Source organism: Gossypium hirsutum, chromosome A10, assembly GCF_007990345.1.
Source record: "Gossypium hirsutum isolate 1008001.06 chromosome A10, Gossypium_hirsutum_v2.1, whole genome shotgun sequence".
In the NCBI taxonomy this organism is placed as follows: domain Eukaryota; kingdom Viridiplantae; phylum Streptophyta; class Magnoliopsida; order Malvales; family Malvaceae; genus Gossypium; species Gossypium hirsutum.
In genome coordinates this window covers 25,462,013-25,534,101 of record NC_053433.1, presented here as the reverse complement: position 1 = coordinate 25,534,101, position 72,089 = coordinate 25,462,013, and the positions used below count along the sequence as shown (strand labels likewise).

Here is a 72,089-nt window from a genome sequence, read left to right as displayed (position 1 = left end):
AATACGAACTTTAAAAAAATTACACTTTTGCCCCTAGGCTCGGGAATTAAACTTTATTCCTTATTCTTATATTTTATAACATGCTGATCACTTTTCCCTTCTATGGCAACATCAAATTCTCTCTCTAACATATACTTGTGACTATTAGGTATTTTTGCCGATTAAGCCCTTTTACTCGTTTTCACTAAAAACCGAGTAGCACAAGTTGTCTAACATAATTTAAAACCCCATATTCTATCATAAAACATAAAAATACAAAAATTTCACCGATGGGTATTTTTCCAAATATAAACCCTAGGTTGAATTATTGCTAGCATAAGCTTAATCGAGCTTCCGGGATTCCAAAAACGTAAAGAACATTAAAAACGGGGCTTGGAATCACTTACTATGGAGCTTGGAAGCTTGAAACAAACCTTAGCTATGGAGAACCCTTGAAATTTCGGCCTAATGAAGAAGATGGACAAAAATTGGCTTTTAATTTTGTTTTTAATTCATTTTAATAACTAAATGACCAAAATACCCTTACTACTAAACTTTCCAAAAATTCCTTCCATGTCCTAATTTTGTCCATGAACTTAAAATTGGTCAAATTGCTATTTAAGACCTCCTCATTAATATTCCAAAACAATTTCATACTAAAAACTTCTAGAATGCAAGTTTTGCAACTTATTCGATTTAGTCCCTACTTTCAATTTAAGCACTTTAGGCATAGAATTTCATCACGAAATTTTCACACAATCATGAAATCATATCATAATCATCAAAATAATTATAAAATAATTATATCTATCTCGGATTTGTGGTCACGAAACCACTATTCCGATTAAGCCCTAATTCAGGATATTACATCATTGCTATTTGAAAATATGTTTTAAAATGGCCAAAAGATATCACACTATCACAGGTTATATAGTGGCATTATGATAGAAATATCGTATGAAAATTTCATAAAGAAATTTTACTGGTTACATGTCTAATTTGATGTAAAGAACCAAATTGCATAAAGTGCGAAAGTTGAATTCTAGTAGCTAAAGGGATCAAATAGATATGGAATTCAAAATTGGAGGTCCTTATATGACAAATAGACCATTTAGTGGAGTTAGTAGATAAGGATGATTATTCATTATTGGAATTTAGTAAATTATTAAGGGTTAAATTGGAAAGATGATAAAATAAAAAAAAGATAAATGAATTAATTAATAAAATATCATCATTTTATTTATCTTTCCTAAATTAAAAACATGGAAACCCTAGACATGGGAGCTTGAATTTAGCAAGCTTATTTTGCTTAATTAGGTGAGTATTCAAGTCTCATTTTTAATAATTTTTATGTTTTCGAGTTCGCAATAGCTTAATTTAGCTATATCGGGGATTAATTTGCAAAACTATTAAAGTGTTAGGGTTTTTCCATGGATGAGTATGTATGAATTATGATGTTTTATGGTAGACAATGAAAGGTTGTTGATAGATAAACAACTTTTGTAGAGAGAATTTTGATGGAATTGTGATTTCGGGGCTAAATTGAAAAGATGGAAAATTCATGGAAAAATTATGAATTTTATGAAATATATGGGTTGCTATTGTGACATATGAAAATCTACTAGGTTTGGAATAAGGATTAAATTGTATGAATTTCATTTTCTGAGCCTAGGGACAAAATCGTAATTATTTAAAGTATAAGGGCAAAATAGTAATTTTTATAAAGATGTGTATTGAACTAAATTGAATGTGAATTGTATTTAATTGAGTTAAATTTATTCGTATAGATCCAGATAGACCTGGTACGGAATTGGATAGAGGAAAAGAAAAAGTATTGAATTAGTAGCTTACAAATCTACAAACACTTATTGAGGTAAGTTCATGTAACTAAATTGTATGTTTATATGTTTAGATTGAATTTTATGTTTGAAAATTGTATAATTTTCATGTATAAGCATTTATCACATATCCAAAAATATCTGACAAGGATCAAGATCCGTATGAACCTAAGAAATTCAATGGATACAAATGACATTGTCATTAAGGGTTCGCCGATTGGTTGTGCTCCTGCATGTGTTCCGGACACATCATAGATCTTATGAGCTTCCTGATTATGGCTCTCATGAGCTTCCTGATTAATGGCTTTTCAGAGCTTCCCGATATTTGGCTCTATTGAGCTTCCCATTTATGGCTCGTATGAGCTTCCCTATAATTGGCTCGCAAGAGCTTCCCGTTACATGGCTCACATGAGCTTCCTATTATATGGATCGAAAGAGCTACCCATTTATATGCTCACATGAGCATTCCTGAATATGAATTGATAGATATTATATGAATTGACAAATTATATTTTTGTACACTTAGTGTGTACTATTCGTGTATCCATTGATATTTTAAATGATTCAAAGGGAAAAATTTTGATATGAAACAATATGAGTACGAAATGAATTATTACCCGTATATGCCTGAAATACATGAAAATGATGTTACTTGACATGTTTAAAAATGAGATAAAAGATACATGTGTATGAAACTTACCTGATGACTATGTACATTTGTGATTATGAGTTATTATATGAATTTCATGACTAACATGGTTGATGAGGATATGTGTTTAGGCATTTGGCCAAATTGATTTGAGCAGGTTTAGTTTCCTTACAGTGTGCATTAAATGGTAAGTTAAATTCCATGTTATATGAACTTATTAAGCATTAAAGCTTACTTTATTTTATTTTCTTTGTTTTATAGTAATTCGAAAGCTCGTTGGGTTGGAAGCTTGGCGGAGATATCTTACACTACCCATCAGCTCATTTCTGTATAAATAGTAAATTAATTTTGGTTATAATGGCATTTATAGGTTAATTAGCCAATGTTGGCATGAAAATGTTTTAGTTGTAACTAGCCATTGGAATTGCTTGTGATGGACATGTTTTTGATGTGTATATAAGAGGCTATATCATGTTTGATGTGAGTGTTTGGTATGGTTGATTTATAGTAATCTTATATGTATGATAATATTTGATACAAGTATGCCTATATGTATTTTTAGTTAAATAAGTAAGTTTGGATATTTGAATTTATGAAGTGATATTGCATGCATAAAACCTGATTTTAACTTAGTTTGAATGTATTATTATGGTTTACTGATGTCCAAAAATGTTTGGTTAGGTTGACGCCAAATTGGGTGAGAAATGTGGCTTGGAAATGGCCTATTTTTGTCCAAACGGGCAGAGACACAAGTGTGTGTCTCAACCGTGAGTCCCCTACATTTGAAAATTTTGCACAAGTTCACAAGTCAGTGTACTCAAAATTGATCACACGGCCTAGCACATTGGCATGTGATTTGGCTGTGTGTCCCTTGCATCTTTAAAATTGCAAAATAGAGTACTAAAAATATTGACATGGCCTAGCACACGAGTGTATGGCTTGGCCGTGTGACTTCTGCGCCTATTTAATGCAAGCTAGTATGCTTACACGACCTAGCACATGGGTGTGTGGCTTGGTCATGTGACCCAAGTTAGAGAGCTCCCAAGTTTGGACACGGGTTGGGACACGACCATGTGTCCCTACTTCAAATCTCCACACAACCTAAAATACGAGCATGTCTCTTGACCGTTTTAGACACATAGCTTGGCCACTCGGGTGTGTATCCCCTACTTCTTTGAAAAATTTTGATATTTTCTGAAAAAAATTTGAGTACTCGATTTAGTCTCGACTTATTTCTAATGTGTATTTTGTGCCTTGAGGACTTATTTATGGAACAAAATGTAATAGTCTGATTTTGGGGCTAATTGGAAAGTGGTTTCGGGACCACAAATATGATGTATAAAAATTTAATTTTATTAGATTTTTATGCTATATAGTTTCACGGAATGATTTCGTTAAAAATTCGTTATGAAATTGTGACGTTTAGGCACTCAATTTAGTAAAAAATACTAAATTGTAAAAGTGCAAAAGTTGAGTTCTACATGTTAAAGGTGTCCAATTGCTATGAGATTTTAAATTAGAGGTCCTTACATGATAATTAGACCATTTGTTAAGTTAGTGGACAAAAATGGACATGGTGAGATAAAATTTTAAAATTTGGCAAAAAGGGCATTTTGGTTATTTCGTAAAAAAAAGAATAAAAAGGGAAAAATAAAGCCAAAATTGTCCATCTTCTTCTACCCTGGCTGAAATTCTCAAGACACCGTAGCTAGGGTTTTCTTCAACTTTCAAGCTTGATTGTAAGTACATCCTAGCCCCGTTTTTAATGCTCTTTAAGTTTTTAAAGTCGTATTCACCCCATCTTTCCATTTCTACCATTGTTTTGAAGTAGGGTTCATGTTTAAAAATTTACCCATGTGGGAAATGCCTGTGTTTTGATGTTTAATGGTAGAAAAAGAAAGTTTGATGTGTAATAAATAACTTTTACTAAGTGATTTTTCATGAAAATACCTAAAAAGGACTTATTTGTAAAAAGTTGTAAAATGGGTTGTAAAAATCTGAGTTGATGAAAAATGTAGGCTGATATAAGCATGTTTATGATTTGGGTAGGCTTGGGTAACAAAGAAATTGAGTGCATTTCATTTTACGAGCCTAAGGACTAATTTGTAAAAATGTGAAACTTTAGGAGCAAAAAGGTAATTTTTCCATAATATGATGTTTGCAATAATTTGAGTAATATGAATATTAAATAAGCTAAATTTGTTATTATAGGTCAATAAAAACGAGTTCAGACCTTGTTCGGGGAAAGAATAAGGTGTTTGACGATTAAATCCTTATCTGCTATTTTTGGTACCGAGGTAAGTTCGTATGTAAATAATGCATTATTATTTATGCTTTAATTGTGTTATTATTCTATCAATTTTGAATTTTCTCTTTGAATAAATTCGACGAAGTTTCGACAAGTGAGAAATATCTCGGTTGAACCGTAGGAATAGATAGGATACGAATGTCATGACATTAAGGTTATTTGAGTCTACGTGTAAGAGCATATTTGGGGTATGGCATCAATATGAGATTTCGTTTAAGACCATAGCTGGACTATTGGCATCAATATGAGATCCCATGTAAGACCATATCTGGGATATAGCATTAGTATGGTACTATGTATATGAGATTTCCCGAGTATCCTTTAGTATTCCAAGTGGTTCAACGTGTAACTTAATGACCATGTTAAAGTTATAAAGGATTATAGTATGTTGTGGAAGATAATAGTATGTTGCAAGTTGGTAGAGGAATGTACACAAAATTCATGCTTAATGAGCTCGATATGTGATGAACCTACTGTAAGGTTTGATTGAGTAAGTTAAGATGTTAAGGTTTTAATATCATTTATGCCAAGTTTGATTCTGAGATTTACAATGATGCCTATGTTAATTTACTTCATGTTAAAAATATGTTAAAATGTGTTTATGATGCCTATTATTTACATAGGAACTTACTAAGCTTTAAACCTTACCCCTTTTCTTTTTCCCTTGTCTTATAGTGTCACCAAGCCAGCTCGGGGATCGAAGATGGTCAGAGATCCATTCACACTATCAAATTATCATTTTTGGTACTTATGATTTCATTATTTTAAGTATGGCATGTATAGGGACTTGGTCATTTTGTTAAGTGTCATATTTGATTTGGGCAAATGTGTTGGTTTATAATGATTGATAATTCATTTTGTAAATGGCCATTGAAATTAGCCAATATTGGCTAAGTAGATATGCATATGATGATGTTTTCATGGATACGAGAAATTGCATGGATTGAGTTAATGAGTAGGTGATGTTTGTATGTGGTGGATGGTTGCATGTAAATGATATATTAATGTCTTGTTTATGGCTGATTTGGTTGTATGTATATGCTTGGATTGGTGTTGCTTGTGGTTGTGTAGGTTGGTGCAATAAAGGGTGAGAAAATGGCTTAGTAAATAGCCTTATTTTTGTCCACACGGGCAGAGACATGGCCGTGTGAAGGACATGGCCCAGGGACATGGGCATGTTCCCAAGGCATGTGAAGTCTGCACCTATTTTATGAAAAATTATGAAAACTAAATCACCCACATTGCCTAAGCACACGGGCGTATGACTTGGCCGTGTGACTTCAATTTGTTGATGACATCATAAACAGAAAGTTACACAGGTTAGGGACACGAGCATGTGTGACCTCACAGCCTACCCACACGGGCATGTCCCAAAGCCACACGGGCGTGTGACCTCTGTTTTGATGAAAAAAATTTTAAGTGTTGGGAAGTTTTCTAAAGCTCTCGGTTTAGTCTCGAACTACTCCCAATGCATGTTTTGGGCCTCGTAGGCTCGTTTAAGGGACGATATGAATGTTTTCAAAAAGTTTTAAATTTGAGTGGAATTTTGTGTCTTGATTTTGAATGTTTGATTAAGTCTGATAATGCCTCGTACCTTGTTCTGGTGTCGAATACGGGTAAGGGGTGTTACACAACATGTTTGATTTTGATTGGTTTTTTATATGAATGTTAAATAATATGAAATGTTTTTATCCGATCTGCAAATTTAGGTAACGCTCTGTAACCCAATTTCAGCGGCAGATATGGGTTAGGGGTGCTACGCACAAGATACAATAAGACATCCAAAACAAGCATAATCGAGCCTTATACAAATCGTATGATCACATACAACCAATATACCCTTAGGCACCTCAAATGACAATTTATAAACATGACTAATCATGTGTTCAATATAACCAATTGTTCAACTAACATATATGAATATTTATACCAAAACTCACCATGTAGATCATTTATCAGAACATACCATTTGGTGCCAAAACTCCTTTCTAAAACTAGCATCAAATGACCATATAAATCATTTCCACCAAGACACAAATTTACCGCAATTACATCCTATCACAAAGCACATATTCAATATGCATATTCATACCACAATTTTCATTTTCCATAATTCAACCATACCAAGTTATTCATCAACCTTTAGAGAGTAATTATTTACATACCTTATACTAGACTTATACTATCCTCAAAGTGCCAAAATACTAGCCAAACAAATGGCTAAATTATCAATAAAGCATATAGGCCAGCATTAGCCAAAATAACCTATACATGCCATTATAACAAAAATTAAATAACTAAAAGTATCGAAAGAGCAGATAGATAGTGTGATATAGCTCCCACAAGCTTCCAACCCAAACGAGCTTCTGATTCACTAAAAACATAGAAAATACATAGAAAATACATAGAGTAAGCATTTAAGCTTAGAAGTTCGTAGAATATAGAATTTGGAATAAATTTTTTGAGTTTGGATTCGTGGTCCCGAAACTACTGTTCTAATTTCACTGAAAACGGGTTGTTACATTTTGAGTACTCACCTATATGTACAGTGGTTTTGGGCGTTAAGGCCCTTAGACATGTTGGAGGGACAAGGGAATGTGAGCTAAGCTCCATTTAATGGGACTTGTGAGGGGAAATAAGGAGAGTGTTAGCTTTATGCTTCACTTTTAGGACTTGTCTCACTCTCTAAGACTATATGGTGTGTTGGAAACCCGTGTTGTAACATCTCAAAATAGGGCCTAGAAGAAATAGTGGTTTTAGGACCACAAATTTGATGTTGAAATATGTATTTTATGGTTATTATGAGGCCTAGAATATGAGAATATACATATGCTAAAGTTTCATGAAGAAATGCTATTAGTAAGGGGTCCAATTGGAAAATAAGGACCAAATTGAATAAATTATAAAACTTGGATTCTAGAAGCAATTAGTATGAAATTGTTTTAGATTATTAATTAGAAGGTCTTAAAGAGCAATTTACCCAATTTCTAAGTTTTTGGACAAAAATGGGCATGTATGGATGAAATTTTAAAGAAATGGCTTAAGGGCATTTTGTTCATTTGGCTAATTAATGAAATAAAATGGGAAAAATAAGCCAAAAATTAGCCATTCTTCTCCCTTGTCCAGCCGAAATTCTCAAGCTCTCCATAGCTAGGGTTTTCAACATTTTCAAGCTCAATAGTAACTGCTCCCAAGCCCCGTTTTTAATGTTCTTCGTATTTTTAAAATTCCAGTAACTTACTCTCTCTATTTCTACCCATATTTCATGCTAGGGTTCATGTTCAGAAATTTACCGATGCATGAGTTACTTGTATTTTGATGGTTTATGGAGGAATATGAAAGTTTAAAAGATGGTAAACAACTTTTACTAAGTGATTTTTCATGGAAATGACTTTAGGGAGCATTTTGTAAAAGTTGTAAAAATAGGTAGAAGGATAGGAAGTAATGGAAAAATGTGGGCTACCATAAGAGGAAAGAACATTCGGCTAGGTTTGGGTAAGGTATAAATTGCATGCATTTCATTATACGAGCCTAGGGACTAACTCGTAAAAATGTGAAAGGTTAAGGGCAAAACTGTCATTTGGACCGGGGTTGAAATTTAGACTCGAACAGTATAACGTGAGGTGTTGATGATTCATTTTTATTGTTATAGACCCTGAGGAACAAATTTCGGAGGTCGATCGAGGAAAACGAAAGGTTTTGGAATAATTGAGACACGATACTGGAACGAGTACCAGGTAAATTTGAATAACTAAAAGTAAACTCATAATATGCTTAATTTCATGATTTATGAATGTATGATATTTGCATTTGATAATGGCATGAAAATCCATGAAATGTATCCTTAATAATGACATGTAGATAAATGTCCCGGTTGAGGTTAAAAAGGGAAATTCGATGGATAAACCATGGATTACATGTGACTTGAGATCCTGCATGTGTTGCAGAAAGAATTTAGCCTGGATAGGTAATCTGTTGATCTCAATATAGAAAGGATCTAGCCTGGACGAGTGTTCCTTGAGTGATCTAGCCTCCCGAAGAATATGTGTGCATTATGGATTTAGCCAGGACGGGTAATCCGATTAGGGTCTAAATTTAGCCTAGACTGGTAATTCAGATCCGAGGTCATTAAGGGTGGTTGTCGCTATAAGGGATTTAGCCTGGACTGGCGATCCCGACATCACCTTATGAGTTTATATTACGGTGGATTTAGCCTAGACCGATAATCCCGCCGTAAGATGTGAGGTTCGTAGGAATGCATACATGAAATGATCGCTCTTATGACTTGACGGTAAATGGATAATCCATCGAGATTTCCAAAAAACTTAACGGGATAATATGAGATATGTATAAATGGAAATGTTGAATGATGAGCTCATCTAAGATTAATTACATGGTGCATTATTATGTGACTAACTTGTTGATTTAGTGCATGTGATAGGGAAACCATCCCATTCATGTTGGTTTTATTGCCTAATATGGTTGAATGCTAATTAATCGGTAAGTTTACTTTCCAGTTATTCGGGATTACTAAGAAGGTAAATGCTTACCCCTCTTTTTTCCCTGTCTTACAAAGCTCGAGGACTTGTAAAGATTGGAAGACGGTTGGAGAGTCAACACACTATCAAATAGTACAGCTTTGGTAAACAGACACTTTTATTTTATTCAATGGCATGTATAGGGCTTCTGTTTATTTTGTCGTATGTGTCATTTGATTTGCCAAAATTAAGGCATGTAAAGGTATACATATCTATTTGTATATGGCCATAGGAATTGGCGCATTTTGATGTAGGCTATGACTTACAAATTATGCATGCTTATGCTTAATTGTTCTAGTGAGGATCAAGTGTGGTACCTCACATTTAGTCACATATAATGTGACCAAATCACACGGGATGGCTTAGACATAATTGGTAATGAGTTATAATAATGAGCGAATCTAAAAAGTGTCATAAGGCATAAAAATCCTTAATACAAGGGAAATAACCTAGCATGTGTAAAACCGATGAAATGAGGTTTGCATGCAATAAAGTTTATCAAGGTAATTTAGGAGTATAATTAGGCCATGTTATTTATTGTTAGAGTCCATAGGTAAAAGTGGATGTTAGAGGGTGACCAAAGGCTTGGAAAATAGCCTAATAAGGTCCACACGGGTAGACACACGGGCGTGTGTCTAAGCCGTGTGTGACACATGGATCACGCCGTGGGCGTATGGTATGGCCATGTGTCCCCTGCACCTAAAGTTTGAAGATAGAATGCATGGTAGTAAATACACAGGTAGAGACACGGCCATGTCTCTCAACCGTGTGGAGGGCACGACCTAGCACACGGGAGTGTGTCTTGGCCGTGTGCCCCTAAATGCACGCTGACTTCACAAATAGAATGCTCAAGTTTTTGGACAAGGGCATGTCTAGGCTGTGTGAAGGACACGGGCGAGGGACACAGGTGTGCGCTTGGCCTTGTGAAAATCTGTAATAGCCCAAAATTGGGTCTAGTTGGAACAGAGGTTTAGGGACCACAAAATCCGAGATAGAAATAATTATTTTATGATTATTTTGAGGTCTATGATATGATTGCATGATTGTGTGAAAATTTCGTGAACAAATTCTATGCATAAAGTGCTCAATTTGAAGCTAGGGACTAAATTGAATAAGTTGCAAAACCTGCATTCTAGAAGTTTCTAGTATGAAATTGCTTTGAAATATTAATTAAGAGGTCTTAAATAGCAATTTGACCAATTTCTAAGTGATGGAAAAAAATTGGACATTGATGGAATTTTTGAAAGTTTAGTAAGGAAAGGCATTTTGGTCATTTGGTAATTAAAAGAAATAAAAAGGGAAAATAAAGCCAAAATTGACTCATCTTTTTCATGGAGGCCGAAATTAGCATGGGGGAAGCCATGGCTAGGGTTTTCAAGCTTTCCAAGCTCAATAGTAAGTTCGTTCTAACTCCGTTTTTCAAGTTCTTTACGTTTTTGGAATCCCGGTAATTTGATTAAGCTTATTCTAGCAATAATTTAAGCTAGGGTTCATATTTGGAAAAATACCCATAGGTGAAATGTGTTTATTTTTTTGTTTTATGATAGAATATGAGGTTTTAAATTATGTTAGACAACTTGTGCTACTCGGTTTTGAGTGAAAACGAGTAAAAGGGCTTAATCGGTAAATATACCTAATAGTCATAAGTATATGTTAGAGTGAGAATTTGATGTTGCCATAGAAGGGAAAAGTGATCAGCATGTCATAAAACATAAGAATAAGGGATGAAGTTTAATTCCCGAGCCTAGGGGCAAAAGTGTGAATATGCAAAAGTTTAGGGGCAAAATTATAATTTTTCCAAAGTTTGAGTTAAGGACTGTTTTGAATAGTAAATTAATTAAATAAGTAAAATATGATGTTTTAGATCCCGAAAAATGAGATTTGAACCTAGAATGAGAGAAAAATCAAAAATTGGGAAAGTTGGTAAAATGGTCGTTTTAGTATCGAGGTAAGTTCATATGTATAATAAGCATTAATTTATGCATGTTTCAATGTAAAATTGATATATTTATTATAATTTCTGAGGTGTTGAAAGTATGTAAGTTGGTATGATAATAATACAACAATAATGCTATAATTTATATTTGAAAGTTAAATTTAGTGAATTAATTGAATTATGTTAAATTAAATGATTATGGTGCCAAGTTTATGAATTGATTTAAAAATATTTCTATGGTACATGAAGTGCATTGAATTATCATACATAAATGTGATTTCTATGATTATGGATATTATGGGAAATTGTAAGTTCATATGATTTTTAATAAGGCAATGTGTAATTTAATGTTATTGCCTTGATATTAAATGAGATGTAAGTTTATATGTAAGTAATACATCAATATTACTTGTATTATGATATTTTATAATAATATTGGAAATATGTTTGTGGATAATTACTTGATTAGTGAAATTGTTGGCAAAGAGAGAGAAATCCCAGTTGAACCTTCGGAAAGATTGGATGATACAGATAGTATGTAGCTAGGTCACATGTATGATGCTGAGTGCACATCATGTGTACAAGAGAGCTACAAGACATTATGATGTAGCTAGGTCGCATGTGTGATACTATGTGTACACCATGTAGACAAGAGAGCTACGGGATATATGTAGCTAGGTCACATGCGTGGTTCCAGGTGAAGGACACCATGTAAACAAGAGAGCTACGAGATAAATTGGCTAGGTCACATGGGTGGTACTGAGTGTTCACCATGTGTACAAGAGAGCCGAACTATATGATGGGTGGAGCTATGTGCTGAAACCACCAAGTATCGAGGATTGATCCGAAGTGTTCAACGGGAGACTCTCTATGTATTGTTTTGTGAGTTTTGTGATGAATAAGTGCAGGAACTTGGTTATGTGAATGATGTGTTCATTAAGTGACCAGGATGTTGTAAGGTTATAAACAAGTAAGTTATACATGAGGATGATTTCATGGTGACCTTGTGATCATGGGCCTATACTTGTGATGTATGAAATGTGGTGAAAATGATTTGTGATATGTATGTTAAAATGAGGTTAATACAAAGAAAGTGTGAAAGAGTGAATTAGCAATAAAACTATTTTAGACAGTAGCAGTGACGTGATTTTGAAAAATCACAAAAAATATTAGAAATTGAATCAGAGACTGAATAAGATATCAAATTAAAGATTAATGTGCCTATTTTCATATAAAAGAAACAGATCAAGAAAAGGAGTTATATATTTTTAGATATTTATGTTTTTGTGAGACTGGTTCAGAATGATTACGTGATCCCCTATTCTGACTTCGGAAAATAAAAAAAATTTGGATAAAAATAATTATAGGCTTAAACTTATATTTTTAAAATCCGTAATGAGCCTATTTTCAAGATAAATCAACAAGAACATTATCCAATTCTGTACTGTGAGATAATTAATTTTTAGTGAAGAGAGGTCAGAACTGTCAGAAAGTGAAATAGGAAAAATTTTAATGAATAAACTTTACCAATTGGCTAAACCAAAAATTATGAAAATTGTATGGTGGAAAGATATGTGAGTCTAGTTTCAGGGGAAATTTATGGATCTTAATTTGGAGCTATGTAGCTCGAATTATAAATAAGTAAGTGACTATGACTCGTGTGGACAGTTTGATGTGAGCATTTATTAGTAAATTGTGAAATCATACTTACAAGAATGCTATATACATTAAGGATGTGGAATGGAGAGGAGGAGGAGGAAAATAAATATATGTAGAATACATGGAAACTATGGTATATGAAATATTGATATAATGAAAGAAATGATATGTGTTTATAAGAAAACAGAAAGAGAATGATATGTATCATGACATGTATATATATATATGACTAGTCTCAATGTAATGCTTGTTAGGTATGGAGTTGGATTGAAATGTTTCAGGCAAACATGTTATTTTGCGTATCTGAATTGTGGTATTTTATAAAGATATGATCTAGTTTTAAATATGAATGCTTGATGATTAAGCTGAAGATATTTGGTAAGATGATAATCTTGGTATAAATGTATAAGTGGTACTATAATAAACAAGGTAAAATGAGTATGAGAGACACATGTATGATGACATACAAATGCTATGTTTGTGGTTTAATTGAGAATATTTAATCATTAAATGAATACCGTGTTATATGCTTTTGATTTTGTACAAGTGTGTAAGAGATTAAAGTTGACCAAAGCTTGGAAAATAGCCTAGGTATATTCCACACAGGCAGAAACACGACCATGTGTCTCAGTCGTGTATGGAACACGACTTTGGGACACCGGTGTGTGGAGCCTTAAAGCATGAAATTTCCAAGATTTTCGTAAGTTCTCGGTTTAGTCTCGAACCATTTCTAAAGTATATTTTGGGCTTCGTAGACTCAAATAAGGGACTATGTGTAAGTGAATGAACGTTTTGAAATATGAATGAAATTTTATGGCCCGTATTTTACTTTAATGTTTGTATGTTTGTCCGGTAATGCCTCGTACGTTATCCCGACCTCGGGTACGGGTAAGGGGTGTTACAAAATCCCTGTAGGTTCGAAATAGAAAATAAATTCCATTAATTCCACATGGGTAAGGGACACGGGACACAGGCATGTGCATTACCTCCACACGGGTGTGTGAGGCTTTACATAGATAGTTTTTCATGAACTTTTGTAAGTTCTCGGTTTCTTAATATATATCTAGGGGCCCGTAGGTTCATAATAAGGACACTAAGATGTTGTCTGATTGGTTTTAAATAAAAACAAAATTTTATAACCTGTGTTTTCTGAAAATGTCCGAGTATGTGTCTGGTAACGCCTCGTACCTGGTCCCAGTCTCGTGTATGGGTAAGGGATGTTAGATTTAGTGGTATCAGAGCTACAGTTTTGTCAGTTCTAGGACTACCATAGAGAGTATTGAGTTTCACTATACATTCCATTATCCGAACGTTGATAGTGTGAAATCTCCTGACTATTTAATTGTCTTTGAATATAGTAAATTTCTTCCAATCAAGCACAAGATGAGTCTGAGGGAGCCGAGAGCCATGCTCCAGTTTCGGTACAATGATCTGTTTCTAGTAGTAGTAGAAGGCTTATGTCTGAAGGCCGGGAAGAGGCCAGAGCCGCCTTCTTTTATATGATGGATGAGTGGTTTAGGGATTATTTTAAAAATCGCCCCAACATACCACGACCTCCCCCGCCCCCTAACCATCTGATGAGGAATTACCACAAGGTATGACACTTGTAAGAATTGGTAAAGCCCCTATAAACAAGCTTAGAAAGTATAGAGCTGAGGAATTCAGAGCTAAGATCGATGATGATGCTGAAAAAGCCAAGTTCTAGCTCGAGAATACTACACGGGTATTAGACGAATTATAGTGCACACTTAAGGAGTGCTTAAAGTGTACTGTGTCTCTCCTGAAGGATACTGCATACCACTGGTGAAAAACCATATCTTCAGTGGTGGCAAAGGAAAACATCACTCGGGAATTTTTCCAAGCAGAGTTTAAGAAGAAATACATGATAAACCGTAAATTATACATATTTTTACCCCATGTTTAATTCATTTTATCGATGATTTCTCATTAGAATTGGTGAATTCGATGCTCCTAATGCTTTAATTTCATGTTATATACATAGGAGAGCATAGGAGAGCGAAAGGAAAGAGAAATGGGCCAAAAATAAAAAAAATGGGCCAAAATACGAACTCAATACGGCCTGGACTTCCTCACACTGGCAGACCACACGGCCGTGTCAATTTGGCAGGCTCGAACACGGCCTGAAGTAATTGAACACGGGCGTGTGCCATGGGCGTGTCCCTACTGAGCCCAAGTTGAGTCCAATTCAGAAAAGGCTAATTTTGAGGGCTAAAACGCATTCCAAAGCCTATAAATACACCTTAGAGGAGGAAGAAATGGGAGACGAAGAAGGGGGAGTAAGGAATTACTCCAAGGAAGTCGATTGATCCATATCAGAAGCCGGATTCATCATCAAGACTGAAGATCTCTCCTCAATTTCCCTTCAGGAGTTTTGGGTTTTCTTTATGTTTTGTATTCTTTATTATTCTGAGATGTTTTCTTATTTAGTTAAAAACTAAACCCCTAAATACCTAAGGGGAATGAAACCTAAGACGAATCTTGTTATTATTTTCTAAATCGTATGATAAATATTTAACTTGTTCTTAATTCTTGTTTTGATATCCCAGGATACTGATTCAAGATAAGCTCTTATTCAGAGGAGGAATAGACCTTGGCTGAGAGTACATTTATCATAATTAAGCGGAGTTGATTGCGCGCCTAGAAATAGGGTGACAAGATTTTGCCGAATTAGGGTGAAACCTAATAAGGGGATCCATAGATCGAGTTAATGCAACCCTAGAGTGTTAATTAGAGAAAAGTCTCAGTTATTTAATCTAGGGATTAGACGTTATTAGTCTTGAATAGGGATAATAACCTAACTTAGGGATCTCTACGGAACAAGTTGAATGAATAAATCGTCCGATTCGAAGCCAGAATAACAAGTAAAGTCTAGGTGGATTTTTCCTTAGGTATTGTCTTAAGTCAATCGATTTTTCCCAAAAGCAATTCCCCAAATCTTTTCTCTGTGCGTTCTTAGTTTAGATAATTAGTTAATTAAAATAAAAACCTCTTTATTCTTAGGCTAGATAATAAAAAGACAGTTATTACTAGTACTTTTAGTTCCTTTGGGTTTGACAATCCAGTCTTGCTAAAACTATACTACTGTTCGATAGGTACACTTGCCTACATCGCGATAATAGTTAGTTTCAAGAACGATTAATTATAAATATTTAAAACTTATCATGAAATCACGCGATCAAGTTTTTGGCGCCGTTGCCGGGGAACTGAAATATTAGGAACGCTCATTTTTTATTACTTTAGCCATTTATTTTTCTTGCAATTTAATTTAATTTTATTATTATTATTATTTATTAACCTACTCTTTCTTTCTCTTAGCAGGTTTTTATAGTTTATGACTAGAAGAAACCCGTCGGGACCATTACTTTCTGACGAAGAAATCGATCGTACAGTTCACAGAAATCAAAAAGAAATAAGGCGAAGCTTACGATACACAGAGAACGAGCAAGAAGACGAGACTCAACCCTCAATAGAAGAGATGGCTGAAAACCAAGGCAATCAGCTACCTTCTGCAATTGCGGATAATCAAAATCCTGCTCCACGCACTATGTATGATTATGCTAAACCTTCTTTAACAGGAACTGAATCTAGCATAGTTAGACCTGCTGTAGCTGCAAATACTTTTGAATTAAAACCTAACACTATTCAGATGATACAATAATTTATTCAATTTGATGGTTTGTAGGATAAGGATCCCAATGCACATTTAGCATATTTTTCTGGAATTTTGGGATACATTTAAAATCAATGGCGTTTCTGATGATGCCATTCGCCTTCAGTTGTTTCCCTTTTCACTGAGAAACAAAGCTAAACAGTGGTTGAACTCGTTACCACGAGGGTCTATCACTACTTGGGAACAAATGACCGAAAAATTCTTACTAAAATATTTTTTGCCGGCTAAAACGTCTAAATTACGTAATGATATCTCTTCTTTTGTGCAGATGGATTTAGAAACACTTTACGATGCATAGGAGAGATACAAGGACTTACTGAGATGGTGCCCTCACCATGGGTTACCGCTTTGGCTTCAAGTACAAACATTCCGTAATGGTTTGAATCCCTCGACTCGGCAAATGGTTGACGCAGCTACTGGCGGAACCATCAACAGCAAAACACTTGAAGAGGCTTATGAATTCATTGAAGACATGTCATTGAATAACTATCAGTGGCAAGTCATGAGGACTAAGCCAACAAAAACAGCCAGCATTTATAACGTCGACTCAGTTACTATGCTGTCAAATCAGGTAGAACTTCTCAATAAAAAGATTGATGGTTTACTTGGTTCTACGCAGGTACATCCAGTAATGAGGTGTGACTCAAATGGAGGAGGTGTGCATACAGAATATCAATCCTTCACTCCTACGATCGAAGAGGAACAAGTCAACTATATAGGTAACAATAACTTTAGATCTCAAAATAACCCATACAGTAATACTTATAATGCAGGTTGGAGGAACCACCCAAATTTCCCCTAGGGTGGTCAAGGGAATCAAAAGCCACAAAATCCTCAGGGTTTTCAACAGCCACCCTATCAACAAGAGAAGAAACCGAACCTTGAGGAGATGCTCTCAAAATTCATATCAATGTCAGAAACCCATTTCCAAAATACCAAGACAGCACTTAAAAATCAACAAGCATCAATCCAAAGACTCGAAACTCAGATAGGCCAGCTATCCAAACTAATCTCCAAATGACCACAAGGTAGCTTACCAAGTAATACTGAACCCAACCCAAGGGAACACCTCAACGCAATCAGTACTTAAGATAAGGAAGGATTCATTGCGCCTGAGCCAGAATTGATGCAAGAAACTATGGTGAGCAAAGGTAAAAGTGAGGTAAGTCATAACAAAATGGTGAATGAAGAATATAGACCTCCTGTCCCATATCCTAACGTGACAAGGAAAGACCGCTCAGACGAACAATTCGGTAAATTCCTTAAACTTTTAAAAAAATTACATATTAACTTACCATTTCTTGAAGCTCTGTCGCAGATGCCGAATGCAATGAAATTTTTAAAAGAGATTTTAGTAAATAAGCGGAAGTTGGATGAAGCGTCGCATGTGGAGCTAAACGCAGTTGGCTCAGCTATTCTACAGAATAAGCTACCCTACAAATTGAAAGATCCAGGGAGTTTTACAATTCCTTGCTAAATTGGTAGTTTAGATATAAGTCATGCATTAGCTGATTTAGGGGCTAGTATTAACGTCATGCCTTACAAAATTTTTAAGCAACTAGGTCTTGGGAAACCTAAACAAACTAGGATGACATTCAATTGGCAGATAAAACTATAAGATTCCCTAGGGGTATTATTGAAGATGTACTTGTGAAAGTAGATAAGTTCATATTTCCCGTTGATTTTGTTATTTTAGACATAGAGGAGGATAATAACACCCCTTTGATTTTAGGGAGGCCCTTTTTAGCAACTGCTAAAATAATTATTGATGTTGGCACAGGTGAGCTCACGCTTCGCGTAGGAGACGACATGATCACCCTTCAAGCTCATAATTCTGGCATCACATCGAACATTGAAGGTAATAGTCCACACCAATCTACTAAAACTGACAATATGACCTTGCAGAAATTGAGCTTCAAAGAAGTTCACGAGCCATGTTTTAGAAATGATAGAGGACACATTCATGAAGAACGAAGGCTACGGATAGAGGAGCTAGACAAATGGTGAGCACACAAACTGAGAACACATGATAAACTGAAACTACGCCAAAACAAGGCCGACACCTCTCCAAATCAACTTAAGATTGGCGATAAAGTCTTACTAGATGCCGTAGATCCTTACATTGTCACTAACACACTGAATGAGGAAATCCCTCTTACAGTACCCAGTATTTTTCCATTCAGTACGGTGGAGGTTAGTCACCTCAAGTTTGGCACTTTTAAGGTAAATAACACCCGATTAAAACGCTATTTTGATGAGATTGATAGCAGGAATGAGGAGTATAAACTCCTCAAACCACCCTGACCATTCACTAGAGAGGTAAGTCGAGCTTAGACTATAAATAAGATTTTCTCGGGAGGCAACCCAGTACTAACGATTTTAACTCATTTTAAATTCAAGTTTTAAACATTTAGGTCACTCACAGGGTTTTTGAAGCACAGGTTCCCTACTCCACATGGCCGATCACACGACCGTGCTTAAGGCCGTGTGACCAACACGGAGAGAAACACGGCCGTATCATACGACCGTGCGAAAATAGGGTAGAAAAATTCACTAAACACGGGTTGTGATAAAACGCCACGGCCGTGCGACATGGCCGTGGTCGAATCTACCAAATAACATGGGCGTGCGACACGCCCGTGTCTAGCACCCGTGGACAACACTATCGAAATAACACGAGCATGCGAAAACCCATACGACCATGGAAGAAGTGAATCATGCCAGATACAGCCGTGCGATATGATCACATAGCGACACGGCCTAGACACATGGGCGTGCAATAAGTTCGTGTGGCGACATCTTAATTCGCAACAAACACTGCCAAGCCACGGCACACACGGGTGTGTGACCTGGCCGTGCCACTTGAAAAATTAGAATAATTATCTTATTTTATTTTTCTTTTATTAAGTTTTTAAGACTCAATCATTTTTAAGATTCATTTGTTTTCCTTTTCAAAAAAAAACGGCTTACCTTTAGAGTCAAGCTTGCCATCCAGAGTTATCTCCAATACTCGATCTCGCCAATCCAGGGATATCATCCATTCTTAATACAGGAAGTTTCACTCTTCCCCCCATCTTATTTTCATACTCTAATATGTATCTTTGTACATTGAGGACAATGTACATCTTAAGTGTGGGGGGTATTTATTAATGATTGCCTTGTTCTTTTGAAAATCTCTCATATCATATTTAGGATAAATTTTGATTGGTTTATGATTTTGATTGGTATATCTTGAATTAAAACATAGGGATTTATGCATTGATTGTTTAAACTTTAAGACATTAGAGAATCAAACATGATAAGTTGATTTTTAAGAATTTAAAATTATAGGTTGTTTTCCCCGAGTCTAGGTATTACTTTGAATTGGAATTCATGAGTCTAAACATCAAAAAGCCATAATTTTTGTGAGATTTTTGAGCCTTTTGAGCATCTATTCATCCTTTCATGCTCACTTTTATTATTGCTTTGAGTGCGTCAGTATTGAACTGTTATTCTAGAACTTGCTTGATTATGCATGTTGAGACCACACCATTTGATTTGATATGTCAAAATGATTAAGGCACTTAGGATTTAACCCACTCATTCCATGAAAAGCCTACCTCCACAATTAACCCCTAGTAAACCCCCTTGAGCCTAACAAGCCATTTCTTGTATTACCCTTAATATTAACCTTTAACCCATTATTGTCGAAATCCCCTAAATTAATCCCTATTTTTTTTTTGGTCGAGATTTGAGTTGAATGGACTACCTAGCTATGTTTTGTTCTTAATAATTAGTCTATATTATTTTAACTTGTTCTAAAAAAAAACCATGCATGCATATCTGTAATTTCATATTCTGAGAGAAGCTCTTTTGTACGCAAGTGAAGATTAACTCTTTTTCTAGTTAGGAAACTTTTCAATTCAATCTCGATTCTAACCCTTTCTTTCAGCTTGTGGCCACAGCCCCCTAACCAAGCCTCATTACAACCCTCTAAAGACCTTTTGATTGATGTATCATCTTAAATTATAGTGGTGGAGATTTGATTTTCATGCAAGCCTATGGTAATGACTTTTCATTATTGACTATTGAGCGCTTCATTTATTGGCCTCGAACACCTCAAGTGATTTGAGTGAATCTTCAGTGAGGATGTGAAACTCTATGATATTCTGAATCAAAGGTAATTACTTAGATGCAGAGAGACACCTATGTTTGCATTATTAAATACTCAACTTCGAATGATTGAAACTTTTATGTTCCTTTAGTTAAATTCTCAATGTATGATTACCTATGGATTAATTTGAGATATTATTGATAGAAATTATAAGTTGAGAAGAATTTATTTTGATTATGAGTAGAGGATTTTGCTTGAGGACAAGCAAATGCTTAAGTGTGGGGGTATTTGATAATCCGTAATTTATACATATTTCCCCCATGTTTAACGCATTTTATGGATGATTTTCTATTAGAATTGGTGAATTCGATGCTCCTAATGCTTTAATTTCATGTTTTACACTTAGGAGAGCATAGGAGAGCAAAAGGAACGAGAAACGGGCCAAAAATGGAGAAAATGGGCCAAAGTACGAAACCAACACGGCCTGGACCTCCCCACACGGGTAGACCACACGACCGTGTCAATCTGGCAAAATTGGAGCATGACTCACACGGGCATAGCACACAGTCGTGCCATTCTAACAGGCTCGAACACGGCCTGAAGTAATCGCACACGGGCGTGTCACACGAGCGTGTCCCTACCGAGCCCAAGTTAAGTCCAATTTGGAAAATGCCACTTTTGAGGGTTTCTAGGCATTCCAAAGTCTATAAATACACCCTAGAAGAAGAGAAAAAGGGAGACGGAGAAGGGGGAGTAAGGAATTACTCCAAGAAAGCCGATTGATCCATCTCAGAAGCCAGATTCATCATCAAGACTGAAGATCTGTCCTCAATTTGCCTTCAGGAGTTTTGGGTTTTCTTTATGTTTTGTATTCTTTATTCCTTTGAGATGTTTTCTTATTTAGTTATGAACTAAACCCCAAAAAACCTAAGGGGAATGAAACCTAAGACGAATCTTGTTATTATTTTCTGAATCGTATGATAAATATTTAACTTGTTCTTAATTATGTGTTCTTAATTCTTGTTTTGATATCCCAGGATACTGATTCAAGACATGCTCTTATTCAGAGGAGGAATAAACCCTGTCTAAGAGTACATTTTCCATAATTAAGCGGAGTTGATTGCGCACCTAGAAATAGGGTGACAAGATTTTGCTGGATTAGGGTGAAACCTAATAAGGGGATTCATAGATCGAGTTAATGCAACCCTAGAGTGTTAATTAGAGAAAAGTCTCGGTTATTCAATCTAGGGATTAAACATTAATAGTCTTGAATAGGGATAATAACATAACTTAGGGATCTCTACGGAACAAGTTGAATGAATAAATCGTCCGATTCAGAGCCAAAATAAGAATTAAAGTCTAGGAGGATTTTTCCTTAGGTATTGTCTTCATTCAATCGATTTTCCCCAAAGCAATTCCCTAATTCTTTTCTCTGTGCGTTCTTAGTTTAGATAATTAGTTAATTAAAACAAAACCCCATTATTCTTAGGCTAGATAATAAAAAGACAGTCATTACTAATACTTTTAGTTCCTTTGGGTTCGACAATCTGGTCTTGCTAAAACTATACTACTGTTCGATAGGTACATTGGCCTACATCGCGATAATAGTTAGTTCAAGAATGAGTAATTATAAATATTTAAAACCTATCACGAAATTACGTGATCAACTCTTCAAACCACCATGATTATTCGACGGAGAGGTAACAGTTGAGCTTAGACTATAAACAAGCGCTTCTCGGGAGGCAACCCAAGTACTAATGGTTTTAAATTATTTTTCAAGTTTTAAACATTTAGGTCACTAACAGAGTACTTGAAGGACAAGTTCCCAACTCTACATGGCTTAGCACACGGCCGTGCTCAATGACGTGTGACCAACACGGATGGAAACATGGCTGTGTAGAAACAGGGTAGAAGTTTTCCCCAAACACGGGCTGCGATAAAATGCCACGGCCGTGCGACATGGCCGTGGTCAAATTTGACAAATAAACACGGGTGTACAACACACCCGTGTCTAGCACCTGTGGACAACACTATCAAAATACAATGAACGTGTGTAGAGCTACATGAACATGGGAGAAGCGAATCACATCACATAACCACACGGGCGTGTACACCGGCCGTGCCATTTGAAGAATTAAAATAATCCTTTTATTCCATTAAGTTTTTAAGATTAATTTCTTTCCTTTTAAACACGGCTTACCTTTGTGACTACTATCAGATTATTCCCTTCACCTTCTTTTTATCATTCAGAATCATGCTTGACATCCAGATTTATTTCCAATACTCGATCTCACCAATCCAAAGAATAACATCCATTATTAATACAGGAAGTTTCACCTCTTCTCTTCTCCTCTCTTATTCTTATACTTTAATATATATCTTTGTACATTAAGGGCAATGTACTTCTTAAGTGTGGGGGGGCATTCATTTAATTATCAGAAAAATCCCTGAATGATTACCCTGTTCTCTTAAAAAGCTCTCATAACATATTTAGGATAAATTTTAATTGATTTATGATTTTTATTGATATATCTTGAATTAAAACATAGGGATTTATGCATTGATTGTTTAAACTTTAAGACATTAGAGAATCAAGCATGATAAGTTGATTTTTAAGAATTTAAAATTGTAGGTTGTTTCCCCAACTCTAGGTATTACTTTGAATTGGAATTCACGAGTCTAAACATCAAAAAGCCATAATTTTTGTGATATTTTTGAGCCTTTTGAGCATCTATTTATTCTTTTATGCTCACTTTTATTATTGCTTTGAGTGCGTCAATATTGAACTATTATTCTAGAACTTGCTTGATTATGCATGTCGAGACCACACCATTTGATTTAATATATCAAAATGATTAAGGCACTTCGGATTAACCCACTTATGCCATGAAAAGCCTACCTCCACGATTAACCCCTAGTAAACCCCTTTGAGCCTAACAAGCCATTTCTTGTATTACCCTTAATATTAACCCTTAACCCATTATTGTTGAAACCCTCTAAATTAACCCCTATTTTTGTCGAGATTTGGGTTGAAGAAATTGCTTAGCTATGTCTTGTTCTTAATAATTAGTCTATGTTATTTAACTTGTTCTTAGAAAAAGAAAAAAAAAAGAAACTATGTATACATATTTGTAATTTCATATTCTGAGAGAAGCTCTATTGTACGCAAGTAAAGATTAACTCTTTTTCTAGTTAGGCAATTTTTAAATTTAATCTCGATTCTAACCCTTTCATTCAGCTTGTGACCACACCCTCTAACCAAACCTCATTACAACCCTCTAAAGACCTTTTGATTGATGTATCATCTTAAATTATAGTGGTGGAGATTTGATTTTTATGCAAGCCTATGGTAATGACTTTTCATTATTGATTATTGAGTACTTCATTTACTATCCTTAAACACCTCGAGTGATTTGAGTGAATCTGTAGTGAGGATGTGAAACTCTGTGATATTCTGAATCAAAGGTAATTACTTAGATGTGGAGAGACACCTAAGTTTACATGATTAAATACTCAATTCAGAATGTTTGAGACTTTGATGTTCTTTTAGTTGAATCCTCAATGTATGATTACCTGTGGATTATTTTGAGATATTATCGATAGAAATTGTAAGTTGAGAAAAATTTATTTTGAGTATGAGTTGAGGATTTTGCTTGAGGACAATCAAATGCTTAAGTGTGGGGGTATTTGATAAACTGTAAATTATACATATTTTTACCCTATGTTTAATGCATTTTATGGATGATTTCTCATCACAATTGGTGAATTCGATACTCCTAATGCTTTAATTTCATGTTTTATACTTAGGAGAGCATAGGAGAGCAAAAAGAATGAGAAACGGGCCAAAAACAGAAAAAAAAGGGCCAAAATACGAACTCAATACGGCCTGGGCTTCCTCACACGAGCAGCCCATACGGCCGTGTCAATCTAGCAGAATCAAAGCACGACTCACACGAGCAGACCACACGGCCATGCCAATTTGGTAGGCTCGAACACAGCCTAAAGTAATCAAACATGGGCGTGTGCCACGGGCGTGTCCCTACCGAGCCCAAGTTGAGTCCAATTCAGAAAAGGCTAATTTTGAGGGCTAAAAGGCATTTCAAAGCCTATAAATACACCCTAGAAGAGGAAGAAAAGGGAGACGGAGAAGGGAGAGTAAGGAATTACTCCAAGAAAGCCAATTGATCCATCTCAAAAGTCGGATTCATCATCAAGACTGAATATCTCTCCTCAATTTCCCTTCAAGAGTTTTGGGTTTTCTTTATGTTTTATATTCTTTATTCTTCTAAGATGTTTTCTTATTTAGTTATGAACTAAAACCCCTAAATACCTAAGGGGAATGAAAACTAAGACGAATCATGTTATTATTTTCTGAATCGTATGATAAATATTTAACTTGTTCTTAATTATGTGTTCTTAATTCTTGTTTTGATATCCCAGGATACTGATTCAAGATAAACTCTTATTTAGAGGTGGAATAGACCCTGGCTAAAAGTACATTTATCATAATTAAGCGGAGTTGATTGCGAGCCTAGAAATAGGGTGACAATATTTTGTCAGATTAGGGTGAAACCTAATAAGGGGATCCATAGATCGAGTTAATGCAACCCTAGAGTGTTAATTAGAGAAAAGTCTCAATTATTCAATCTAGGGATTAGACGTTATTATTCTTGAATAGGGATAATAACATAACTTAAGGATCTCTACGGAACAAGTTGAATGAATAAATCGTCCGATTCGAAGCCAGAATAACAAGTAAAGTCTAGGTGGATTTTTCCTTAGGTATTGTCTTAAGTCAATCGATTTTTCCCTAAAACAATTCCCCAATTCTTTTCTCTGTGCGTTCTTAGTTTAGATAATTAGTTAATTAAAACAAAAACCTCTTTATTCTTAGGCTAGATAATAAAAAGACAGTTATTACTAGTACTTTTAGTTCCTTTGGGTTCGATAATCCGGTCTTGCTAAAACTATACTACTGTTCGATAAGTACACTTGCCTACATCGCGATAATAGTTAGTTTCAAGAATGATTAATTATGAATATTTAAAACCTATCACGAAATCAAGCAGTCAATACATCATTCAAAGGTTCTTAGACTTGAAGCGAAAGAAGTTCCTGGAACTCAAACAAGGAAATAAGACTGTAGTGGGATATGAAATAGAGTTTGTAAGGCTAAGTCAGTATGTAGCTGGATGGGTTCAAACTGAGTTAGAAATGTGTAAATGCTTCGAGGAATGTCTGAATGAGGAAATTAGATTGTTGATTGGGATTCTTGAGATACGGGAGTTTCCTGCATTAGCTGATCGGGCCAAGAAAGTCGAGGAGCTCAATAATGAAAGGAAGCAAGCAAAGAGAGAAGCTAGAGTTTCAAGCAAGAGATCTAGTGGTAAGACACTCTCGTTTCCCCAAAAGAAGTTAAGGAGCCAACATGAACGCTCTATTTCATTGGTAGGATATTCAGGTAGAGAGAGAGGCTCCAAACAACGTAATAAGAAGTCTTCCTCCCCGATGGTGACTAGTGTAGAGAGTGTAGACGATCAAAAGTTGAAGTGTAAAAGCTGCAACAAATTTCACTTCGGAGAGTGTCGATTGAAGAGCAGTGCATATTACAGATGTGGTTCTCTTGACCACTTCCTCAGAGATTGCCCAGAACGAACTAATAAAGAGAGGGAGGTAGCACAGAAGATACTGCAAAGTTAGAGGCTCGAGCCTTGACAAAAACGTATGCAATATGCACTCGAGAGGAAGCCTCTACTCCTGACGTTATCACGGGTACTTTTTCTCTTTTTAATAGTTGTGTTGTTACCTTAATTGATCCAGGGTCGAGACATTTGTACATTTGCATGAGATTGGTGTCTAGTATGAATATTGTGACAGCCCTAATGTGACCCTAGTCGGGAAGTGGTTTCAGGACCACAAAACCGAGTCATAAAAATAATTAACCATCATATTTGATGCTTATTATATGTATATATGCATGTGTGAAAATTTCATATTTGAATTTTGTTAATTGTAAGTGAATTTTAGTAAATAGGACTTATGTGAGAAAATTTAGAAATGTGCTAGGCAAATGTAAAGTGGCCTATTAATGCATGTTATAAAAATGATGGGTTTGCATGTCAAATTACCCAAAATTTGAGCTAGTGGCCGGCCATGCTATGGGTCATAACATATTATAAACATGTTATGTTAATGTTTTATGTTAGAAATAATAAAATAAAAGGGTTGTAATAAAATAAGGAGATGAAGGGTGATGAAAACAAAGAAAAGAAAAAAAAAGTGTTCATCCTTTAACATCTTTGGCCGAAAATTCCAAGGAGAAAGAAAGAAGAAAGGAGTTCTCTTGCTTCATGTTCGGCTTGGATGAGGATTAGGAAGAGGTAAGTATCTTGAAATTCTTGGAAAATTATGTATAAAGAAGGTGGTTAGTTCAAGTTCTATTCATTCCATGGATTAAATTTTGATTGATTGGAGGTTTGATATTCGGCCAAGTAGTTTGAAGCTCTTAGTACACATATTTTTTCTTCCTTCTTCAAGGTTGAAATTGGGTTGTTCCTAAGGGGTGCCGAATGTGGTCATTGAAGGGTCTTGAGGAACAATATGTGTGGCTTGGGTTATAACATTCGGCCATGGTAGTAAATAGAAGTGATAAATGGTAGTTAGGTGAAGTAGAGTCTAGCAAATGAGCACATATGTGCATTAGTTACTAAATGGAGAAAAATCGGCTAACAAGTGTGTACTAAGGCCGAATATGATTTTGGATATTATTGGGCAATGTATGTGTTTTAAATTAATGGAATGGAGAGGATGCTTTAATTGTGTTATGAACAATTATATGTTAAATTAAGGTTTGCTAAGCTAGCTATTAAGGTGAAGTGCAAATGTTAGTATTTGATTGCTAGTGTATATATGTGTACTAGCCGAGTTTTGAATTTGAATAATGGTTTGAGCACCATGTGTCGTATTGAGATTGTTTGAGTGAATTCATAGATATTTATATGATGAATTCGGTTGTAGATATACATGCTTAAATAAGATGCACACATGAATGAATAGATAGATTGGTGTTGCATGTATTCGGTTATAGGCAAGCATAATGATGATTCTATCTTGACTTAGATAATCGGCTCAAGGAGAATATTAGCCAATATGTTGAATTTGGTTCATGATTTCATAAATATGACTCTAGTGTCTAATATATATATATGGACTAAGTACCTTGAATTTCTCTTGATGTTCAAGATGATTAAATCAATTTATTTGTTAAATTAAGCTCAAGAGCAAAGGGGAACTAAATCCGATAAAGGGAAAGAAAAAGTAATTGAATAGCCATTGAAGACGTTCGACAACATCCGAGGTAAGTTTTCGTGTAATGGAACTTAGATTATGATTCGATTAGATCACGTTATATAGCGAATCAAAACCATGCTCTTTGTATGTGGTTATTGAGCCGAAAATGGTAATGGTAGATAAGTGCCTTGTGTCTGAGTTCTAGTAATGAAAACGAAATAAAGATATGTTATGATTTGTGGACATATGTGCATGATTATTCGGATGATAACCGGACTAAGATCCGAAGGCATTCATGCGAGTTGCTATATTCGGGCTATGTCCCGAAGGCATTTATGCTAGTGATTATATCTGGGCTAAGACCCGAAGGCATTTGTGCAAGTTGCTATATCTGGGCTAAGACCCGAAGGCATTTGCGCGAGTTGTTATATCTGGCTAAATCCCGAAGATACTTGGGTTTAGAAGTGAGCGATCTTGCTGTGATAATTTCAATTAATACGCTCATAAAATCCAAACGATAAGGTATGTTTCGTATATGCATCGGAAAAGTCGATTCATTTTAAATAGTATTCGTTCAATTGATTAACGAACTTTCGGCCTTTAGTTAGGTTTGATACCTTGTGTATGAATATGTTGATTGAAGCGTGAAGTAAGTATGATTATGAGAATGTGCATATATGAAGTTATTCATTTAGCCATATGAATGTTATACTTCAGTCAAAACTAATTTCATTACTCAAACTTACTAAGCATTAAATGCTTATTCCGTTGCTTTGATTCTCTGTTTTATAGATTTTGCTCGTCAGCTATCGGACTCGGGAGTGTCAAAGTCGAAGTTGCCCACACTATCAAAGCCCTTTTGGTACTCTTTTGGTTGAACCTTGATAATGGCATGTATAGGACTGCCCTTTGTTGCTAGTCAAGTACTTTTGGTAATGTATATATTTGGATAGCCATGCGAAAATGGCTTATATATATTTTGAGCATAGCATTATAATCATTTTTTATATTTTTCATTGAGTGGTATGGAAATTCTTGGTAATGATTAGCGATTGGAATCGTTAATCACGATCATTTTGGTGCTTTGTATGACAAATGGCTAGTTGATCCATGGAAAACTATGAAATAGGTGAAATTTACCTTAAAATAGATGCTGACAGCAGCAGTGATGTGAGTTTGAAAAATCGCTAAAAATAGTAGGAATGGAATTAAATAGTGAATAAATTATGTAATCGAACCTTGATGAATATATTTTCATATGAAAGTAACAAAATGATCATATAAGCCGTATTTTATGAGATGTTTAAGTTTTCGTGAAACAGGGCCAGAGCGATTTCTGGATCCCCTGTTATGACTTTGGAAATTTACCATAAATTAACCAGAAATAATTAGAAGTCATGCTATATATGTAAAGATTCCTTTTTGATCCTAGTTTCATTAGAAACAAACAGCATAAGTATTGAAGCCCTGTACAGGGAGATATCTAAGTTGTAATGCATGAAGGTCAGAGTAGTCGAACCCTAAAATAGGTGAGACTTTAACTAATAAAATGTACTAATTGGATCGACCAAAAATTCTAGAAAAAAATTTGTAGATGGAAATATGAGTCTAGTTTCAGGAAAAATTTACGGAACTGGTTTTCGAGTTTTGGAACTCGAGATATGATTTTTAAGGTGACAGTGACGCAGTTAGCCAGCTTGTCTGGAAATTTTTAAAATGGATTGTGCAAATAAATGAATTAAGTCTGTTAGCACCTCGTGTTCGACTCCGGCAACGGTCTCGGGTACGGGGTGTTACAAATATACCCATTGAACCTGCGAAATTTATAATCAGGGTATCGAACCCATTAGGCAAGTCAGTCCTGGTTGATAAAGTTTGTAAGAATTGTCCTTTGACAATTCAGGGTCGTTGCTTTCCGGCTAACCTTATGTTGTTACCATTTGATGAGTTTGATGTAATACTTGGTATGGATTGGTTAGCCCTGCATGATGTAATTGTAAACTATGGTAGCAAGTAAATTGTATTGAAGTGTCCAGTTGGTGAGATTCTAAGGGTTGATTCAAGAGAATTAGATATGCTGCCAGTTGTAATCACCTCAATGGTTGCTCAAAGATATATGAAAACGGGGTACGAAGCCTACCTTGCTTTTGTACTGAACACTAAGGAAACGGAGTTGAAGATTGAGTCTGTGCTAATAGTATGTGAATATTCAGACGTGTTCCCGGAGGAATTACCCGGATTACCTCTTGAAAGAGAAACAGAGTTTGGTATTGAACTAATGCCAAGAACGACTCCTATTTCTGTTAAAAGCACAGTTACAAGATCTAACGTATAAAGGTTTTGCAAGACCGAGCTTTTCGCCTTGGGGTGCTCCCGTATTGTTTGTAAAGAAGAAAAATGGTTCGATGAGGCTATGTATAGATTATCGGTATTTGAAAAAGGTGACTATTAAGAATAAGTATCCTTTGCCAAGGATTGATGATTTGTTCGACCAATTGAGGGGAGTCACTGTATCTCTAAGATAGACCTGAGATCCAGCTACTATCAGTTGCGAGTTAAGGAATCGGAAGTACCTAAGACAGTTTTTAGGATGAGGTATGGTCACTATGAATTCCTTGTCGTGCTGATTGGGTTAACGAATGCACCAGTCATATTTATGGACCTAATGAATAGGATATTTTGCCCATACTTGGAAAAGTTCGTCGTGGTGTTTATTGACAACATTTTAATTTATTCCAAGGATGAGACAGGGCATGTGAAGCATCTGAGAACTGTGTTGCAGACCTTACGGGAAAAACAATTGTATGCAAAGTTTAGAAATAGTGAGTTTTGGCTCTAAGAAGTACGGTTTTTGGGTTACATTATTTCATCCGAGTTGATCCAAGTAAGATCTCTACTATCGTTGAATGGAAACCGCCTAAAAATGTAACTGAAGTTAAAAGCTTTTTGGGCTTAGCCTGTTACTACCGAAGATTTGTGAAAGGATTCTCCATGGTAACGGCTCCAATGACGAGATTGCTATAGAAAGACGTTAAGTTTGGATGGATAGAAAAGTGTCAGCAGAGTTTCGAGAAGTTGAAGACGCTACTGATTGAAGCTCCTATTCTAGTATTACCCGAGTCGGGAAAAGAGTTTGTGGTCTACAGTGATGCATTCTTAAATGGACTGGGTTGTGTACTTATGCAAGACGGCAAGGTGATAGCCTATGCTTCATGGAAATTGAAGCCGTACGAGAAGAATTATCCGAGACATGACTTAGAGCTCGCCGCCATTGTCTTTGCCTTGAAAATTTAGAGGCATTATTTATATGGTGAGACTTATCGTACATTCACATACCACAAGAGTTTGAAATATTTGATGACTCAAAGAGAATTGAATCTGAGACAGCGGAGATGGTTAGAATTAATTAAAGATTATGAGTTGATCATCGGTTACCACCCGAGAAAGGCGAATGTGGTCACCGACGCGTTAAGCAGAAAATCTTTGTTTGCACTAAGAGCCATGGATGCTTGATTGATGTTGTTTGATGATGGTTCGGTCTTAGTAGAGTTTAAGGCTAGACCAACATTTCTTCAGGAAATTTATGATGCTCAGACCAATGATAGCGACCTGCAAGCTAAAAAAGCTCAATGTGAGTCGGGTATTGAATCAGATTTTTAGATTAGTCCTGATGGATGCTTGATGTTCAAGGACAGAGTCTGTGTACCAAGGAACGATGAAATTATTCAAAAAATATTACAAGAAGCACATGATAGTCGTTTGTCTATTCATTAGGGAAGTACTAAGATGTATAATGATTTGAAGAAAATGTATTGGTGGAACGGCATGAAAAGGGACCTCTTTGAATTTGTATCAAAATGCTTGAGATGTCAGCAAGTACAAGCTGAACATCAAGTACCTTCAGGTTTGTTACAACCTGTTATGGTCCCCAAATGAAAGTGGGACAGAATTACTATGGACTTTGTGATAGGATTATCATTGACCTCGAATAAGAAAGATGCCATATGGGTTGTGGTGGATAAGTTGATGAATTTGACTCATTTCATTCCAGTAAGGACATATTACTCTCTAGATAAGTTGGCCGATTTGTATGTATCTAAGATTGTGAGATTACACGGGGTACCACTATCGATTATTTCAGACAGAGACCCGAGATTCACTTCGAGATTCTAGAAGAAGATGGTTAGTTTGAGCAGATGATTCAGATTCTTGAGGATATGTTGCGATGTTGCATCCTCGAATTTTAGGGTAGCTGGGAAAAATATTTGCCATTGGTAGAGTTTGCCTACAAAAACAGTTTTCAAACGAGTTTGAAGATGGCACCTTATGGGGCCTTGTATGGCGAAAAGTGCCGAACTCTATTGTATTAGACAAAACTCAAGGAGAATCAAATTCACGGAGTTAATCTGATCAAGAAAACCGAGGAAAAGTTTAAAGTGATATGTGACTGTTTAAAAGCGGCATCGAATAGGCAAAAGTCATATGCTGATCTAAAAAGAAAAGAGATCGAATTCCAAGTTGGAGATAGAGTATTCTTGAAAATATCTTTATGGAAAACGATATTGAGATTTGGCCGAAAAGGCAAACTGAATCCATGATTTATAGGACCGTACGAGATCACTGAAAGAGTTGGACCATTAGCCTATCGTTTAGCATTGCCACACGAATTGGAAAAGATTCACGACGTGTTCCATGTATCTATGTTAAGGCGATATCGATCAGACCCCTCTCATGTGATTTCACCAACTGAGATTGAGATTAGACTAGACATGACTTATGGTGAGGAACCAGTCAAGATTTTGGCTCATGAGATTAAACAGCTGAGAAATAAATATGTGGCCTTGTTTAAAGTCTTATGGCATCAACATAGTTTAGAAGAGGCTACATGGGAGCCAGAGGAAACCATGAGAAGTCAATATCCGAACCTGTTTACTGGTAAAACTTTCGAGGACAAAAGTTCCTAAGAGGGGAGAAGTGCAACATCCCGAAATAGGGCCTAGTCGGAACAGTGGTTTCGGGACCACAAATCTGACGTTGAAATATTTATTTTATGGCTAATATGAGGCCTATAATATGAGAATATGCATGTGCTAAAGTTTCATGAAGAAATTCAATGAGTAAGGTGTCCAATTAGAAAATAAGGACCAAATTGAATAAATTATAAAACTTCGATTATAGAAGCAATTAGTATGAAATTATTTTAGATTATTAATTAGGTCTTAAAGAGCAATTTGCCCAATTTCTAAGTTTTTGGACAAAAATGGGCATGTATGGATGAAATTTTAAAGAAAGGGCTTAAGGGCATTTTGGTCATTTGGCTAATTAATGAAATAAAATGGGAAAAATAAGACAAAAATCAGCCATTCTTCTCCCTTGTCCAGCTGAAATTCTCAAGCACTCCATAGCTAGGGTTTTCAACATTTTCAAGCTCAATAGTAACTGCTCCCAAGCCTCATTTTTAATGTTCTTTGTATTTTTGAAATCTCGGTAACTTACTCTCTCTATTTCTACCCATATTTCATGCTAGGGTTCATGTTCAGAAATTTACCCATGCATGAGTTACTTGTATTTTTCTGGTTTATGGAGGAATATGAAAGTTTAAAAGATGGTAAACAACTTTTACTAAGTGATTTTTTATGGAAATGACTTTAGGGACCATTTTGTAAAAGTTGTAAAAATGGGTAGAAGGATAAGAAGTAATGGAAAAATGTGGGCTGCCATAAGAGGAAAGACATTTGGCTAGGCTTGGGTAAGGTAGAAATTGCATGTATTTCATTATACGAGCCTAGGGACTAAATCATAAAAATATGAAAAGTTAGGGGCAAAATCATCATTTGTACCGGGGGTGAAATTTAGACTCGAACAGTATAATGTGAGGTGTTGATGGTTTGTTTTTATTGTTATAGACCCCGAGGAACAAATTCCGGAGGTCGATCGAGGAAAACGAAAGGTTTCAAAATAACCGAGACACAATACCGGAACGAGTACTAGGAAAGTTCGAATAACTAAAAGTAAACTCATAATATGCTTAATTTCATGATTTATGAATGTATGATATTTTCATTCGATAACGGCATGAAAATCCATGGAATGTATCCTTAATAATGACATGTTGATCAATGTCCCAGTTGAGGTTAAAAAGGGAAATTCGATGGATAAACCATGATTTACATGTGACTTGAGATCCTGCATGTGTTGTAGAAAGGATTTGGCTCGGTTGGGTAATCCATTGATCTCAATATAGAAAGGATCTAGCCCGAACGGGTGTTCCTTGAGTGATCTAGCCTCCCGAAGAATATGTGTGCATTGTGGTTTAGCCCGGACGGGTAATCCGATTGGGGTCTGAATTTAGCCTGGACTGGTAATTCAGATCCAAGCTCATTAAGGGTGGTTGTCGCTATAAGGGATTTAGCCTGGACTGGTAATCCCGATATCTCTTTATGAGTTTATATTACGGTGGATTTAGCCTAGACCGGTAATCCCCCCGTAAGATGTGAGGTTCGTAGGAGTGCATACATGAAATGATGGCTTTTATGACTTGACGGTAAATGGATAATCCTTCGAGATTTCCAAAAAACTTAACGGGATAATATGAGATATGTATAAATGGAAATGTTGAATGATGAGGTCATCTAATATTAATTACATAGTGCATTATTATGTGACTAACTTGTTGATTTAGTGCATATGATAGGGAAACCATCCCATTCTTGTTGGTTTTATTGCCTAATATGGTTGTATGCTAATTAATCGGTAAGTTTATTTTCTAGTTCTTCGGGCTTACTAAGCATATAAATGCTTACCCCTCTCTTTTCCCTGTCTTACAGAGCTCGAGGACTCGTAAAGATTGGAAGACGGTTGGAGAGTCAACACACTATCAAATAGTCCAACTTTGGTATATAGACACTTTTATTTTGTTCAATGACATGTATAGGGCTTTTGTTTATTTTGTCATATGTGTCATTTGATTTTCCAAAATGAAGGCCTGTAAAGGTATACATATCTATTTGTATATGGCCATAGGAATTGGCTCATTTTAATGTAGGCTATGACTTACAAATTATGCATGCTTATGCTCAATTGTTCTAGTGAGGATCAAGTGTGGTACCTCACATTTAGTCACATATAATGTGACCAAATCATAGGGGATGGCTTGGCCATAATTGGCAATGAGTTACAATAATGAGCCAATCTAAAAAGTGTCATAAGGCATAAAAATCCTTAATACAAGGGAAATAACCTAGCATGTGTAAAATCGATGAAATGAGGTTTGCATGCAATGAGGTTTATCAAGGCCATTTAGGAGTATAATTAGGCCATGTTATTTATCATTAGAGTCCATAAGTAAAAGTGGATGTTATAGGGTGACCAAAAGCTTGGAAAATAGCCTAATAAGGTCCACACGGGTAGACACACGGGCATGTGTCTAAGCCGTATGTGACACACGGATCGCCCCGTGGGCATGTGGTATCGTCGTGTGTCCCCTGGACCTAAAATTTTGAAGTCAAAATGCATGGTAGTAAACACACGGGTAGAGACACGGCCTTGTGTCTCAGCCGTGTGGAGGGCATGGCCTAGCACACGGGCATGTGTCTTGGCTGATGCCCCAAAATGCATGCTGATGTCACAAATAGAATGCTCGAGTTTTTGGACACGGGCAACCACTCGAGTTTTTGAAATCACAAATATACAATCTAAATATTACAAAAACCATATCACATTTAATTTGTTTCACAATATCTCAATTCTCATATTTGCTATATAAATAGCTTTTCACAATATAATACACATATCATTTAAACAATAATTTTGTTCATTCCATATCCAATTCATGAATACACAATTCATGTGTCCCAATCCATATTTCAATTCACCGTCCCATTTTCATTTCATATACAATATCATCTAACATCAATCATAATGCAATTTTGATTAATAACCCCTATTAACACGACTCAAACTCGAACGGATACACGGATCCAACCAAACACACCAATTTGTCACCTAGTGCCTCATCGGATAATTCGAAGTAATAATTTGACACCCAATGTCTCATTGGCTAAACCGAAGTAAATTGGCACCCAGTCCCTAATCGAATTAATCCAACGTAATAAATTGACACCCAGTGTCTCATCGACTTGAAGTTGAAGAAATCCCTGAACTCTTCCAATCCTATGGCATGCCATCTATATTTGACTCAGCCCGATACAGTTAATAGGGTTTAATTTCACTTTTCAAATACAACCAATATTCAATTCAATTCAAATAATTAATATATATTCAATATATATATACCAATTCAATCAATATAAATTCAATAAATTCATCATATACTAAATCAATCCATTTCAATTGCAAAACATAATAATTTTCACCTCAACACTTACCATATACATTACATTGAATTATAACAAGTAACAACTAAATTCGGATTATAGAAATACAAATCAGAAATTCTGGCGCAATCCTGACTTGGTCTCTCCTAGAAAACTCATTTACAGTGACACCTGAAACATGAACAAAACGCTTCTAAGTTCACATGCACTTAGTTAGTTTTTAATGCGAAATACCTTAGAACCTTTGTAGTTGAATTCTTCATCTTGAAGATCTTGGATTACTAATCTGACTTTGGTGAATACGCTCATAATGTTGGATATACATATACGCCAAGTACCATACTTAACATATCATCTCTTCCTTCGTTACTAGTTGACTTCAGACCTTACTAGATGATTTCTATGTTTCTTTACTCTTGAAACAATGAAGGTACTTCTCAAAATAATATCTATACAGAACTCACTTTCAAAGGATTTCCTCATCAGTCTTACACTTCACATTTTTTTCCAGAATGGTTATTCACAGATACTATTCCTTGGCGGATATCTACTAATTAGTCTTTTGGGTGGATTCCCATATGGAGTTCGATAATTGTTAGACTACTCCACAGATCATATCTTGATTCAAACCTAAAACATGCTCATATTGATGATAAAATGCCCTAGATCAAATAGAATAGTTTCAAACATCTATGGGTCATGGCACAAGAAAGCCCAAGTTGTCCAACGATCAGATTCCAATTAATCCTTAGAATGAGATATAACACTATTTGTATATGGTGGATACTAGATAACTCAAATTCCAACCCTTCATAGCGTAGAAAAACTCAGACAATCGAATACTTTTACTTTTCACAAACATGAAAATACCCTTATTCTATATTGAAAAACCACTATAGCGGATTCCTTTTTTAGAAATACAAATTCATACTTTCTTTCAAGAACCTCATTCAACTCCATTACAAGACTAACCAAACCAAATTATCTTCAGACATATCAGAACCTTATTATAGAATTATCTATCAAAGAGATCTCAGGACTTACCCAGATCTTTGTGGTAAGACGAACAATCAGATTCTACCATATAGGCATCCCCGAAGACGCTACAAAGGCACTTATATAATACATGTTTACTGTCCCAGTAGACTTCTACAGAAGGTGTCATGGGTTTCTCCCTTATGGACTTATTCCTCTTCATGTCGTGATCTGTCAGTCCAGTTTCCAATTCACTAGAGGCAAAACCATGAATGTTTTACTTATCATATAATTTCATGGATCTCTACCACATGGTCTTACATATATCTTCATATCGTGATTTACCAGTCTGGTTAGCACTATAATTGCCATACTAGAGCCACCACAAAGAATGTTATACACATACAAGAGCCAAGATAGAGACTCACCTGATACTCACTAAGACCGCAGCTCAAAGTTCCAAAACTTGAACAACCTTCTCGAACTAGTAGTAATAACTACTTAAAGAACATGGAACCACCATTAAAACTCATTTACAGACAAATGACTAACATCTCAATTACAAACATCCCCCATGCAAGGTCTCTTACTCACAACTCACTATTTAAATACTTTTTACTATCCTTATTCTTTCAAAAACTTAACATCCAGAGCTATCAGACTTACTAGAAGGTGGAACAACCTTTGAGTAATTCAAAAATGTTCACTTCCAAGTTAATAAAGGAGAAGAAAACATATAAGTTAAAGGAGAAGAACTAGAGAGTAATATTGAAGAAAGACAAAGCATCCCCAAAGGAACCCTTCTCACTAAATATATATATCCAGTTTCCCCTTAATAGAACTTACAAGTGTCGATTGTATCCATAATTTTTCCTAATAAATGACCTACAAAATCTGAGAGAAATATAAATGAGGATCTTGTACAAATATTATTTGACCAGTCAATTCAGTTGACTCCTAACCAAATCATATTACAAAACCCAATTAACACAATGTTTAGGTAAACTAGGCATACTATACATTTGGTAGTAACTAACACTATGCTTACTCTTCACTTGACATAATCTTTTCTTAATTAGTAGAACAACCTGAGATATAATCTTTAATTACTTACATAGTGGATAATTTACGCCAACTCTCATTCACCAAAAGACTGTAATTGGGTGGACTACATTATGCCAAATAGATAACTTCACATTTACACTCCTTTTGATTGGGTTAGCCGGATTTGGATTGTGACATGTAGTGTATTCATCATTTTGTACTTGTACTTTTTTGAACAGATTGGTTTTAAAAAATTCCATTACTCATTAATATCATTTGTATCTGCCCTCAATGATTTTTGCACACGAAATAAAATATAAGCACATATTGGCTCATTGATTATTTATTGTTTAACTAATATTAAGTTGCATTATATGGTCGGATTATAGTGCGAGAAGACAACTTATATTAGCAGATAATCTAAATTGTTTTTAGTTTAATCAAAATTAAGCAAATCAATTAAAAGACTATTATGTCGTCTATTAAGTCAAATTAGGGAGATACCTGTCTTGGATGTCAGAGCAGGTGACTCCTAAAAGATAGAGTCATAGATGTGATTGTTTAGATTGAAAAAACATCGAACAGGTCCCAAGTTAAATTTATCCTAGAACCATTTATGGATTTATTCACTTGTGACATTCATAAAATGATATACCTAAATCCTAAGTGGATGATGGACTATGTATGTATGACTCGTATACTTAGATGTATGAAAAGCTTGAGTTCAAATAGATAAGGAACTCGAAGCCAATATAGTAGGTATATGACTTTTGCATGATGTAGCATCACTCCACAATAGTGGAAACATAAACCTATAAGGGTAAATAATATCCTCTTATTGACATTAAATGGCTAATGAAAAAGGAACATGGCCACGAGACATTTGTCATAAGACAAATGATTTAATTACAATTTGTTAGTAATTGACTTTTTCATATCAGATGATGTAATGGATACCGTAACATAAAATAGGATCACATTGAGACAACATATTTTATTTCAAAGATATTAAAGATATCCTATTAGGGTAACACTTTTATGACAATGTCATTGGGCGAGCACTTATTGAGTAGATTATGTAATAGTATATAATAAGGGAGAGTTTAGTCATGGTACTATAGTGGAAAAACTCCATGATTAAATAATGTTGTTATTAAAAGGTGAAGGGTCATAACTGAATTACAAATTATTTGAGCCTTAATTATATATGTCCAATCAATCCTTCTAGTAACTCGATATTACTCAAAACAAATTGCATGTAAAACCAGTAATTGTGAAATGAATGAAAGTGATAAGTAAGAGAAATAGATTGCATGTATCACTATCCACAATGAATGCGTTTAGACTTTTGATAACATTTTTTTTATGAATTTTCATATTTTGTGAACCGCTTACATAGCTGAAATTGGTAAAGCTATACCAATTGTCTTATGCATACAACATCTAGGTTTAGGGAACAAATATCAAAATTGTCTTTTGTTTTTTTGTTTAGGTATTAGTCTATTTAAAATATGTTATTGTATGAAAATGGGAGAAGCCACATCCCTTAAAACTTGTTGCATAGTTAGCCCATTTTTTCATTGTAAAGTTGTTTGATATGATTAAAGATAACTTTGCATATTATGGTTGCACCCTTAGTAGTTTACCATTTGACATAATTATTCAAACATAGCAATTATGTTTGCAATTCCAGTTTGCAATCAAAAGCAGTACCGAAGTTGAAAGTATATAACCAAATTCAGTAAAAATTGTACAAGAAACTTACAAATTGAAAATTCATTCATTCATAAGGAACAAGATACAATAATAACAATGAAGTTATTTTATATACATGATACAAATTAGCCCATCTTTTCGCTTTTAAACTTAAACCAAGAATTGAAAACTAAATCCGAAAGCACACAATTGAAAACTAAAACCGAAAGCACACACACTTCCCTAAAACCCATCTCTTCACTTCATGATACAAACCATTATCACAATAGCAACAGGCCCGAAGAACCACCTCATCCGTTCTCTCATCTTCTCCATTTCCATAGTCCAAATCCTCCTTAACAAACCTATGGCAACTGCCCTTGCACGAAGTGACATCGAATGATCAAACCAATTGAAGAAATAACAATAAATTCGAAAGCCATATGAGTACCTATAATTCTTGCACCCAAAAAAATTTCTCCCAGGATTTTTTGTTTGGCCACGAAATCCTAGGAGTTGTTGGCCATCCATAATAGCAAACAGAAATTGCGTTAGGATGATCCATCTTTGGGTACAAGTTTTGCTTTCCTAACTCTTTTCTTCTTCTTTGATTGCTTTGTTTCTTCTCTTTTTCTATACCCAACTTCTGTGTTAGGGTTTGCTATATGGAAAGAGAAGACGACAATGAAAAAGATACCCCAAATGCTACGGTTTTCTAACTTAAGTAGTACTTTCTTAAAAAAAAGTAACTTAATTAGTTTTTTTTTCCTTTTAAATATATAAATGTCAAAAGAATGGTAAAAATATTATGTTATAGGTATAACAGCCTAACTTCAATTCCAATTAATTCCATTTCCCTCTTCAAATTTTAAAAAAAGGACATGATATACATAATTTGTTACATAAAATTCTTTTTTTCGATATGAAAAATAATAAGTTTGCCTAATATACCATACCAAGCTTCTGTCTTGTGACTAAGTTATTTCAATGTTAGAGTGACTCAATATTGAAATTGACCTAATATGAATGATTAAATTAAAAAAAAAGAAACTTAAAATCAAACCAGCCGGCTGTACTTAAAAACTCAAAATCCTAATTAAAGCTGTAAAATCAACTGTAATTGTTTTCTTGTCAAACAAGACGCAAGACTTCATTTATATATTTTCACAAGGCTGTCGAAAAAGAACTGACAGCCATACCACAATAACTGCACACCAGGACCCCCATCTTTTTGTCTATAGAAACAAATAAACAAACGGCGAATAAGAAACACGACGACCTCAGCCGTTTTTTCCTTCTTTCTTTGTCATAATTATGAGCGTTTTCGGGCCATTCCAGCTACTGGAAATCAATATGATTTCAGCCCAGGCTTTGGAGCCTGTTTGTCGACGCAAAATGAAGACCTACGCGGTGGCTTGGGTCCATTCGGAGCGAAAACTGGCGACCCGAATCGACAATCAAGGTCATACCAATCCCACATGGAACGATAAGTTTGTTTTTCGTGTTGACGAGGAGTTCCACCATTAGGATACGTCGGCCGTCACGATCGAAATCTACGCCGTGCATTAGTTTCGTGACATCCATGTTGGGACCGTCCGAGCTATCGTCGGGAAACTTATCCCACCAGTTTCTCAACGGCAAAACCGGCAAGAAGTCCAACTAGGGATGCGGTTTGTCGCGCTTCAGGTTTGGCGACCATCGGGTCGACCCCAAGGGATTTTGAACATTGGGGTGGCATTGCTTGATAGTTCAATGAGGAGCATGCCATTGTATTTGCAAATGGGGTCGTCGGCGGTCGGATACCGGCATTTAATTGGCGAGGAAGATCCATTTCAAAACTCCATTGTCAACCCTGTTTCAAGCACTAGCAACAGCAGTAAGTATCAGCTTTTGGTTAATGGGTTGCTGAAACCCGATCTTCGACGAACGAAGAGTGATTCGAGTTCCATTTTAGAATCAGATTTAAGGCCGCCTGGGAAATCCACTAAACCGTCTTCCATTGTCGATGGCGGATCAATGGTTAATGGAACAGAAATTGGAAAAAACAAGAATAAGCTTAATTCAAGAGGGAGTTCAATGGTAAATTACATTCCCAAGAAGGGAAAATCTAGTTCGATGGTTAACGAATCGAAAGGTGTTGAAAAAAATATCAAGATTAATTCAAGAGGGAGTTCTATGGTAAATTATGTGTTTGAAAAAACTAGTAAGAAAGGAAAACCAAATTCTGCAGCACCACCTGGTAAGTCACCGACTGGGATGAGATTCACCGGATTGGGTTGCGGGGATCCGAGAAAACTAGGTGGGTCAACAATTTGGACAGATTCAGAACTGGGTCCATCGCCATCAGAAGTAGCGGCAGTGGTGGCTAAAAATTTGCAGCATAACAGAATGGAAGAGGCGGAGATTCATTGGCTGATGGGTGGAGTTTAGATGAAAGCATCGAAGGGCTTCGGTCGAAACTCGAAAGGTGGAGAACCGCACTGCCACCATTGTCTGATCGAGGTTATTTTCCTTGTTATCTTTCCAGCGAAATTCCGACAACGTCGACGACCAAGCACACAAGGAATGGTCGAAGATATCCCCGTCATGACGGGGGTTCCTTTTCATGTTTCGGTAACATTTGTGGATGTGCCATTTCCATAACTTGTGGATCTGGCTCAACGGGATCTAGAAAAAAGAGACTTTAGTAGGGCTTTTCTTTTTTTCAGTGGATTTAAGTATAAATTGGTAAATAACATATTATATTGAGACTTAAAAATGGCGTTTGTAGCTTGAGCAATGGAAGAGGATTAGGCAGGCCATTGTTTCCCAATTCTTTTCTTTTTTTACTTCTCACGTTTGTTTTATGTATTGAATTTCGTATTTGCACTTTGGGGAAAATAGGATAAGAAATTTGCTGCTAATGGTTTGAGACTTGAGTGATTTTCTTTGTGATAGCCCTAAATTGACCCTAGTCGGAAAGTGGTTTCGGGACCACGAAACCGAGTCTTATAAATAATTAAAGGTTATATTCTGTGTTTATGATGTGCGTAAATGCTTGTGTGATAGTTCCATACTTTAATTTGGTCAGTGTATGTGAAATTTATTAGTAGGGACTTATGTGAGACAATTTAAAAATATGCTAGGCAAGTGTTAAAGAGGCCTATTAATATATGTGGGAAAGTGCTTGTCCTTGCATGTCAAATTAGCCAAATTAAAGCATAGTGGTCGGCCATGCTATGGGTGGAAACATCTCACAAACATATTATGTTAGTGATGTATGTTAGGAAAAATAAAATAAGGAGCATGGTAATAAAATAATGAAAGGGAATATGATGAAAACAAAGAAAAAAAAAGTGTCCATCCTTTTTCATTTCTTTTGGCTGAAAGTTATAAGGAAGAAGGAATGAGCTCTTGCTTCATGTTTGGCTTGGAAGAGGATTAGGAGGAGGTTCGGCCATACTTGTGTCTAGGATAAGGTATGTTTGATGTTGTGCCATGAGATTCATGCATGTTTTTAGTTGTTAGCTTGAGTTCTAACTAGCCCATGGTTCAAATCTTTGCTATGTCATGGAGATGATATTCGACTAAGGTGAATTGGTGTTGATGTCATTTCCATGCTAAAAGTGAAGCTTTGTAATGATGCATGTGATGGTGGATTGATGACTCTTGAATCTTCTTTTTAGCATTTTTGAGTGAGACATTAAGTTCTTTGTTTAACCATGACCAAAATTGAAATGGTATGGTGTTGTGATGCATTCGGCCATAGTAGAAAGTAGAAGAGAAATGTGGTTGTTGTTCACGTTATTTAGATGAGAAATGGTAGTAAGGTGAAGTGCAAATGTTAGTGTTTGATTTACTAGTGTGTATATGTGTATTAGTCGAGTTTTGAATTTGAAACAAAATGGTATGTGCTCAATACAAGTAGCCATATTTGTAGGAAGTATTAAGCATATACTCGGCCTCAACCTAGACATGTATATTCAGCCACATGAGATAGGTTGGTGTTGCATGTGTTCGGTTAGAGGCAAGCATATTGATGCTTTTATCTTGGCTTAGATAATCGGCTAAAAGAGAGTTTGGGCTAAAATGTTGAGTTTGATTCATGATTTCCATATATATATGTGACTTTAATGCCTAATGTATATATGGGCTAAGTACCTTTCTCTTTTGATGTTCAAATGAATTGTGTTAAATTGCTTAATGTGATTAAAAATGCGCATGACCATTGTGTATTTGAGCTAAAAGGTGGCCATATGACCTATCAAGCTCCTTGTCATATTCGGCCATAAGCTAGCATAATGAGACTTTAATAAGTTAAATTTGTTTGAATTAGCTCAAGAGCTTAGAGGACCACAGTTGGATAAGGGAAAGGAAAAAGTTATCGAATAGCCGCCGAAAACGTTCGACCACATCCGAGGTAAGTTTTCGAGTAATGGAACTTAGATTATGATTTGATTAGATCATGTTTTAAGCAAATCAAAATCATGCTCTTTGTATGTGGCTATTGAGCCGAAAATGATTATGCTCGATAAGCGACTTGTGATTGAATCCTAGTCATGAAAATGAAATATAGATGTGTCATGATTTATTGATATGTGTATGGATATTCGGATGATAACCGGGCTAAGTCCCGAAGGCATTTGTGTGAGTTACTAATTCCGGGCTAAGTCCCGAAGGCATTTGTGCGAGTTACCAAATCCGGGCTAAGTCCCGAAGGCATTGGTGCGAGTTACTATAACCGGGCTATGTCCCGAAGGCATTTGAGCGAATAGCTATATCCGGTTAAATTCCGAAGGTACGTGATTTGGGAATGAGCGATCTTGCTGTAATAATTTCAATTAATACGCTCGTAAAATCCCAACAATGAGGTATGTTTCGTATGTGCATTGGAATAGTTGATTTCTTTCGAATATTATTCGCTCAGTCGAGTAATGAGCTTCCGGCCTTTGACTAAGATGATCCCTTATGTATGAATATAGGGGTTGGAATGTGAAGTAGGAATGATTTGAGAATATGTATATATGGAATTATCCGTTTAGTTATATGAATGCCATACTTCAATTGTGCTTAATTTCATTGCTCAAAACTTACTAAGCATTAAATGCTTACTCCGTTCTATGAATTTCTGTTTTATAGATTTTGGTTTGTCAGCTATCGGACTCGGGATTATTGAATTTGAAGTCTCCCACACTATCAAAGCCCTTTTTGGTACACTTTTGGTTGAACTTTGAAATGGCATGTATAGGACTACCCTTTTTGTCGTTGGTCATGGACCCTTTGGTTTTGTATAAATTTGGATAGCCATGCGAAAATGGCTTATATACGCTTTGAGCTTAATATTATAATCGTCTTGTATGATGTTCATTAAGAGGTATGGAAATGTTTAGGAACGATTAGCCATTGGAATGGTTAATCATGATCATATTTTGTGCTATATATGCTAAAGGGCTAGTTGAATCATGGAAACTATGTAATAGGTAAAGTTTACCCTAAAGGCTGATGCTGGCAGCAGCAGTGATGTGGATGTGAAAAATCACTAAAAATAGTAGGAATGGAATTAAATAGTGAATAAATTATGTAATCGAACCTTGATGAATCTATTTTCATAGGAAAGTAACGTAACGGTCATATGAATAGTATATTATGAGATGTTAAAGTTTTCGTGAAATAGGGTCAGAACAGTTTCTGAATTTCCTGTTCCGACTTTCGAAATTCATTATAAATTAACCGGAGATAATTATAAGTCATGCCTTATATTTATAGATTCCTTGTTGAGTATAGTTTCATTAGAAACAAACGGAATCAGTATTGAAGTCCTGTATAGGGAGATATCCAAGTCGTAATGCGTAAAGGTCAGTGTAGTCGAACCCTGAAACAGGGGGGACTTTAACTAATAAACTGTACTAATTGGCTTGACCAAAAATTCTAGAAAAAAATTTGTAGATGAACATATGAGTATAGTTTCAGGAAAAATTTACCAAACTGGTTTTTGAGTTTTGAAACTCAAGATATGATTTTTAAGGCGACAGTGATGCAGTAACCAGCTTGTCTGGAAAATTTCCAAATGGACTGTGAAAATAAATGTATTATGTCTGTTAGCACCTCGTGTTCGACTCCGGCAACGGTCTCGGGTACGGGGTGTTACAATTAAATTGGTATCAGAGCTACAGTCTAGTTGATTCTAGGACTACCGTACTACGTTTGGGTCTAGCTATACATGCCATTATGTGATTATTTGATAGTGTGGTGATTTCTGACATTTGCAAATGTGTGTATTTATAGTAATGGATCCCGATCCCGACCGAGCGGTAGCTGATGATCTTGAGAGTGTAGCGCCTGCTCCCGCACAAGGGACAGCGCCGGTGGACTCTAAACCTATTGCTAGTAATCCGAATGATGAAGCTAGACAAGCTTTTTATATATTTGGATAGCCATGCGAAATTTCGGTATTGTACGAATTTGGATAGCCATGCGAAAATGACTTATATATATTTTGAGCATAATGTTATAATCATTTTGTATGTATATGGTTATTGAGAGGTGTGGATATGCTTGACAATGATTGGCCATTGGAATGGTTAATCACGATCATACTTTGTGCTATATATGCTAAAGGGTTGGGTGAATCATGGAAACTATGTAATAGGTAAAGTCTAGCTTAAATGCAGATGCTGACAGCAGCAGTGGTGTGAATTTGAAAAATCACTAAAAATAGTAGGAATATAATTAAATAGTGAATAAATTATGAAATTGAACCTTGATAAATTTACTTTCATATGGAAGAAATGAAAAGGTCATATGAGTCGTATTTTAAGAGATATTTAAGTTTTCATGGAACAGGGCCAGAACGATTTTTGGATCCCCTGATCTGACTTTGGAAATTCACTATAAGTTAACCAGAGATAATTAGAAGTCATGCCCTATATGTACAGATTCCTTTTCGAGTCTAGTTTCTTTAGAAACAAACGGAATAAGTATTGAAGCCCTGTACAAGGAGTTATCTAAGTCGCAATGCATGAAGGTCAGAGTAGTCGAACCCTGTAACAGGGGAGACTTTAACTAATAAACTGTACTAATTGGCCCAACCAAAAATTCTAGAAAAAAATTTGTAGATGGATATGTGAGTCTAGTTATAGATAAAATTTACGAAACTGATTTTCGAGTTTTGGAACTCAAGATATTATTTTTAAGGTGATAGTGACGCAGTTAGCCAGCTAGTCTGGAAATTTTTAAAATGGACTGTGAAAATAAGTGAATTAAGTCTGTTAACCCCTCGTGTCCGACCCCGGCAACGGTCTCGGGTACGGGGTGTTACAATTTTATTGGTATCAGAGCTACGGTTTAGTCGATTCTAGGACTACTGTAATACGTTTGGGTCTAGCTATACATGCCATTTTGTGATTATTTGATAGTGTGGTGAGTTCTGACATTTGCAAATGTGTTTATTTATAGTAATGGATCCCGATCCCGACCGAGCGGTAGCTGATGATCTTGAGAGTGTAGCGCCTGCTCCCGCACAAGGGACAGCGCCGGCGGACTCTCAACCTATTGCTAGTAATCCGAATGATGAAGCTAGACAAGCTTTTTATAGCGTGATGAATGATTGGTTTAACCAATACATTCGAACTAATACGGCTGTTCCACAACCTCCATTCCCGACTAATACCACCCCCACACCTACAATACCTCCGGTAACTGACCAAATAAGGTCAAGTAAGCCCCAGTTGACAGAATCCGAAAACACGGGCTACTGAATTTAAAGCTACTGACAGCGATGATGCCGAGCAAGCTGAATTTTGGTTGGACAACACTATTCGGGTACTCGATGAGCTATCTTGCACACCCGATGAGTGCCTAAAGTGTACTATCTCTTTGCTACGTGATTCTGCCTACTATTGGTGGAATACGTTGAATTTTGTTGTACCCAGAGAGCAAGTAACTTGGGAGTTCTTCCAAACCGAGTTTCGAAAGAAGTATATCAGTCAGAGATTCATTGACCAAAAACGAAATGAATTTCTTGAACTCAAACAAGGTTCCATGTCGGTTACCGACTATGAACGAAAATTTGTGAGGCTTAGCCGGTACGCGCGAGAATGCATTTCTTCAGAAGCTGTGATGTGCAAACGTTTCGAAGATGGACTGAATGATGATATAAAGTTGTAGTTGGCATTTTAGAAATCCGAGAATTTGTGGTACTCGTCGAGCGAGCTTGCAAAGCCGAGGAGCTCAGTATGGAGAAAAGAAAAGCTGATATGGGAGCAAAGGAGTTTCGTAAGAGGTCTTCGGGGAGGCCCTTTCAACCGTTATCGAAGAAATTTAGAGATGATTTAGGCCGATCTAGAAACACTTCGGGCTTTTCTAGACGAGATCGCGATCGACCCCCTGTGAGTGCATGAGTCACTTCGGTCGCCAGTGTTGGAACTGATCGTCGAGACAGAGCGGAGTGCCAGTATTGTAGTAAATGGCATTCGGGGAGTTGTAGATTCCATGACCGCTCCTGTTACAAGTGCGGGTCAGTTGACCTCTTTATTAAAGATTGCCCGAGGTTGTCTGAACAGAATGTAAATCAGAGTGAGAAACCGGGTGCTACCACTGCTCGAGGTAGACCATCTAGAAATACGGGCAATGCTAGTGGTGGTCAGAGAGGATCTAGAGATGCAACGACCAGATCTGAGGCTCGTGCTCCTGCTAGGGCTTATGCTATACGCACACGAGAGGATGCTTCCTCGCCAGATGTTATTACCGGTACTTTTACTCTCTTTGATACTAATGTGATTGCTTTGATTGACCCCGGTTCTACTCATTCTTATATATGTGAAACCTTAGCATCCAGTAAGACTTTACCTATTGAGTCTACTGAGTTTGTAATTCGGGTGTCAAATCCCTTGGGTCGTTACGTGCTTGTCGACAAAGTGTGTAAGAAATGTCCCCTAGTAATTCAAGGTTCCTGTTTTCCGGCGGACTTGATGCTTTTGCCGTTTGATGAATTTGATGTTATTCTTGGTTTGGATTGGTTGACCGTGCATGATGCGGTTGTGAATTGCAAAAGCAAGACTATTGATTTGAGGTGCGCAAATAACGAGATAATCCGAGTTGAGTCTACGGACTTAAAAGGGTTGCCAGCTGTAATATCCTCAATGTTGGCTCAGAAATATGTAAGAAAGGGGTGCGAAGCATACCTTGCGTATGTACTTGATGACAAAGAGTTAGAAAAGAAACCCAAATCTGTGCCGGTGGTTTGCGAATACCCGGATGTTTTTCCCGAAGAATTACCGGGTTTACCACCTGTTCGGGAGGTAGAGTTTGGCATCGAGCTTGTACCTAGGACTACGCCGATTTCGATAGCTCTGTATCGTATGGCACCAACCGAGTTAAAAGAGTTGAAAGCTCAGTTGCAAGAATTGACGGATAGAGGTTTCGCTCGACCAAGTTTCTCTCCTTGGGGTGCACCAGTATTGTTTGTGAAAAAGAAGGATGGAACCATGAGGTTGTGCATCGACTATTGTCAGCTGAATAAGGTGACAATAAAGAATAAATATCCGATGCCACATATTGACGATTTGTTTGATCAACTAAAGGGAGCCTCAGTGTTTTCAAAGATAGATTTGAGATCGGGTTATTACCAGTTGAGATTCGGATATACCCAAAACTGCTTTCAGAACGAGATACGGTCACTACGAGTTCTTAGTGATGTCGTTTGGGCTCACTAATGCCCCTACGGTATTTATGGATTTGATGAATCGGATCTTTAGACAGTATTTGGACCGATTCGTAGTTGTGTTCATTGATGACATCTTGGTCTATTCAAGAGATGAGACCGAACATGCTGAGCACCTGAGATTAGTGTTGCGAATTTTACGAGAGAAGCAGTTATATGCTAAGTTCAGTAAGTGTGAGTTCTGGTTAAGAGAGGTTAGCTTCTTGGGTCATGTGGTATCCGCATCAGGTATTCGAGTTGATCCGAGCAAAATTTCAGCCATACTTAACTGGAAGCCTCCGAGAAATATTACTGAGGTTCGGAGCTTTTTGGGACTTGCCGGTTGCTACCGACGGTTTGTAAAAGGTTTCTCGATGATAGCCACACCGATGACGAAACTACTTCAGAAAGATGTTAAGTTCAAATGGACGGAAAAATGTCAGAAAAGTTTTGATCAACTGAAAACTTATTTGACTGAAGCTCCAATTCTAGTGCAGCCCGAATCAGGCAAGGAGTTCGTCATTTATAGTGATGCATCCCTACTTGGGTTGGGTTGCGTATTGATGCAAGAAGGTCGAGTTGTGGCCTATGCGTCGAGACAATTAAAGCCACATGAGAAAAATTATCCGACCCATGATCTTGAACTAGCTGCCATTGTGTTCGCCTTGAAAATATGGCGACATTACTTATTTGGTGAGAAGTGCCATGTATACTCGGATCACAAAAGTCTCAAATATTTGATGACTCAAAGAGACTTGAATCTGAGACAAAGGCGTTGGCTTGAGTTGTTGAAAGATTATGAAGTTGTCATTGATTATCACCCGGGAAAGGCTAATGTGGTTGCGGACGCCTTAAGCCGGAAATCACTGTTTGCTTTACGAGCGATGAATGTACACTTGTCTGTTCTACCCGACAATGTGTTAGTAGCTGAATTAAAGGCCAAACCATTATTGATTCATCAAATTCATGAAGCTCAGAAAGTCGATGATGAATTGGTTGCAAAACGGACTGAATGTGTTCCGAATATGGAATCAGAGTTTCAAATCGATGATGACAATTGTTTGAGGTTCAAAGGTCGTTTGTCTGTTCCAAGAAATTCAGAACTCATTTCGATGATTCTGAACGAAGCTCATTGTAGCTGAATGTCAATTCACCTGGGGAGTACGAAAATGTACAACGATCTGAGACGCCAATTTTGGTGGCATGGTATGAAACGAGACATTTCCAATTTTGTCTCGAAGTGTTTAATATGTCAGCAAGTGAAGGCGGAACATCAAGTGCCTACGGGTTTAATTCAGCCGATCATGATACCTGAATGGAAATGGGATAGAATCACGATGTGTTTTGTGTCTGGGTTGCCATTGTCGACAAGTAAGAAAGATGCGATTTGGGTTGTTGTTGATAAACTGACTAAGTCGGCTCATTTTATCCCCGTACGTACGGATTTTTCATTGGATAAACTAGCTGAATTGTATGTTTCTCAGATTGTGAGATTACACAGGGTACCGATTTCTATTGTGTCGGATAGAGATCCGAGATTCACCTCGCGATTTTGGAAGAAATTGCAAGAAGCTTTGGGTACCAAGCTACATTTTAGCACCGCTTTTCATCCACAAACCAATGGTCAATCCGAGCGGATAATTCAGATACTTGAGGATATGTTGAGATGTTGCATCCTCGAGTTTAGTGGCTCATGGGAGCGGTATTTACCTTTGATTGAATTCGCTTACAACAATAGTTTTCAATCAAGTATTAAGATGGCACCTTACGAGGCTTTGTACAGGCGTAAATGCCGTACACCATTGTTTTGGACCGAGCTCGATGAAAGTAAAATTTTTGGAATTGATTTGATTAAAGATGCCGAACAGAAAGTAAAAGTAATCCGTGAAAGTCTGAAGGCAGCCACGGATCGTCAGAAATCATATGCGGATTTGAAACGAAAGGACATTGAATATCAGGTGGGAGATAAAGTGTTTCTTAAAGTTTCACCTTGGAAAAAGATACTCAGATTTGGCCGTAAGGGCAAGTTGAGTCCGAGATTCATTGGGCCGTACGAAATCTCCGAACGAGTTGGTCCAGTTGCGTATAGATTGATTTTGCCCCCTCAACTTGAAAAGATTCACGACGTCTTTCATGTTTCGATGCTTCGACGTTATAGATCTGATCTGTCACACGTAATTAATCCATCAGAGGTTGAAATTCAATCCGACATGAGTTATGAAGAAGAGCCGATTCGTATCCTAGCTCGTGAAGTGAAAGAGTTACGAAACAAAAAGGTTCCTTTAGTAAAAGTGTTATGGCTCAAACACGAGATAGAAGAAGCTACTTGGGAAACCGAGAATGTCATGAAAGAACGATACCCAAACCTATTTACCGGTAAGATTTTCGGGGACGAAAATTTCTTAAGTGGGGGAGAGTTGTGACAGCCCTAAATTGACCCTAGTCGGAAAGTGGTTTCGGGACCACGAAACTGAGTCTTATAAATAATTAAAGGTTATATTCTGTGTTTATGATGTGCGTAAATGCTTGTGTGATAGTTCCATACTTTAATTTGGTCAGTGTATGTGAAATTTATTAGTAGGGACTTATGTGAGACAATTTAGAAATATGCTAGGCAAGTGTTAAAGAGGCCTATTAATATATGTGGGAAAGTGCTTGTCCTTGCATGTCAAATTAGCCAAATTAAAGCATAGTGGCCGACCATGCTATGGGTGGAAACATGTCACAAACATGTTATGTTAGTGATGTATGTTAGGAAAAATAAAATAAGGAGCATGGTAATAAAATAATGAAAGGGAATATGATGAAAACAAAGAAAAAAAAAGTGTCCATCCTTTTTCATTTCTTTTGGCCGAAAGTTCTACGGAAGAAGGAAGGAGCTCTTGCTTCATGTTTGGCTTGGAAGAGGATTAGGAGGAGGTTCGGCCATACTTGTGTCTAGGATAAGGTATGTTTGATGTTGTGCCATGAGACTCATGCATGTTTTTAGTTGTTAGCTTGAGTTCTAACTAGCCTATGGTTCAAATCTTTGCTATGTCATGGAGATGATATTCGGCTAAGGTGGATTGGTGTTGATGTCATTTCCATGCTAAAAGTGAAGCTTTGTAATGATGCATGTGATGGTGGATTGATGACTCTTGAATATTCTTTTTAGCATTTTTGAGTGAGAGATTAAGTTCTTTGTTTAACCATGACCAAAATTGAAATGGTATGGTGTTGTGATGCATTCGGCCATGGTAGGAAGTAGAAGAGAAATGTGGTTGTTGTTCACGTTATTTAGATGAGAAATGGTAGTAAGGTGAAGTGCAAATGTTAGTGTTTGATTTACTAGTGTGTATATGTGTATTAGCCGAGTTTTGAGTTTGAAACAAAATGGTATGTAGTCAATACAAGTAACCATATTTGTAGGAAGTATTAAGCATATACTCGGCCTCAACCTAGACATGTATATTCGGCCACATGAGATAGGTTGGTGTTGCATGTGTTTTGTTAGAGGCAAGCATATTGATGCTTTTATCTTGGCTTAGATAATCGGCTAAAAGAGAGTGTGGGCTAAAATGTTGAGTTTGATTCATGATTTCCATATATATATGTGACTTTAATGCCTAATGTATATATGGGCTAAGTACCTTGAGGTTCTCTTTTGATGTTCAAATGAATTGTGTTAAATTGCTTAATGTGATTAAAAATGCGCATGACCATTGTGTATTTGAGCTAAAAGGTGGCCATATGACCTATCAAGCTCCTTGTCATATTCGGCCATAAGCTAGCATAATGAGACTTTAATAAGTTAAATTTGTTTGAATTAGCTCAAGAGCTTAGAGGACCACAGTTGGATAAGGGAAAGGAAAAAGTTATCGAATAGCCGCCGAAAACGTTCGACCACATCCGAGGTAAGTTTTCGAGTAATGGAACTTAGATTATGATTTGATTAGATCATGTTTTAAGCAAATCAAAATCATGCTCTTTGTATGTGGCTATTGACCCGAAAATGATTATGCTCGATAAGCGACTTGTGATTGAATCCTAGTCATGAAAATGAAATATAGATGTGTCATGATTTATTGATATGTGTATGGATATTCGGATGATAACCGGGCTAAGTCCCGAAGGCATTTGTGTGAGTTACTAATTCCGGGCTAAGTCCCGAAGGCATTTGTGCGAGTTACCAAATCCGGGCTAAGTCCCGAAGGCATTGGTGCGAGTTACTATAACCGGGCTATGTCCCGAAGGCATTTGAGCGAGTAGCTATATCCGGTTAAATTCTGAAGGTACGTGATTTGGGAATGAGCGATCTTGCTGTAATAATTTCAATTAATACGCTCGTAAAATCCCAACAATGAGGTATGTTTCGTATGTGCATTGGAATAGTTGATTTCTTTCGAATATTATTCGCTCAGTCGAGTAATGAGCTTCCGGCCTTTGACTAAGATGATCCCTTATGTATGAATATAGGGGTTGGAATGTGAAGTAGGAATGATTTGAGAATATGTATATATGGAATTATCCGTTTAGTTATATGAATGCCATACTTCAATTGTGCTTAATTTCATTGCTCAAAACTTACTAAGCATTAAATGCTTACTCCGTTCTATGAATTTCTGTTTTATAGATTTTGGTTCGTCAGCTATCGGACTCGGGATTATTGAAGTCGAAGTCTCCCACACTATCAAAGCCCCTTTTGGTACACTTTTGGTTGAACTTTGAAATGGCATGTATAGGACCACCCTTTTTGTCGTTGGTCATGGACCCTTTGGTTTTGTATAAATTTGGATAGCCATGCGAAAATGGCTTATATACACTTTGAGCTTAATATTATAATCGTCTTGTATGATGTTCATTAAGAGGTATGGAAATGTTTGGGAACGATTAGCCATTGGAATGGTTAATCATGATCATATTTTGTGCTATATATGCTAAGGGGCTAGTTGAATCATAGAAACTATGTAATAGGTAAAGTTTACCCTAAAGGCTGATGCTGGCAGCAGCAGTGATGTGGATGTGAAAAATCACTAAAATTAGTAGGAATGGAATTAAATAGTGAATAAATTATGTAATCGAACCTTGATGAATCTATTTTCATAGGAAAGTAACGTTACAGTCATATGAACAGTATATTATGAGATGTTAAAGTTTTCGTGAAACAGGGCCAGAACGGTTTCTGGATTTCCTGTTCCGAATTTCGAAATTCATTATAAATTAACCAGAGATAATTAGAAGTCATGCATTATATGTATAGATTCCTTGTTGAGTTTAGTTTCATTAGAAACAAATGGCATCAGTATTGAAGCCCTGTACAGGGAGATATCCAAGTCGTAATACGAAAAGGTTAGTGTGGTCGAACCCTGAAACAGGGGGACTTTAACTAATAAACTGTACTAATTGGCTTGACCAAAAATTCTAGAAAAAATTTGTAGATGAAATATGAGTCTAGTTTCAGAAAAAATTTACGAAACTGGTTTTCGAGTTTTGAAACTCAAGATATGATTTTTAAGGTGACAGTGATGCAGTAACCAGCTTGTCTGGAAAATTTTCAAATGGACTGTGAAAATAAATGTATTATGTCTGTTAGCACCTCGTGTTCGACTCCGGCAACGGTCTCGGGTACGGGGTGTTACATTCTTCCTCTAATTTAATAAACCTTAATTTCGTCATAATTTAAAGATTAACATGTGTTTTTTTACGACATACATTATGTCTTTAATTGATTTATGTAATTATATTTAAGAAATTAAAATATAACACATTTTGTAATTTTTTTAATTCTAAATTGTAATCATTGGAACATTGATTTGTTATACTTATTGTTGCAATATGAGTTTTTGTAAAGTGTTTAAATCGAAATTTTAAGATGTTCTAAGAAGTCAAGAGGTTTCCAAGAATGAGTATTGAGTTGTTTTTATGACTCAATATAATTGAATTTCCTTAATTAAGTTGCATTAAATTAGTTAGAATAAAATAATTAGAATTTTGAGTTATGGAGTATATTATAATAGAGTCAAAATTATTGAGGTGAATGTCTAAAGTATGAGAAATAGAATTAGAAACAAGGGGTTAAATGGGAAGTTAGCCCAAGGGCATGAGAGCAAATAAGACATTGAGTAAATTTTGATGGAAAGAGCCGGACCAAATAATTACTTTATTCTATTTTCACAAAACAAAATTCTCTCAATTTTCTTTTAAATTCTCTCCCTTCAATCTTCAATTCTTGATCCATTTCATTAAATTCAACTTGGTAAGTAAGAATTCTAGCAAATTTTATTAATCAAAAGAGTAGATATTCAAAATTCAAGATTTCATCTTACTCCTTTTTCATTTTCATGTCAAATTCACAATTAGTGGAGGAGTTTGGATTTTGTGTTTTCTTTTGGATTTCTAAGTGAGGATTAGGTGTTTCTAAGTTTAAAATATCGTTAAAGTTTGAAATTGGTTAATTTTGGTCGAGTTCTTAAAGTTAGAGTAAGTTTTAGAGTGAGAAAATGAGTTGGGATCTTTGTAGATTCTTGCTAATGACCAGGTGAGATTTAGTGTGTTTAAGGTTTATATAATAATATATCAATTGATTTTAGATTAAGAAAGATTTTATTAGTATTTGGGAGAGTTTTCCTAAAAGGTTTAGAAAGCGAAGTTTGTGTCTCGCTTGTATTCAATACTTACGACTTTTGATTATTGTTCAATATTATTCTAACTTGTTTTTATTGTTTCGGTTTGGAATTGAAGCTAAAGAGATAGCCAGTAAGGCAAAAAGGAAAGAGAAAGTGTCGGAAGTATAGCCAATTTTGGTTTGTGCATTATAATTTTTTATATACTTTATGTTTTCATCTAAATTTATCACTTCGAAACTAATTTCATATTGTTTATTGCTAACTGATAAATTAGTGAGCAATCTTATATATATGAAGTTCAAGTTAAATGTATGGTGGACTATGTGAATACTGTTAATTTAGTCATTTTCTTGAGATGTCAATTGAAATATAACATTGTTGTTTTATTGTTCTGTTTTGGAAGATAAATAAGTTGGAATTTCATGTTTTAGTTATTTAAAGGTCTTATTAGATGATATTAGATAATTCTCAAGTATAGTTGACATGTCATAGAATATATATATATATAGAGAGAGAGCGCTCTCTAAATACCCATGTATTACAGGTATGCTTAATGCACTTGGGAGATTCATTTTGTGGCACTTTCCGTAATTCTTAGGGAATGATTGGTTTAGTTATGTTATACATGCACAAAAGATTCCATATAATATATCTTGATATTGTGCTCGTGCACCACTTCTCTGTGTCTTGGTTGGATATTTATGTCTCTGTTTATGAATCCATGTTCGGTTAATTGAGGCTAATCTTAGTGAGAAAGTATTCATTTTATTTAGAAAGAGGAATTGTTATCCAATGATTGCGTACATGATTGTTACATGTTGAGATTAAATAAGCAAAGTGTTTGAAGTAGCATGTGGAAGTATTGTAACCTTATCATGTTAATTTGCTACATAAGATGTTGTACTTAATATTGATGTTATGTTATTTTTTGTTGATGTATTGTAAACGATACGAGTATAGCATGCTTTCAATTTAACTTATTCATAAAGTTTATTAGAAATCATATATGCACCATTAAGCTTACTAGAAAAGCATAGCAATTAGATTTGTGTTCCATGTGTAGGTTCAGGAGGAACAAGAGTGTTTGGAGAAGTCAAGCAACAACGTTTTAGGGTTCTCAACTTATAACTTGCTTTTACAATGACAATTTGGATTCTTTATAATTATGGGCATGTGTAACACCCCTTACCCGTATCCGATACCTGGACAGGGTTTGAGATGTCACCAGACTCAAACATAAACATTCATACAAAATCGGGCCATAAAATTTCACCCAAATTAAAGCCATTTGTACACAAGCATATTGTCCCTTATATGAACCCACGAGAACTAAAACATCCATTGGGTGTGGTTCAGGACTAAACCGAGAACTTTCGGGACTTTTGCGATACTTAGAAAATTTTTTTAGTTTTGGAGCGTTACACGCCCGTGTGGGGTAGGCCGTGTGGTCACACACGCCCGTGTGGCTTGGGACACGCTCGTGTCCTCAGCCGTGTAACTCCCTGTTTATGACATCATCAACACAATTAGGGTCACATGACTAAGTCACACGCCCATGTGCTTAGGCCGTGTGGCGAGTTAAATTCCAAAAATCAGGTCCAAACTTCACACGGCCAGGGCACACTCCCATGTCCTAAGGCCATGTCCTTCACATGGCCGTGTCTGTACCCATGTGTTTACTACTGGGCATTCTATTTTACCTAATTGGGGTGCAGGGGAAACACGGACGAATCACACTCCCATGGGGCAGACCGTGTGTCACACACGGTCTAGACACACGTCTATCCGTGTGAACAACTTTGAGGCTATTTTCCAAGCCTTTTGTCACCCTCAATAACACATGCACACTTACACATCTCAATGGCATCCTACATGGCATAAATGAACACTTATACATTCATAAACATGGCTTATGCATATCAACTTCATATCAATTTACACTAGCTTAAGACTTCATATTTTATTTAGACCAAGCTTACCAAATTACATGCAATATGTAACATCAATTTATTTCCACTTTATACATTCATGCCTTAGTTGTTATTATGCCATTTACTCACAATTCCATCATCAAACATCCATAATCATATTCACAATTCATCCATGCTAAATGAATTTAACCACATCATAAGTGACCATAGCACATGCATACATATACGAATAGAATTACATCCCCATAATTAACATGAGCCATATCTCATGGCTATATACAAAATGAATCATCAAATCATTATAAGCCAACACATTTGGCTAAACCAATATGGCATATAACAAAAGGACCAAGTCCTTATACATGCCATACTTAAATACTTAAATTCACTATACCCAAAAGATTATTTTGATAGTGTGAATCGAGCTCCGGCGTCCTTTGATCCCTGAGCTAGCTTGGCGATACTATAAGAAAAATAAAAAAGAAAGGGGAGTAAGCATAAAGCTTAGTAAGTTTTCATGTAAATAATTAACAACATTAACCATGTATTATTAATATTATCACAATGTCATCAAGTATCATAGGTACATTTTAAGTCATGTCATTTACATAATGTACAATAAAACTCATGATCATAATTCATTCATTCACTTCTTACCGAGGTCTCTTCGATTCATAATCTCAATATTTATGAGATTTGTTTACATACCTGTACCCTTTCAACATGATCATACATTGTCATCTCTTTAACATAATCGTTGGATTACCCGTTGAACCACTTGGAATACTAAAAGATACTCGGGAACTCTCATGCGCATAGTAAGATGCCAATGCCATATCCTAGATATGTCTTACATGGGATCAAATATCGATGCCAATGCCAAGTCTCAGGCATGGTCTTATATGGGATCACATATTGATGCCAATGCCATGTCCCAGATATGGTCTTACATGGGATCACATATCGCCCTAATGTAATGACATTTGTATCCTAACTATTTGATAAACCGTAAATTATACATATTTTTACCCCATGTTTAATGCATTTTATGGATGATTTCTCATTAGAATTGGTGAATTCGATGCTCCTAATTCTTTAATTTCATGTTTTATACTTAGGAGAGCATAGGAGAGTGAAAGGAATGAGAAATGGGTAAAAAATAGAGAAAATGGGCCAAAATACGAACTCAACACGGCCTGGATTTCCTCACACGGGCAGCCCACATGACCGTGTTAATTTGGCAAAATCGACGCATGATTCGCACAGGCAGACCACATGGCTGTGTCAATTTGGCAGAGCTAAACACGGCCTGAAGTAATCACATACGGGCGTGTCACACGGGCGTGTCCTTGCCGAGCCCAAGTTGAGTCCAATTCAGAAAGGGCTAATTTTGAGGGCTAAAAGGCATTCCAAAGCCTATAAATACACCCTAGAGGAGGAAGAAAATAGGGACGGAGAAGGGGGAGTAAGGAACTACTCCAAGGAAGCCGATTGATCCATCTTAGAAGCCAGATTCATTATCAAGGTTGAAGATCTCTCCTCAGTTTCCTTCAAGAGTTTTGGGTTTTCTTTATGTTTTGTATTCTATATTCTTCTGAGATATTTTCTTATCTAGTTATGAACTAAAACCCCTAAATACCTAAGGAGAATGAAACCTAAGACGAATCTTGTTATTATTTTTTGAATCGTATGATAAATATTTAACTTGTTCTTAATTATGTGTTCTTAATTCTTGTTTTGCTATCCCAGGATACTAATTCAAGATAAGCTCTTATTCAGAAGAGGAATAGACCCTAGCTAAGAGTACATTTATCATAATTAAGCGGAGTTGATTGCGCGCCTAGAAATAGGGTGACAAGATTTTACCGGATTAGGGTGAAACCTAATAAGGGGATCCATAGATCGAGTTAATGCAACCCTAGAGTGTTAATTAGAGAAAAGTCTCGGTTATTTAATCTAGGGATTAGATGTTATTAGTCTTGAATAGGGATAATAACATAACTTAGGGATCACTACGGAATAAGTTGAATGAATAAATCGTCCGATTCGGAGCCAGAATAACAAGTAAAGTCTAGGTGGATTTTTCCTTAGGTATTGTCTTAAGTCAATCAATTTTTCCCAAAAGCAATTGCCCAATTCTTTGCTCTGTGCGTTCTTAGTTTAGATAATTAGATAATTAAAACAAAAACCTCCTTATTCTTAGGCTAGATAATAAAAAGACAGTTATTACTAGTACTTTTAGTTCCTTTGGGTTCGACAATCAGGTCTTGCTAAAACTATGCTACTGTTCAATAGGTACACTTCCTACATCGCAATAATAGTTAGTTTTAAGAATGATTAATTATAAATATTTAAAACCTATCACGAAATCATGTGATCAAGTTTTTGGCGCCGTTGCCGGGGAACTGAAATATTAGGAATGCTAAATTTTTATTACTTTAGCCATTTATTTTTCTTTCAATTTAATTTAATTTTTTTATTATTATTACTAATTAATTTACTTTTTCTTTCTCTTGGCAGGTTTTTATAGTTTATGACCAGAAGATACCCGTCGGGACCATTACTTTTTGACAAAAAAATAAATCGCACAATTCATAGAAACCAAAGAGAAATAAGGTGAAGCTTAAGATACACGGAGAATGAGCAAGAACGATACTCAACCCATAGCTGAAGAGATGGCTGAAAACCAAGGCAATCAGCTACCTCCTGCAATTGCAGCTAATCAAAATCCTGCTCCACGTACTATGTATGACTATGCTAAACCTTCTTTAACAGGAACTGAGTCAAGTATAGTTAGACCTGCTATTGCTGCGAATAATTTCGAACTGAAACCTAACATAATTCAGATGATACAGCAGTTTGTTCAGTTTGATGGTTTGCAGGATGAGGATCCCAACACTCACTTGGAGAATTTTTTGGAGTTTTGCGACACTTTCAAAATTAATGGTGTTTTTGATGAAGCCATTCACCTTCGGGTATTTCCTTTTTAACTGAGAAAAAAAGCTAAACAGTGGTTGAACTCGTTACCACGAGGGTCTAGCACTACTTGGGAACAAATGACCGAAAAATTTTTACTAAAATATTTTTCGCCGACTAAAACGGCTAAGTTACGTAATGATATCTCTTCTTTTGTGCAGATGGACTTAGAAACACTTTACGATGCATGGGAGAGATACAAGGATCTATTGCGAAGGTGCCCTCAGCATGGGTTACCTCTATGGCTGCAAGTTCAAACATTTTACAATGGTGTGAATCCCTCGACAAGAAAGATGATTGACACAACTGCTGGAGGAACCATCAACAACAAAACACCTGAAGAGGCTTATGAATTCATTGAAGAAATGTCACTGAATAACTATCAGTGGTAAGTCATGAGGACTAAGCCAACAAAAATAGCAGGCGTTTATAACATTGACTCAGTTACTATGCTGTCAAATCAGTTAGAACTTCTCAATAAAAAGATTGATGGTTTACTTGGTTCTACGCAGGTACATCCAGTAATGAGGTGTGACTCAAGTGGAGGAGGTGCACATACATAATATCAATCCTTCAATCCTGCAACCGAAGAAGAACAAGTCAACTATATGGGTAACAATAACTTTAGGTCTCAAAATAACCCATATAGTAATACTTATAATGCTGGTTTGAGGAACCACCCAAATTTCTCCTGGGGTGGTCAAGGGGATCAAAAGCCACAAAATCCTCAGGGTTTTCAATAGCCACCTTATCAACAAAAGAAGAAACCAAACCTTGAGGAGATGCTCTCTAAATTCATCTCGGTGTCAAAAAATTATTTCCAAAATATTGAGACAGCACTTAAAAATCAACAAGCATCAATCTAAGGACTCGAAACTCAAATAGGCTAGCTATCCAAACTAATCTCCGAAAGACCACAAGGTAGCTTACCAAGTAATACTAAACCTAGCCCAAGGGAACACCTCAACGCAATTAGTACTCAAGATAAGGAAGGATTCATTGCGCCTGAGCCAGAATTGATGCAAGAAACTGTGGTGAGCAGAGGTAAAAGTGAGGTAAGTCATAACAAAACGGTGAATGAGGAATATAAACCTCGTGTCCCATACCCTAACGCGACAAGGAAAGACCGCTCAGATGAACAATTCGGTAAATTCCTTAAACTTTTGAAAAAATTACATATTAACTTACCATTTATTAAAGCTCTGTCACAGATGCCGAATGCAATGAAATTTTTAAAAGAGCTTTACAAAATGTTTAAGCAACTAGGTCTTGGGAAACCTAAACAAACTAGGATGACCATTCAATTGGCAAATAAAACTATAAGATTTCCTAGGGGTATTATTGAAGATGTACTAGTGAAAGTAGATAAGTTCATATTTCCCGTTGATTTCATTGTTCTAGACATAGAGGAGGATAATAACACCCTTTTGATTTTAGGGAGGCCTTTTTTAGCAACTGTTAAAAAAATTATTAATGTTGGCACAGGTGAGCTTACACTTCGTGTGGGAGACGAAATGATCACCCTTCAAGCTCGTAATTCTGGCATCACATCGAACATTGAAGGTAATGGTCCACACCAGTCTACTAAAACTGACAATATGACACAACCTACTTTGCAGAAATTAAGTTCAAAGAAGTTCACGAGTCATGTTCCAGTAAGGATAGATGACACATTCATGAAGAATGAAGGCTACGGATAGAGGAGGTAGACGAATGGCAAACACATAAACCAAGAACACACGATAAACCAAAATTACGCCAGAATGAGTTTGATAGCTCCCCAAATTTACTTAAGGTTGGTGATAAGGTCTTATTAGATGTCGCAGATCTCCATATTGTCACTACCACACCGAATGAGGAAATCCCTCTTGCGATACTCAGTATTTTTCCATTCGGTACGGTGGAGTTGAGTCATCCCAAGTTCGGCACTTTTAAAGTAAACAACACCCGGTTAAAACCTTATTTTGATAAGATTGATAATAGGAATGAGGAGTATAAACTCTTCAAACCACCATGGCCATTTCTCAGGAGGCAACCCGAGCACTAACATTATTAATTTCTTTAAATTTTTGTATTTAACTCCTAACCTACTAATAGAAATCTTGAATACAGGTGTTTCCACAGAGACACGGCCAAGCACATGGGCATGCTTAAGGCCGTGTGAAAACAGGGCAAAAGATTTCCCCAACATGGGCTACGATAAAATGCCGGTCGTGCGACATCGCCGTGGTCGAGCCTGCCAAAACACCACAAGCGTGAGATACGCCCGTGGGGAAGAACCATGGATGAACCTGTTAAAATAGCATGGGCGTGTGACACGCCCGTGTCTAACACCTATGGTCGAACCTGTTAAATGAACACGGGCGTGGGGCTTACACACACGGGCGTGGAAGAAGCGAACGAAGCTAGACACGGTCATGCGTGGGGCTTACACACACGGGCGTGTACTAAATGTCAGACGTGCCCAAATTTGAAATTTGCAAATCACAGGGGTTGAAATTGAGGGACATGGGCGTGTGCCATGACCGTTCGCCCCAAAATCTATAAATACCCTGCACTATTCACTTTCTTCTCCATTCAAAAACCCTAACCCTAGCCGCTGCAACTCTACACGGTCTTCTTGCCATGCCCGTGAGTCGCTTCCAATTTCGTTTTTAAAGCCCAATCTCTCTTCCTTAGCGTTTGTTCACTCTTTTCACCTCTATTCTACTTATTTTTAATGCTTATTCTTAAAATAATTGTTATTTTTATCATACTATGTTCATTTTGTTCATTATTTCCTGCATTGTTAGATTCTTTATCATGCATTTTATATTAATGTAGGTTGTTAGGAAAGTTTCATTCCTTTGTCATCCACATGGCATTATTATGCCCATCCTCATGCCCTTACAATGTCACGAAATTATGCTATCAAAGAGAATTCTATTGGTTGAGTTTGGTTCATATTTTGGCTGAAATTAGTAGTTTAAATTCATGGCTTTCCAAATTTATGTATTTACTATTATTCTTCTTTAAAAATTATAGGTATACAATGTTGTCTTCACGAGGAAAGAAATCCGTTGTCCCCGCTTCAAAGAAAAGGAATGGAGCGTCATCTTCTGTGGGTCCAACTGCGGAAATTCGTCACCCTCTCCTACAGTTTCCCTGAGGGCTCCAAGAAGAGCTTTTCCAGATACTTCAGCCCTGACCCTTAGTTGCAGGCCGCTGCATCGACTGGGCTGCCGTAGAACAAGTCCAGATGGCTGACGCGATTCAGGCTCTCCTAACCACCGACCCTTGGGAGATGTTCTTCAGGATTATCGAGCCAACATACCTCGAGCTTACGATGGAACTCTGCTCAATGTTCCATCTTCAGATCTTAATGACAAGGTACGATAATCCCGGCACGGTTCAATTTTGCCTAGGCGGATTAATCCGCCAGCTAAGTGTCCAGAGTTCGTTGCTGTGCTAGGCCTATATACGGATGAGTTTCAGAGAATGAACTACAGGCTCTCATTCACCACATACATGTCTCTCCCTCGAAGTGCTGGCACACGTTGACCCTAGCACGCCCTCCTACAATCCTGGCCGCTCCAAGGCATCAGTTCTCACACCATCTCTGAGCTATTTAGACGTTATTTTAGCTTACACGATTACAAGGAGGCGAGAGAACAATGGCGTCATCAACACCCATGATGTCTACTTCTTATGGTGCATGCCGCAAAGGCACGTCATTGACCTTGCCTATTTCATTGCCCTTGCGATTCAGCACCAGAAGGAGTGGCATCAGAAGGGGGTCATCTCCATTGGCCCCTACATGACTAGGCTGGCGCGACACTTCGGGCTCCTCAACACCGCGACCCAAGAATCATCCTCACCCTCATCGGCCAGATGTCTCCACAAGGCATCTCGAGCATGCTTAGCATGAGGATGATTGAGAGGCACCAAGGAACCTACCCTTCCCAGTATCGTCTCACCCAATCTACCGAGGAGGAGGCCTACGAGGACATTCCTGATGATGTCCCCCCACAGCACGAGGACCCACCGACTCAGCCACCACCACCCTCTCGTCCAGTTCATGCGGCGGCTTCATATGCTGACATCTCTGAGCGCCTCACCCGATTTGAGCATCAGTGTTTTCAACTATTTGACAACATTGATGCTATTCTACAGCAAATTTGTCAGTACCTTCACATCTCATTGCTAGTCCCACCTCGCGAACCATCCAGCGATGAAGATGTTTAGAAATATTTATTTATTATTTTATGTTTTTAATTATTATTGAAACTATTTTTATTATTTTTATTAGACTTTAGAAATTTTATTTTTAATTATTAATTTTGGTTATTTCTTTTTGAGTAATTATTCCTCCTCATATCCCCTTAAAAGTTCCTGATTTTATCATAGTTATATAGAGCTCTTAAGCTCATCATCACATAGGAACTAAAACTCCAGCGGGAAAGGTTCTCCACGACTACCATGTCCTGCTCGACCATGACCATAGCCACCACTAGATATAATATTCTTGTGGCGTAGGACTTATGGACTAATGAACCTCTACGACTGCTGGAGTATCCTCCTCCACTCTCGAACCAATTACTCTCCAAAAACTCCAGTTCAAGGAATTCATCATACAAGAAGTTTCATTTCTCTCCCTATCTTATTCTTATATTCTATAATACCTATCTTTGTACATTGAGGGCAATGTACATCTTAAGTGTGGGGGGTATTTATTTTATTATCAGAAAAATCCCTGAACAATCACCTTGTTCTCTTGAAAAGCTCTCATTTCATAATTAGGATAAAATTTAATTGAGTTATGATTTTGATTGATATATCTTGAATTAGAACATAAGGATTTATGCATTGATTGTTTAAACTTTAAGACACTAGAGAATCAAGCATGATAAGTTGCTTTTTAAGAATTTAAAATTATAGGTTGTTTCCCCAAGTCTAGGTATTACTTTGAATTGGAATTCACGAGTCTAACATAAAAAAGCCATAATTTTTGTGAGATTTTTGAGCCTTTTGAGCATCTATTAATTCTTTCATGCTTACTTTTATTATTACTTTGAGTGCATCAGTATTGAACTGTTATTCTAGAACTTGCTTGATTATGCATGTCGAGACCACACCATTTGATTTGATATATCAAAATGATTAAGGCACTTAGGATTAACCCACTCATGCCATGAAAAGCCTACCTCTACAATTAACCCCTAGTGAACCCCTTGAGCCTAACAAGTCACTTCTTGTATTACCCTTAATATTAACCTTTAACCCATTATTGTTGAGATCCCTTAAATTAATTTAAGCCCCATTTTTGTTGAGATTTGAAATGAAATAGTTGCTTAGCTATGTTTTATTCTACTTTGTATTTAACATGTTCTTAAAAAAAATATGTATACATATCTATAATTTCATATTCTGAAAAGAAGCTCTGTTGTACGCAAGTGAAGATTAACTCTTTTTCTAGTTAGGTAATCTTTCAATTCAATCTCGATTCTAACCATTTCTTTCAGTATTGACTAGTGAGTGCTTCATTTATTGTCTTTAAACACCTCGAGTGATTTGAGTGAATCTTTAGTGAGGATGTGAAACTCTATGATATTCTGAATCAAAGGTAATTACTTAGATGTAGAGAGACACCTATGTTTGCATGATTAATACTCAACTTGGAATGTTTGAGACTTTGATGTTCTTTTAGTTGAATCCTCAATGTATGATTACCTATAGATTATTTTGAGATATTATCGATAGGAATCGTAAGTTGGGAAGAATTTATTTTGATTATGAGTTGAGGATTTTGCTTGAGGACAAGCAAATGCTTAAGTGTGGGGGTATTTGATAAACCGTAAATTATACATATTTTTACCCCATGTTTAATGCATTTTATGGATGATTTCTCATTAGAATTGGTGAATTCGATGCTCCTAATTCTTTAATTTCATGTTTTATACTTAGGAGAGCATAGGAGAGTGAAAGGAACAAGAAACGGGCAAAAAATAGAGAAAATAGGCCAAAATACGAACTCAGCACGGCCTGGATTTCCTCACACGGGCAGCCCACATGGCCATGTCAATTTTGCAGAATTGAAGCACGATTTGCACGAGCAGACCACACGGCCGTGTCAATTTGGCAGGCTCGAACACGGCTTGAAGTAATCGTACACGGGCGTGTCCCTGCTTAGCCCAAGTTGACTCCAATTCGGAAAGGGCTAATTTTGAGGGCTAAAAGGCATTCCAAAGCCTATAAATAAACCCTAGAGGAGGAAGAAAAGGGGGACGGAGAAGGGGGAGTAAGGAATTACTCCGAGGAAGTCGATTTATCCATCTCAGAATCTGAATACATCGTCAAGACTGAAGATCTCTCCTCAATTTCCCTTCAGGAGTTTTGGGTTTTCTTTATGTTTTGTATTCTATATTCTTCTGAGATGTTTTCTTATTTAGTTATGAACTAAAACCCCTAAATACCTAAGGGGAATGAAACCTAAGACGAATCTTGTTATTATTTTCTGAATCGTATAATAAATATTTAACTTATTCTTAATTATGTGTTCTTAATTCTTGTTTTAATATTCCAGGATACTAATTCAAGAGAAGCTCTTATTCAGAGGAGGAATAGACCCTAGCTAAGAGTACATTTATCATAATTAAGCGGAGTTGATTGTGCTCATAGAAATAGGGTGACAAGTTTTTTCCAGATTAAGGTGAAACCTAATAAGGGTATCCATAGATCGAGTTAATGCAACCCTAGAGTGTTAACTAGAGAAAAGTCTCAGTTATTTAATCTAGGGATTAGACGTTATTAGTCTTGAATAGGGATAATAACATAAATTAGGGATCTCTACGGAACAATTTGAATGAATAAATCGTCCGATTCAGAGCTAGAATAACAAGTAAAGTCTAGGTGGATTTTTCCTTAGGTATTGTCTTAAGTCAATCAATTTTTCCCAAAAGCAATTCCCCAATTCTTTTCTCTGTGTGTTCTTAGTTTAGATAATTAGTTAATTAAAACAAAAACCTCTTTATTATTAGGCTGGATAATAAAAAGAAAGTTATTACTAGTACTTTTAGTTCCTTTGGGTTCGACAATCTGGTCTTGCTAAAACTATACTACCGTTCAGTAGGTACACTTGCCTAAGTCACGATAATAGTTAGTTTCAAGAACGAGTAATTATAAATATTTAAAACCTATCACGAAATCACGCGATCACTATTCCTAAGGTTCAACCGGGGTTTCGAGATATCAAACTTCTTTAAATGGTCATCAAATCATTATTAATTAAATCCTTAAAGACAATTACACAATTCATGCAATATCAAAGAATTAAAAATATAATAATGTAATGTTGCATTATTTACGCACGAACTTACCTCGGTACCAAAATATGACTAGCTATTTAATTTAGTCCACAACATTTTTCTTTCCTCGGTTTAAGTCCGGACTCTGTTTTTTTTATCTATAATAGCAAATTTCACTTATTTAATTATCACATTGTTCAAACCAGTCCATAAACCATACTTTGTCAAAATTACAATTTTTCCCCTAAACCATCACCTAATTACAAATTAGCCCCTAGGCTCGTAAATTAAAATTTGTTCATTTTCTCTGTTACCCAAGCCTAGCCAAACTTATAACATGCGCATAGCAGCCTACATTTCTCATTAAATCATACATCTTACTACTCATTTTACAAACTTTACAAATAAGTCCTTTTTAGCCATTTTCACTAGAAATCACTTAGTAAAAGATGTTTATCACACATCAAACATTCATATTCTTCCATTAAACATCAAAACATATGCATGTCATACATGGGTCAAATTTCAAACATGAACCCTACTTCAAAATATGGCTAGAAATAGGTAAATCAGGTTACGAGGGTTTCAAAAATGTAAAGAGCATTAAAAGCGGGGCTAGGATGCACTTACTATTGAGCTTGAAAGTTAAAGAAACCCTAGCTTAGAACCCTTAGAAATTTCAGCACACATGAAGAAGATGGACACCAATTTTTGACTTATTTTCCCTTTTTTATATTTTTATTAACAAAATGATAAAAATGCCCTTAAGGCCTTTCTTTCAAATTTTTCCTATTCATGCCCATTTTTGTCAATAAAAATAGAAATTGAGAAAATTACTATTTAAGGACCTCTAATTAATAATCCATGGAAATTTTATGCTTAAAGCTTCTAGAACTCACATTTTGCAACTTTTGCAATTTAGTCCTAAATGTCAAATTGGGCAATTTATCAATAAATTTTCTTCATGAAATTTTCACACAAGTATGCAATTATATCATAGACCTCATAATAATCATAAAATAATTATTTCTACTTTATATTTGTGGTCTCAAAACCACTATTCCGACTAGTCCCAAAATTGAGATGTTACAGCATGTACCTAATTATAGGAGTTTAATTTGGATGTTGGTTTCTTATCTTGCATTTTTTTTGGTGTTTTGGTTCATGTTTTTAGCACTTATTGGCAAGCTTGATGTATGATATTTGATTTTATGTTGAGATTCTAATTATATGCATTTGTTTTAGTTGTGTACAAATTACCTAATAGGCTAAATTTTGTTTTAAAGTATGTTTGTTCTTGAAATTGTATGTTATGGATATGTTTTGGCATGTCAATTTTGTTGGTATTGGTTTGGTCTTATATTTTCATGTTTAAGTGTGTGTTGGAGCATGTTTGCAATACTTAAATTGGCTTAAATATTCCTAAATATGCAAGTCCTTGTACTTTTTAAGTCAATAGCCAAGATTTTGAAACAATGGATGCTTGTATCAATACATAGCCTCGAGTGTTGGTACATGTTTGCAAGTATCGATTCATCCCTAATTTGTACCAGAGTAAGGAAACATTGAAGATAAATTGTTGAAAAATGACCCAAGTTTTGGTACTCAAAACCCGGTATTGATTCTTGGTACACTATTTGTGTATTTGAGCCCTAACCATGGTTTTAAGGTCTATTTAAGCTCAATTTTCATCCATTTTTATCAACGAATGTTTGAATTTATGTGTATCATGTTTTAAAACTCATTTTATATGTATGATGATTAAATGTTCAATTTTTTTAGTCACTTCGGTGACAAATGTAGCGTTCTATATTCGATTATCTTTTAAGTCGAGTGTAGGATGTTACAGTTTCAACAAGAAATGTCTTGTTAGATTTATAATTTTGACTTCTATCTTTGCATTAAATAGTTTGGTATTTTGAAATAGGCAACAAATGTAAGGTTTAATTTTAAAGAAGAAATAAATAAACTTGCACTAAGTCCTTAGTAAGAATAAGATTATTTTTTAAGGCTTTCAAGAGTTTAAACTTCATAGTGACTCTTATATCCAAGGGGGAGGTCATTAGGCCAACTAAATGAGAGATTTAAAAAGCTTATCAATTTTCTTTTAAATTAAGGTTTATCAGTTGATCATTCAAATTTCAGCATACAAGTAGATAAGATAATGTTATCTAAGTTTGAATCACATATGTATTGCTTTAAATGTTGTAGACTTGCTTACTTTTGCATGAGTTTTGAGTGCTTTATTATGTCTATTTTGGGATACTTTTACTAATTTTTTTTTTATCTTTGATATCTTAGGTTTTATTAAAGGGTTTCATTTACATGTATGTGGGGATATTTGGGAGAGTAAGTGTAAAACATTATGCACTAGTATGGGTAGCTAGGGATTTAATCATTAGGTGCATTTGGAAAAGTTGTTTGGTAGATTCATTTTTTGAGCAAAACTCCACAAAGGTAAGTTTGTTACTCAAACTATATAAACAATCTCAATGTTATTTTCAACTTATACTCTTTTGTTATAATTTGCTTAATAGTTTTGCCGAAACAAGTGTTTCAACATTAATTTTGACAAAAAAATAGTGTAACATCTACAAGTAAATGTGACTTTCAATTGGTATCAAAGCTTGTCTTCAAACATACTTAAACAAGATCCTGAATCTGGTTTGCACCAATGGAGGACATGAAAAAAGGTAACTCTACCTCTTGGTCACCCTTGTTGACTAGTTCATCAAACTGTGCTTATTGGAAGGTTATAATAAGGACCTTTATAAAGTCCTTTGATGAGAGGGCTTAGAGATCCATGGAATTGGGTAGGCACACCCTATTACAACAAATGTTGATGGAATAACCACCACTAAGAAAAGTATATTGTCAAAAAAGAAAATGTTGCAAATTACAATTGGAAAACCTTAAATGCAATCTTTAGTGGGGTGATATAGAATAATCCATTTCCAAGTATGAATCTACCAAAGATGTTAGGGAGCTTTTCCAAAATCAACATAAAGGTAATGCATTAGTTAGCATATCTAAACTCAATATCTTTACTTCTAGGTTTGGATATTTAAAAAAGGGTGAGGAAGAAACTATTTCTGATTATTATGCTCATTTATTTGAAATTTCTAATGAAGCATTTTGTCTTGTTGAACATTTTTCTGAGGTAAAATTGGTTTTCAACTTTCTTCGATTATTACTAAAAAGGTCCACTATAAAAGTTGCTACAATCGAAGAGGCTAAAAATGCTACCACTCTCAAACTTGGAGAGCTCAAAAGTTCACTCAGAACCTTTGAAATGAATTTAGAAGACTATATAAGGAATAAGTGAAGTTTAAAAAGAACATTCCCTTAAATGTTCAAACAATGTTCAAATTTTTATTACATCATTATATTTGGCAACTGCTTCTATTGTTGAACTTGGAGAGAAACTAATCTTACCTACCAAGAACTTCAACATAGTATGTAAAAAAATTTAAAAGAAATATGAAAATATGATAGCTAAACAATGGGGAATGCCTTTTTGAAAGAAGAGACACCTTCTCCAAAGAAGATAGGAATTAAATTCCATGAGTGTAGAGGTTTTGGAC

The 72,089-nt window shown here is 36.0% G+C and overlaps 1 protein-coding gene and 2 non-coding genes across 3 annotated transcripts; 1 reads left to right on the top strand and 2 right to left on the bottom strand.

Annotated features, from left to right (window-relative positions):
• Positions 1-16,833: 16,833 nt before the first annotated feature.
• On the bottom strand, positions 16,834-16,940 carry LOC121209108 (small nucleolar RNA R71). The gene has a single exon (XR_005904225.1). It is a non-coding gene; the product is annotated as a small nucleolar RNA R71 (small nucleolar RNA).
• A 24,168-nt stretch (positions 16,941-41,108) lies between these two features.
• On the top strand, positions 41,109-42,960 carry LOC107886609 (uncharacterized). Its single transcript, XM_016810632.2, has one exon. The coding sequence runs from the start codon at positions 41,697-41,699 to the stop codon at positions 42,459-42,461; it is 765 nt and encodes a 254-aa protein (XP_016666121.1). The 5' UTR covers positions 41,109-41,696; the 3' UTR covers positions 42,462-42,960.
• Positions 42,961-61,350: 18,390 nt separating this feature from the next.
• Positions 61,351-61,457, bottom strand: LOC121208636 (small nucleolar RNA R71). The gene has a single exon (XR_005903768.1). It is a non-coding gene; the product is annotated as a small nucleolar RNA R71 (small nucleolar RNA).
• Positions 61,458-72,089: the final 10,632 nt, after the last annotated feature.

Bases quoted from the DNA above. Each gene is read 5' to 3' on its own strand.
- LOC107886609 (XM_016810632.2), top strand. From the start codon at position 41,697: ATGCGGTTTGTCGCGCTTCAGGTTTGGCGACCATCGGGTCGACCCCAA.